This window comes from Taudactylus pleione, unplaced genomic scaffold (genome assembly GCF_031769625.1).
Source record: "Taudactylus pleione unplaced genomic scaffold, aTauple2 ptg000198l, whole genome shotgun sequence".
NCBI classification, from domain to species: domain Eukaryota; kingdom Metazoa; phylum Chordata; class Amphibia; order Anura; family Myobatrachidae; genus Taudactylus; species Taudactylus pleione.
Window position 1 is genome coordinate 4,810,927 of NW_028284600.1, and position 72,089 is coordinate 4,883,015.

A 72,089-nucleotide genomic window follows, 5' to 3' on the forward strand; every position below is an offset into this window, starting at 1 on the left:
TAAGGAAACAGTGAGCAGCGTGACTCAGACGCACGGATACTAACATAGACTGGCAGATATTCACATTGGTATAACCTTTATGAAGAACTTATATTTTATATGTTGTATTTTTAAGTACACTGGCTGAGTATCTTTAGGTTCTGTTTATTATTCTGACAGACAGTATTCATCAACCCCATAACAAAGCAACAGTGCACCCAGCATGGCCAGGGGGGAAGTGCGGTTCCATGCCCATAAACGCCACCAAAAGAAGAAATTTGTACCCTTACGGGCTCGCTTTGCTCACCACGCTTCGGGCACGGTGCCTCGCTTCGCTCTCCACAGGTTTATATTCCCCCTCTATGTCCAAGTGGACAGTAACTGATGACGTTGAACAGTAACTGATGACAACATCTACTGAAGGAGATCTATCCTCTACACCGAGTGCATAATGTCACAAAGTCGAGTGCATATCGTCATGAAGTCGCACCCTACGGGGTCAGCAGGACCACCATCATCTGGTATCTACAGCATTATTTGAAGCATCCTGTGGACAGCAGGTAGATCCACGCAGGCACAATCCAGGATGAAAGCACACACCAGCAGCGTGAAGAAGCAGATGCAAGCCGCTGTGTATATATAGATGGGGAGAGAAGCCATGGGCAGCTGTGTGGTACCTGCGGAGGAGACTGGGGCTGCGCACCCGGTGCCAGAGATCCCCTGCTGCATCTCTGGAGCTGCCTATCTGGCGGATTATCTGAGCAGTGTGAGACGTCCTTGGAAGTGGAAGCCTCCCATCTCCTTGTGGCTAGGTGATAGTAGGGATGGACATCAGCTTCCAATGTTTCACATCCATCTTTCTTTTCCTTGTGATGGTAGTGTTTTCACCTTTCGATGGCGGCTTTCCGATGGTAGCCGCCATCGAATATTGTGGAAGCGATGCCTTCCCATGTTAAAATATAGCTGAATACAACCTAGCGCAACTGGAAAAGCAGCCAAGGTAAAACACGTGGGTCACCCTAATCCCCAAATACAATGCGAATAATAAGAGCAAAAAATGAGTAAAACCCAGTGGCAATGAATCATAAATAGAAAGAATAAAAACAAATGACTTCTCTCGTGGTTTTCAATATTAGTAATGTTTCATATATATGGAGAGAAAAGAAACAGAATATAGCGTAATACTGTATATGGATAAAATGTGTAGAATTTATGAGGCTCAAACTAGCAAACAAATAATGAGGCTTCAAAAAGCAAATAAATTACATATAGAATTAGCATATAAATGCTGAAAAACCAATGTGGCAATAGAAAGCCAAGAGGCCTGCGTACCAGATTATGGATGTAAGTTCAGCATTGGAATGCACTATGGACAATTCAGATTTGTCCTCCCTGGTACTCAGTCACGGTGTGCGTGTGACTGTGACATCAGCCCGGCTCCTCTCTCCCCCCCTCCCCACACTGCCAGTACTGGCTGGATTTGAATACGGCTTTTGGCGCCATCCGCCCGCCTACTCCTCCCTCACTATAGCTCTGCTGCTAACATCAAGTGGGATGAAGGGACCAAGGGAAATGGTGCCAGCAGCTGCAGCCTCTGTGCAGCGGGAAGAATGAGCTCAGAACTACGGGACATGGTAAGCGGTGCTGGTGCTGGCACATGTGTTAAACACTGTGCATGCGCTGGGGAGACAGACTAACGGCGCATGCAGTGATTTCAGAACATAAAAATGACTTCATTCGACTACTGCTTGCTGGCGAGCGCATCATTGATAAATTCCGGTTACAAACAAAATGCAACAAGTGGTAACGTTAAATAGCATTGCAGCCTATAATACTCTACCATACCCCCAGCTTATAAAAAGGCAGAATTGCAGTTATAATCTAGGACTAAGCCCTGTATTTAAGGGGGGGGTATGAACTAGTACCTGGCTGGAGTGGATTCATTGACTACTTCACTCTACCACACCCACTATGTATAAACCAGTAATACAATTTGGCAGTTGGAGAGAAAGACTCTTTAAAGAACAGTTGCCAATTGGAACTTTGGTTGTGCTAGCGGCACTCATTAGCCACCTGCTGTTTCCAAGTTAAGTGACCTCAAAGCCCTAACCATCAGGGGAGTATCGGCAGACTTGGTACGTTAATAAGCGCTACTATATGCAGTGTAGAATATTTTAATGGGAACACTAGGATTGTAAAGGATTTCTGACATCATTCAATAGCGCTGCTATATTCATTACAAATGTGTGTTTGCTCCATTCAAGATCTTCAGTAATGCAATATCTAGCAAACACCATCTGCTTCTGCAAAAAGTTATGTCCACCATTTCTGAATAGTCAGCCTCAGCTGGGACCAGCGTTAATAATTAAAGTGCCAGCAGCAACGTAGAGAGTACTTGCAGGATATTATGCCATCTATGCTAATGTAAATAAGACAACAGTAAACAGTATCCCGTAACTTCTGCCTTCATGGGCGAATTACTAATGTACAGTATCTACTTACTTGAATAACAGGGTACATTTTTGTTTCAGATTATAGGAATCAGAACATTCTCTTCTGAGTTTGTAGACCTGTGTCTAAGTAAATAAATTGCCCTATAGAACAAGTTATAGGTTATGCTTCAAATTATTATAACTGTCAGGATGGTGTAGAGGGTGTAATGTTATAGATAATGTGAGCATTTTGGTAAATGACTCATTTGTTAGATGAATGTAAAAGAAACTTTTAGCTATATGCATTATGTTCCATATCCAACTGTTCTACTTTATGGTTTGACGCATTGACTGGAGAGAAATAAAATTGTACTTGAAAACAAATTGTTCTTAATGTATTGGGGGTTGGGAGAACCTTGCCTCTCTATTATGGTTTGAGGATAAAAGAAGAGAATATTGATCAGAAGGTGAGTGTCACAGTCTGATTATTTTGTAGATCTTGCTGAGGTCCCCTGGGTCTGGCCAACGTGCTTGTGAAAAGAGATGGTTTGATCCAGCCCTGGCTCATGAGCAAACAGAAGGCTAGACACTATAGCAAGTGTAGGAACCACAGACTAGTGATGTGCAAAGATGTGAAGCTGGAACCGTGGTGATTACCCAGGGAACTGGGTATTCCCTCCATTAGTGACCACAGAGACCTACTAGACCAGGAACGTGCTCCAACCACAAGGGTGACCCCAGTACCCAGAATAGCATAGTACTGGAAGGTAGGTACTCAGAACTCAGACCAGGAATCGGAGGCTTCCAGGATAGAACTTGAGAAAGCTTGCATCAAAGCACAGCTCTGATGCAAGACCTGGAACTGGAACCAGTGCAGAACTCAGAAATTGAATGTTAGGAAAAGTAATACAGTCTCTGAACACCTCAGTGCACAGATTGTATACCTCACACTGAACCACAGCCCTGGAACCAGCACCCTTCTCTAAACCAACACAAGACAGCCCGAGACAACAGCACGCAGTGCAGGGAAACCAATACCACTAGCAGTGTAGTATACTATATACCTGGGTAACTACTGAGCACAGAGGAGAACAGAACAATAAGCAATGTCCCAGCGCTATGAAGGTTTAGACCAAGAATGTATACAGTTCACAGATAAATAGCAAAGTACACTTGCAGGCTGGATTGCGATGGTAAGGCTGACTTGTATGCAGTATGAGAACTGCAGACCTGGCAGGTAATGGAGCACTGTGATGGATGTTTCCAAGATAGTGAGTAACATGGATGCTGTAACGCTGGTGGAACTGCAGACACAGAGGCAGGTGAGTAATGGATCTGTGTGCAGCGTGGAAGCTGCAGTGCTGACAGGATAGGAATTCAGTGGTAGATGGAACTCGGAAGATCAGTGTGAATGCTGTGATGCTGGTCTGTAGCAGCGTGAATGCTGTGAAGATGACAGATGAGTGATATTCAGCAAAGGATGATAACTTTCTGGAATCAATGAGGAAGTCATAGAGGACACAATACAGGATACAGAGAAGTCCTGGGGCTTTGAACTATCCGGGTATGAACATTGTTCAGGCAACAGGTTGCACACAGGAACTGGCTTAAGTAGGGAGTGTTCTCTAGCATTGGACTAGCAGACCAGGTGAGTGTACAGGTCCAGCAAATAATCACAGAGAGACATCCCTGTGATGTTTAGAAACAGCCATGAATGAAAGTCTGCACCTGTCAGCAATGCTAAGACCCAGATCCATGACAGAGAGATTGAACTCAACAGGAGAGAACATCTATATCTCCATCACAGTCAGCTAATGTGATCCTGTGAATGCATGTTCACATTTAAGAGGGGTCCAAGAGTTATTGATTTCGTTAGAATGTCCTCTCACTATAATATTGTTATAAATTGGGGGCACTCCTCTGTGTGGCACACTATAAAAATGGGGCACTCCTGTGTGGCACACTATAAATAAAGGGCACTCCTGTGTGTGGCACACTATGGATTGGGGCACACTATGGATTGGGACTCTCCTGTGTGTGGTACACTGTGAATTGGGGCACTACTTTGGCACACTATGAATTGTGGGCACAGTATGAATTAAGGAATTCTTGTGTGTAGCACATTATAAATTAGGGCACTCCTGTGTATGGTACATTATAAATTGGGGCACTCATGTGTGTAGCACACTATGAATTGGGGGCGCTCCTGTGTGTGGCACACTGTGAATTTAGGGCACTCCTGTAAGTGGCACACTATGGATAGGGGGCACTCCAGTGTTTGGCACACTATGAATTTGGGGCACTCCTGCATGTGGCATACTAGGGATAGGGGGCACTCCAGTGTTTGGCACACTATGAATTGGGGGCACTCATGTGTGTGGCACACTGTGAATTTAGGGCACTCCTGTATGTGGCACACTATGGATAGGGGGCACTCCAGTGTTTGGCACACTATGAATTTGGGGCACTCCTGCATGTGGCATACTATGGATAGGGAGCACTCCAGTGTTTGGCACACTATGAATTGGGGGCACTCCTTTGTGTGGCACATTTTGAATTAAGGCACTCCTGTGTGTCGCATAATAAACTGGTGGACTCCTGTGTGTGGCACATTATAAATTGGGGCACTCCTGTGTGTGGCACACTATAAATATGGGACAGTATAAATATGGGGCACTCCTGTGTATGGGGCAATATAAATATGGGGCACTCCTGTGTATGGCGCTCTATGAATCAGGGTTCACTTAAGGAGTATATTTGTTTATCTAATGATGATGGTCTCAGGGGCATTGAAGGGGTCTGTATAGTAGTCTGTACAAGTTTTCATATATATTAGTCGGTCACGATGGTCTGGCCCCTAAAATTTTAAACTAGTTAATAGATTTGACAAAAATTTGTTGACCCCTGTGGTAGTTCAGAATCCAATAGTGAGTGCACAGATTGTGACAGTCCTGTTGGTGATTCTGGCATTAACAGATATTTATGTAAACATTTCTGGAGTTGATTAAAATAAAATATAGATGATATAAGGTTGTTATAGTGAGGGAGGTTTTACTTTCTGCTAATAAAAGACACAGCGGCTGGCTGTTTCTAGTCACAATTTGCTTAACTTTCATTAACAGCAATCAATAGCTCCCATTTAGATTGCACTTAGCCCACCCTAGCTGTGCAGAAACATTTAATAGAAGTCAAACATCTCAAGTTTCGTCACAATTTGGCAACATTTGCAGCTATAATACTATAAATAATATGTTATTTGAAATTAATGTATTTCATGTTTTGCATTCTCTTCCTAATTAAAGGTGGGTGCCTATGAATACCAATTTGGTGTCTGAATTTTATTTATGTTAAAGAACCATTAAACCCTAAAAGTAATTAGCTAATAGAATTTTTCATATACAGTATGAAGCATGGAGGTACAATACAATGCATTGTTCTGTCTCTAATGTTCCACTGCAAGTCTGTTAAAAATGAAAAGTGGGTTAGAGAAATTTCTCACTGTCTCTACTAGAAATAGCTCAGAAGACATCAGACCTGCTGAGGAACACAGGGGGTGATTGCAAAGCTGCACGCAGACTATAGATATGATGTATGCATGCAGGCTATAGATATACTGTATGATGTATGCACGCTGGCAGCTCTGCAATTGCGATCCTTGCAGCAGGAGGTGTATGACCCCCTGCTGCATTTGCGATCCCAACACTGCGGCAGTGGTTGCAGGCTTGGATCACCATCGCGACCAACGGTGGACGATGGTCGCGGCAGAGGGCGGTGCTGGGCTGCCAGCCAGCTGAGTAAGCCTCAATTTACTCAGGCTGGCCAGCTTGTGAGCCCAGGACACTGCGGCGGTCGTTGCAGTCCCTGGGCTTCCCACTAATGGAAAACGGACGGACTCGCCCCCAATTCCGGAAATGCCGGCCGACACCGCCCCTTAAATGTCTCTACCTGTCAATCAAACTACGCAGAACCCATTCTGCACCCTCGCAGTGCATGTTTTACAGATCTCCTAGTTGGTGCACAGGTGTATTCATTACTGGCTGACACATTGTAAAAGCTCCACAGGTGAAGCCAATTATTTCAATTGTGATACTAAGGAGATATGTAAAACTTGCACTGTTAGGGGTCCCTGAGGATTGGAGTGAGGAAACAAAACATCCAATTGCAGGTGAATACCTTCAAATCACCCGTCCCCCTCCCACAAATTGGGGCAGATGTCCACATGACTCAGTTTCCTCTGCTTTCTCTAAAACTTGGGGCCTGATTCAGACCCGCTCGCGAGCGCATAGCACTCGCAAGCAGGTCGATGGCCGGGCAGTGCGCACGCGTGAGCCCCGGAACGAGTGAAAACTTCACTCGCTCGGGGCTCGCAGCAAATCGGGGCGGCTGTCGATGTTGATCGACAGCTCTCCCCGTTTTGTAGGTGGGTCGGGGGGTGGCTGCACAAACGGAGGCGTTCCCGTGATGTCAGTAGTGAACTTCCTGCTCTAAGAGCAGGAAGTTCACTGGGGCTTGCAGTGGACGAGACCCTACCACAAGGGTCTCTTTGCAAGCCCGATGGTCGCGATAATCGCAACCATCGCCAGGCCACCCGCACAAGCTGTGGGTGGTCACCCACAGCTATGCGAGTGGCCTTGAGGTGGATTTTTTATTTTTTTTAAATCCGCCCTAATTCAGAGCGAGCGCTCGCAAATAGCAAGCGCCTCTGAATCAGGCCCTTGGTACACTCTACGCGGTCTGTCTTACGATACATCGCTCCGAAGCGGATCAGAACAATATATTGTGCGGATCACATAGTGTGTACGCCGGAGCGCGCGTGCCTGTGGCTCGTTCATCGCATCGTCCCATGTGCTGTGTTGCACATCAGAAGGGACGATGCGATGAACGATAACATGCTGCTAAATGCAGCATGGAACGTCACATCACGCCATCGTCCACTGCATCGTTGAGTGTGTATGGATGGCGCAATGTATCGTTACATCGTGAAGGCTGGGTACACAATCATATAGTGTGTACGCAGCTTAAAAGATAGATCAGACAGGGTGCTGGACCAATATAGTAATAACACATCAGTTTTTGCACGTATATTATTTTGCTCAGTAAAAGATGAGCCGCCATACATAATAATGTCAATTATTCTTTCAATAGATACAGGACGCCAGGCAACATTGCAAACGCAAATCCTCTGGAAGTAATCTCTGCTTCATGAAACCCACACATTAAAGGCCATGAATCTGCAAGTACTGTATCTATACATGACATTATTTTAAGGCAAAGTTCATGATAACGCGGATGATCAGCCTGGAATTAGATATCATTTATAAGATGAAAGGCCCCTGGCCTGACTTTATGACAGCCATAAAAGGGCAGCTAAGCCATAGAAAATGATGACATTTGGTAAATTGCCAAAAACTGAGAATGGGACTTGTCTAGACAACGACACTGAGTATTTGATTTTCACATTATTCTGAAAAATATTTAATTGAAATTTACTAGAGATATCTGTGCAGAGATACAAAGGAACAGATCAGTCTTACAGTCATTAGCTTCAAGCCACTTCTTCAAAGATCCAGTTCATTAGAGTTTTACGCTCCCTTTCATCTAGATTTATAGCACCGTTAAATTAGGAATAATCGTGTAGGAGACCCAACCAGCGGTTTTTGTATGAGATTAGAATTCATCAGGTCTTTTCCGTCATTCATTTTTTTCACCTTAACCAAATATCATCAGGTGTGTCGGCTTCCAGCGCCATCTGCATTATTTACAGGGCTCACGTCTGTCTCCGTTTCAGAGAAATATAGAAATAAAATAGCATGAGTCAAAACTGGGGGCGCAGTATGAGACTCGGGCATTGAGTTGGGGATCCACAGGCTGAAAGTCACTGATGCCAGTTGCCAGAATTAAGGTAACACATCCCTTTAAGCCATTTAATATTTACATTTTTCCAAATCAACTTCATTATCTTAATTCAAGCGTATTAATAGCATTTAATTAATCCAGCACCATCATTCTGTTCTTTTAATAATCTGCTTTGACTACTTCAATTAATTTTGCGGAACTGCTGTTTCCTTGTTCTAACTAGGGGTGTGCACCGGCCACTTATCGTGTTTTGTGTTTTGGTTTTGGATCTGGATCTTTCTTCGTGTTTTGGATCTGGATTGGTTTTGCCAAAACCACCCTTCCGTGTTTTGGGTTCTGGGTTTTGTGTTTTGGATCTGTATTTTTTTGAAAAAAAGCATAAAAACAGCTAAAATCACAGAATTTGTAGGTTTTTCTGCTCCTATGCTATTATTAACCTCAATAACCTTAATTTCCACTTATTTCCAGTCTATTCTGAACACCTCACACCTCACAATAGTGTTTTTATGTCCAAAAGGTTGCACCGAGGTAGCTGGATGACTATGCTAAGCGACACGAGTGGGCGGCACAAACACGTGACCCATCTAGGCGTGAAACTGCAGTGGCAGACAGGATGGCAGTTTGAAAAACTAGGCCCCAAACTGTACATAATGCAAAGAAAAAAAAGAGGTGCAAGATGGAATTGTCCTTGGGCCCTCCCACCCACCCTTATGTTGTATAAACAGGACATGCACACTTTAACAAACCAATCATTTCAGCGCCAGGGTCTGCCACACAACTGTGGCTGAAATGATTGGTTCGTTTGGGCCCCCACAAAACAAGCTGGCAATTAATCTGTCCCTGCACAAACTGGCTCTACGGAGGCAAGATGTCATCCTCATCCTCCTCATCCACCGATTCCTCACCCTCTTCAGTGTGTACATCCTCATCCTCACAGAGTATTAATTCGTCCCTGCTGGAACCACAGGTCCCTCTGTACGTTCTGGAGGCTGGTCTCCCTGGAAGAGTTGATAATTCATTTTATGAACATCATCTTCTCCACATTTTGTGGAAGCAACCTCCTACGCCTTTCGCTGACAAGATTCCCGGCTGCACTAAACACTCTTTCGGAGTATACACTGGAGGGGGGGCAACTCAGGTAAAATAGAGCCAGTTTGTACAGGGACCTCCAAATTGCTTCTTTTTCCTGCCAGTACAGGTATACTGACATGCCTACTTGGATGCTGTCACCGATGTAATCCTTTAACAGACAGACGCACGCTTGTCCCTGCTGCTTTGAGGATGCAAGTGCGGCTACAGCCCACACAATTCACAAAGACAGAAAAAAAAAAGAATATTTTTATTGTTTGTGGAGCGCACTTTGAGGGTTACACCACCCTTTAACAGACAGACGCACGCTTGTCGCTGCTGCTTTGAGGATGCAAGTGCGGCTACAGCGCACACAATTCACAAAGACAGAAAAAAGAAGAATATTTTTATTGTTTGTGTAGCACACTTTGAGGGTGTCACCACCCTTTAACAGACAGACGCACGCTTGTCGCTGCTGCTTTAAGGATGCAGGTGCGGCTACAGCCCACACATTTCACAAAGACCAAAAAAAAAAGAACAATATTTTAATTGTTTGTGTAGCACACTTTGAGGGTGTCACCACCCTTTAACAGACAGATGCACGCTTGTCGCTGCTGCTTTGAGGATGCAAGTGCGGCTACATCGCACACAAGTCACAAACACATTAAAAAAAAAAATTATTTTTTGGAGCACTTTGAGAGTTACAACACCCTTTAACAGACTGATGCACGCTTGTCGCTGTTGCTTTGAGGATGCAAGTGTGGCTACAGCCCACACAATTCACAAAGACAGAAAAAAAAGAACAATATTTTAATTGTTTGTGTAGCACACTTTGAGGGTGTCACCACCCTTTAACAGACAGACGCACGCTTGTCGCTGCTGCTTTGAGGATGCAGGTGCGGCTACAGCCCACACATTTCACAAAGACAGAAAAAAAAGAACAATATTTTAATTGTTTGTGTAGCACACTTTGAGGGTGTCACCACCCTTTAACAGACAGACGCACGCTTGTCGCTGCTGCTTTGAGGATGCAGGTGGAATCTAGACGGGATTTGGAACCGAGGACACACTACCTCCATCAATTGTCTAAATCCCACTGCACTAATGGCGGATACCGGATGCACGTCTAACACCAACATAGCAGTCAAGGCCTCAGTTATACGTTTTGCTTCAGGATGACTGCTGTCGTACTTCATCCTCATCGCTAGGGACTGTTGGAGGGTCAATTGTTTAGTAAAAGTAGTGATGTTCCTACTTCCTCTCTGGGATGATGAACAACTCCCAGCAGCAGCAACAGCACTAGGAGGAAGTGGTTCTTGATCTTTCCCTATTTAATTTTATCGGAGAAAGTTTGGTCCTCCATTTATGTTATATTGATATGTACGTGCGGCTAAAGCGCACACAAACACAGAAAATATTTTTTTATTTTTGCTGGAGAGTAGTGCACTTTGTGGGTTACACCACCCTTTAAGAAATGAGCCAGCCGGCTCTTTACTTATGGGACACAGGCGCACGCTTGGCGCTGCTCCTTTGTTGATGCACGTGCAGCCACAGTGCACACAAGTCACAAACACAGAAAATATATATTTTTTTGGTTTGGAGTGTACTTTGGGGGTTACAGAACCCTTTAACGGTCAAGCCAGCTGGCCCTGTACTTATGACACAGGCGCACGCTTGGCACTACTTTGTTGATGCACGTGCGGCTACTGCGCACACAATTCACAAACACAGAAAATATTTTTTTTTTTGGTTTGGACTGGAGTGTACTTTGGGGGTTACAGCACCCTTTAACGGTCAAGCCAGCCGGCCCTTTACTTATGACACAGGCGCACGCTTGGCACTACTTTGTTGATGCACGTGCGGCTACTGCGCACACAATTCACAAACACAGAAAATAATTTTTTTTTTGATTTGGACTGGAGTGTACTTTCGGGGGTTACAGCACCCTTTAACGGTCAAGCCAGCCGGCCCTTTACTTATGACACAGGCGCACGCTTGGCACTACTTTGTTGATGCACGTGCGGCTACTGCGCACACAATTCACAAACACAGAAAATATTTTTTTGGGGGGTTTGGACTGGAGTGTACTTTCGGGGGTTACAGCACCCTTTAACGGTCAAGCCAGCCGGCCCTTTACTTATGACACAGGCGCACGCATGGCACTACTTTGTTGATGCACGTGCGGCTACTGCGCACACAATTCAGAAACACAGAAAATAATTTTTTTTTTGGTTTGGACTGGAGTGTACTTTGGGGGTTACAGCACCCTTTAACGGTCAAGCCAGCCGGCCCTTTACTTATGACACAGGCGCACGCTTGGCACTACTTTGTTGATGCACGTGCGGCTACTGCGCACACAATTCACAAACACAGAAAATAATTTTTTTTTTGGTTTGGACTGGAGTGTACTTTCGGGGGTTATAGCACCCTATAACGGTCAAGCCAGCCGGCCCTTTTCTTATGACACAGGCGCACGCTTGGCACTACTTTGTTGATGCACTTGCGGCTACTGCGCACACAATTCACAAACACAGAAAATAATTTTTTTTTTGGTTTGGACTGGAGTGTACTTTCGGGGGTTACAGCACCCTTTAACGGTCAAGCCAGCCGGCCCTTTACTTATGACACAGGCGCACGCTTGGCACTACTTTGTTGATGCACGTGCGGCTACTGCGCACACAATTCACAAACACAGAAAATAATTTTTTTTTTGGTTTGGACTGGAGTGTACTTTCGGGGGTTACAGCACCCTTTAACGGTCAAGCCAGCCAGCCCTTTACTTATGACACAGGCGCACGCTTGGCACTACTTTGTTGATGCACGTGCGGCTACTGTGCACACAATTCACAAACACAGAAAATAATTTTTTTTTTGGTTTGGACTGGAGTGTACTTTGGGGGTTACAGCACCCTTTAACGGTCAAGCCAGCCGGCCCTTTACTTATGACACAGGCGCACGCTTGGCACTACTTTGTTGATGCACGTGCGGCTACTGCGCACACAATTCACAAACACAGAAAATAATTTTTTTTTTGGTTTGGACTGGAGTGTACTTTCGGGGGTTACAGCACCCTTTAACGGTCAAGCCAGCCGGCCCTTTACTTATGACACAGGCGCACGCTTGGCACTACTTTGTTGATGCACGTGCGGCTACTGCGCACACAATTCACAAACACAGAAAATAATTTTTTTTTGGGTTGGACTGGAGTGTACTTTCGGGGGTTACAGCACCCTTTAACGGTCAAGCCAGCCGGCCCTTTACTTATGACACAGGCGCACGCTTGGCACTACTTTGTTGATGCACGTGCGGCTACTGCGCACACAATTCACAAACACAGAAAATAATTTTTTTTTGGTTTGGACTGGAGTGTACTTTCAGGGGTTACAGCACCCTTTAACGGTCAAGCCAGCCGGCCCTTTACTTATGACACAGGCGCACGCTTGGCACTACTTTGTTGATGCACGTGCGGCTACTGCGCACACACTTCACAAACACAGAAAATATATTATTTTTTTAACACTTGGGGGGAGCACCCCTGATGGACAGAGCACCCCCTGGACAACACTACAGCACCCCTTTAGGACTGGGACACTGCACAGGACTTTGGAGTGGACACAGCCCCTATGGAGAACTGACTGCACAACACAGTCCAGCCAGCCCCTATGGACTTTGAAGTAGTGGACACAGCCCCTATTAACAACAGCAGCACAGCACAACACAGCCAGCCCCTATGGACTTTGAAGTAGTGGACAACAGCAGCACTACACTACACTACACTACACAGCCCTAACTCCCACCCTCCCTCTTCACTGTCCACAGCCGAGTGAGAAAATGGCGCCGACGCGGGTACCTTATATAGGATCCAAAACCCGCGAGACTCGGAAGGCGGGATGATGACATTTTGCCTCGATTTCAGATCCGAGTCAGGCGGGAAAAGTCGAACCTGACTCGGATCGGACTCGGATCGGGGGGGCTCGGGGGTGTTCGGATTTCAGAAATCCGAACCCGCTCACCCCTAGTTCTAACCTATTGTTTTCCTATCCAACCATAGCTACTAGGTAACATCCTGGCATGCATTCACTGTGTCAACATTCTTAATATGTATGGTCTACACCAGGGTGTGGATTACAGATAGACAGTAAAAAGGTTGACAGTGTCTAGATAGACAGCAGATGTTAGACAGTCAATAGGTCGACAGGGATAAAGGATTGACACACTAAAGGTTGATGTGTAAGAAGGTCAACAGGTAAGAATGGACGACAGGGCCAAAAGGTTGACACAAATATGGTCAACACAAAAATGGACGACACATGTTTGTTTGGGTGTAGTAGGTATTACCGCCGACCGCAAATCCCGACAGCGGCAGCCCGAAAAGGGTGAAGATCCCGATCGTCCCTAAGGTAAGTATAGCTAACCTAATTCTACCCCCTAACCTTAACCCTCCCTTAGGGGCACCTAACCCTAACCTCCCCTCCAAGTGCCTAACCCTAATCCCTCCTCTAAGTGCCTAAACCTAACCCACCGTCCCTGCTGCCTAAACCTAAGTCCCCCGGGAGGTTCCTAACCCTAACCTCTCCACGGGGGTGCCTAACCCTAACCCCCCCTTCCCCTAGCCTAAACCTAACCCTCCCCCACTGTGGCTGTCCACGCCCGGCTTACCTTCGTTTGGTATGTCAGGCATCGGTCTTCCGGCATAGACAGGCGTCGAGTTTCGACGCCTGTCATTAGTACAATGCCGGGATTAGAGAGTCTGGAAGCCGGCGGTCGGCATTTAGCATGTCGGTTTCCAGACTAAATCCCGTTTGTTTGGTTCTTTTTTTAGCCCTAATCTTCACCCTAACCCTCCCATTGGTGCCTAACCCTAGCCCTCCTGCCTGGTGCCTAACCCTAACCAATGGGGTAGGTGCCTGACTCTAACCATCCCTTCTAGTGCCTAACCCTAATGGTGCGTACACATGGTAGAAAATCAATGAATTATATGAATGATAAGGATATCGGTCAACGATAAATCGTTCATATAGTTTACTCTTATGCAGCAAACGACCAACGATGTACGTTCCCGTATGGACGATAACGGTATCCATGGTAGTCCGTACATGCAGGCCAACTTGGACGATTTCACCACGATGTGCATGAGATGTGGCAGGATGACTTCACTAAAAGATATCTATCATAAATATCTTTCAGTGTGTACACCCAATATCATTAGTCCTACACTACAGAGAAGTTCAAAGGAAATCGTTCAGCGATATTGTTGGTTGTGCAGATCATACTGTGTGTAACCAGCTTAACCCTCCAGTAAGTGTCAAACCCTAACCCTCCAGTAAGTGCCTAAACCTAGGGCCGCAACTAGGGAAGGCTAAGAGGGCACGTGACACGGGTGCCAGACTTGAGGGGGTGCCTGGGAGAGGCTCTTGTGGGTTTGGAGAATCATCCTGGCCTTGAGAGGCACAGAGACACCGTCAGTCTAATGTGCCGGTCGCAAACCAATCAGTGCTCGTGGACCGCAGCCAATCAGCAGAGGCTGCCGGTCCATGAGCTCCAATTGGTTTGTGAGCAGTGCCACATTATAATGACAGCAGTACTGACAGTTCTCCAGGGTGTGGCATCCCCAGCCCATGCCACCCCGAGCTCACCCACCACTCGGTCCTGGCAGGTAAGAGAAGGGAGATGGGGCCTTACTGTGGCTTAATGTAAAAGAGGCCTTACTATGGCATAATGTGTAAGGGGCCTTACTGTGGCATAATTTAAAAGGGACCTTACTGTGGCATAATGTGTAAGGGTCATTACTGTGGCATAATGTATATGGGGCATTTGTCACAGTCAAAGGAATTTGAGGCTGTGTTCCCGGGCTGGGTCTTGGATCTGTTTTGTTAGACTCGGATGCACTCTGAAGAAGACTGGGTTTGATGAAATTCCTGCGCATGAAGGAATATATATTGGCAGAAGTTACCTACGAGTGGATACTGAAGGGCGGCTGAATTCTGGTTGGGACCGGGAGGCAACTGGACTCCAGGTGAATGGAGGATGGCTGATTTTCCGGTTAGAACCGGGAGGTAACTGGACTCCAGGTGAATGGAGGATGGCTGGATGCTCTGGTTAGGACCGGGAGGCAACTGGACTCCAGGTGAATGGAGGGCGGTTTGTTCTCCAGTTAGGACCGGGAGGTAACTGGACTCCAGGTGAATGGAGGATGGCTGGATGCTCCGGTTAGGACCGGAGGGTAACTGGACTCCAAGGGTATATTGGAGGACAGCTGGATACTCGCAGCTGCAGGACACTGAAGAAACAGTAGACACGCTTTGAGAGAGCACAGTACGGAAGCTCACTAACAAGGCTATGAGTTCTGTTGCACTGGCAATTTGTTAGTGGGACAGGAGGTCTCTTTATACGGGGTGCTGGAGGCTGACTGGCTGGATCCTGAAGGAGAGCTGTTCCATTGGTGGAGACAGCGTCACATGACTTGGTCCAAGATGGCTGCGCCCATCTTCTCTGGGGAGCGGCAGCTGGACCATGTAGGCCGCCAGAGCTGCCACAGCAGAGAAACAGCAGATGCCAGCGGAGGTCTGTGGAGGAGAAGAAGCCACCGCAGCAGAGCGAGGATGCAAGTCACGGGTTTCAGTGTTCCAGGAAGAGAATGCCGACAATGCCAGCCGGAGAGGACGGAGCAGCTGCAGCACCATGCGAGCGCCGAGGGAAAGCACCCGCAGTGGTAAGTAGCGGAGTCTGATTCTGGGGTCTCTGTGGCAACGTGTGACATCATTACTGTGGCATAATGTATATGGGGCATTACTGTGGCATAAATGTATAAGGGGCATTACCATGGCATAATGTATATGGGTCAATACTGTGGCTTATTGTATAAGGGGCATTACTGTTGCATAATGTGTTGTAAGTTTTGGCCCTGCTAAACCTAACCCTAACCCTAAAAAAAAAAAGTGTCGGCCATTTTCTTGTTGACCTTTTAACCCTGTCAATCATTTGTACCTGTCGATCTTCTTACATGTCGACCTTTAGAGTGTCTATCTATAGTCTGGAACCCGTGACACCAGAATGTCAAATATTATGAAGTTGACATCTGCAAAATGTTGACACACTGAAAATGACGACATATGACATGTTAAGGTGCATACACACGTAACGATTATATTTTAACAATTTAACTATAACGACGTTGAAAAAATCGTTCAGTTTCTGAGTTATAACAATGAACATTTATCATTCATGTGCGTTTCCGTTTGTAGTTTGTAGTTCATTCTGACTGACCAACTGAACGATTTTCATTAAGGGAAGTTACAAAAATCATTTGTAGTTCAAAAAATCGTTCATTACACTTTAAAAAATCTGACAGATAATGTGACAGAAAATCGTTCATAAAATAGTTGGTAACAAAATCGTTGTGTGTGTATGCAGCTTTAGGGTTTCAGTTTAGAGTCTAGCTGGGTAAAGACTGGAGTGATGTCGGCCCGATATGTGCTGGCTGAATCAGAACGACATATTGATCAGTGTGTATGCCCAATCTGCGTGCTCCTGCGGTCGTTAGCGATATCGTCCAGACGACCTTGCTGCACAGCCAACCGGATGATATCACATACAGCTCCGTGCAAGTTAATGGAGGATGAAAAGAGTGTTCATTCCATCCTTCATTACATAGTTCTGATATGTAGCACAGATACGTCGGCCGCCATATCATCCGGGGATATATCACTACCCAGCATTAGACTTAAAACTGCTAGTTGATTTGTCACCATGTCAAAATGCTTAATGTCAACATTGTCTTTGTCGACATGATGAACATGTCAACATCAATATTGACGTGTTGTCCATGTCGACATTATGCTGCCGACATTATGAATGTCAACATGGTGACCTTCGACTAGATACAGTATACTGAACCCAACATCCCCACCCTAATAAATAAACTTATCTCTGCCTAAATCTCCCCTTACATACCTCCCAACCATCCCGATTTCAGCAGGGCAGTCACACTTTTCGGAGGCTGTCCCGCTGTCCCACCCGCGGGCTGCAGTGTCCTGTGGACATTTGGGGGGCACTCTGGCAAGTATGCACTCTGCATCTATTCAGTGCAAGAAAAGGCTGGGGGCAGCAGCTGCCGAAATGCTGGGCTCGCCTCCAGTGTGATAAAAAATTGGGGTGTGACATGCGGTCAAGCCCCCAAACTGTCATCAACTGGGTGGTGTGGTCTTGCATGCTTTAGACCATGCCCCCTTTTGAGAGCACCGAAGGCATGCATAAAGATTCTAAAAAAAAATCGGGATGTAGGTTTCCCCCATATAATCCCAGATTCACCATTCTCTCCCCACTAAAATCCAAGATACTGGTAGACGAAATCTGTATAGGATTGAGGATAGATAAGATTGATGGTTTCTGCAAGGTGTTTTGGTATATGACAGCCTGTTTGCTGAGTGAGTGGTTTGTGTCAGGTGGTCAGTTCATCCTATAGGCAGAGGGATAGGAGGAGTTAAATGGAGGATATATAAGGAAGGGTTAGAGGGCAGCTCAGCCTCTTTTGCAGTGGAATTTCGGAAAGGCTGAGTATCTCTGGCATATTTATCCTATTTACTTTATTACCACTGTCTTTTTTCACCATGTCTCGTCCTCGTCGCGATGCCCCCCCTCCCCGTCGGCTGGCTGAATTTTCGTGCCCTCTGCGCTCTGTTCCCGCCCGCTTATCTCCCCCAACCTCCCCTTCCCAGTTTCATACGTCCACCCCTAGCGGCTCTGCCCCGCTTGACATCGGCCCCCCAGCGGCTGCTGGGCCCACTCCCTCCTCTGCCTGCACTCTTTCCCCGCGTGCTTCTGCATCTGGCGCGCCTACATCCCCACCTCGCCCCGGCGCCAGCTCTTCTGGCAGCATCGCGGCCCCTGCTTCTCCAGCGCGCGACGGGTCTGCGCATCCCTGTCCGCTCACCCTCTCTCCGGTCAGCGTCGCGTCTCCTTTGGTGCCGCTGGGGTCCCCTTGCACACCTGCTTTGCCTGCGGCTCCGGCGGGGTCTCTCGGCGGCGTCAGTGACGTGCGCGCCGCATTTTCCGCGGGTCTGCCCCATTCAAGCAGCGGAGGTCACCTGACCTCAGCCCCGTCCTGGCCTCATGTTGGGTCCGGTGGTGTCGTGGCCACCGCGGCTGCGACCTCTGCCGCTTTGATTTCCGGTGGCCCAGCCGGCCTGGCCCATGCGGCGGGCCCGGCGGCCATCTTGCCTCAGGCGGCCATTTTAGGTGCGGGGTCTCCCTATTTCCCAGGCACCTTTTCACATTTTTCGGGGGGTTTAGCGCAGCGTTTAAGCTCCCCAACTTTGCCCGCTACTCCATTCGCTGGAGTATCATTTGGGCACATAGTGCCGGTTTCTATTCAACCCCCATGGTACACCCCAGCCGGCAGCCAGGCACCCTCCTTTAATGCACCACCCCCCCTTTCTATGGCAGGCCCTTCTTGGGGTCAGACTTCTTGGAGCTCAGGCGTAGCTCCTCCGATTTTGTCATCTTCTGTTGCTGTTCCTCCTGCCCCCTTTTATTCTCCCCATTTCGCGGCCCCTCCTTCGGCATATCCTCCTGCTTTTCAGCATGCGCAGTTTCAGTACCCTTACCTGCCAGCTTGGCAAGTTTTTACCCACCTGCAGGGCTGCGCCACCGCCTTTGCCCCCAGTTTCCTCTTTCAGCACACACTCCGGCCAAACTGCCTCTGTTTTTCCCCCGCCCAGTTTGTCGCCTCCTCCGCGGGCGCCAGCCATTCCGCCTCCTAAGCCGGTCACCATGTCCCTTCCCACCCCGGAGGTTTCCAGGTCCGTTTCTGCGGTGGCTCACACGTCTTCCTTCGTTCCAGGCCTTGAAGTATCTGATGGTCCAAGTGGTGAGGTGTCCGCGGTTCTTTCATTGCCTGCTTCGGGACAGGAAGATTCGGCACCGGTATCCGAAGCTGTGGCGCCGTCAAGGGAGAAGTCTGCTGAAGCGGGTCCGCTTCCATCTGGTTCCGGTGAGTATGAAACTCCTTTGTCTTCTTCTGACTCTTCTTCTTCATCTCACTCTTCTGGTTCCCCCGCTCGCCCCCGTAAAATTGCTAGACTGGTTGCGCGGCGGCTGGCGAAAAAGTCAGGTAGCGAGACTAGGAGGTCTGATGAGTCAGGGGCAAAAGCGCAGGAGGCAGGGGCAGATACAGTGCATTGCGCGAATACTGCGGTGCTACGAGGCTTACGGAAAAGTGTAAAAGGCAAAATTTGCAAAGGGAAATTTGTAGACCTGTTTTCACTCACAGATGACATGAGGAAAGGCTTGGTGCAGGCTAAAAAATCGGGAGGCATAGGAGAAGATGCTTTTTGCAGCTTTAATACGTGGTTGAAAGGCATGCTCATATTTGCGACATGTTATTTGGAGACCAGGGCGCAGGAGCACGTTAACATTCTCAGGTATCTATTTTTAGTGCTCGACATGTTCGTCAGGTCTCGTAACTTGGCATGGCGTGAATATGATTCACAATTTAGGAAAAAACATGACGGTTCTTCAGTTATTCCTTTCGGGGTTAAGGATGTTGAAGTCTGGTTAGAGGTCTCTCAACAGCGTCGGCCTCCTTGGACGGTGCGCCTCCTCGGAAAAGCTATGCTGCCAACAGACAGGGGTCGACGGGAGTGGGGAGAGGGAAATGCTTTGCCTACAACGACTCCAAATGTACTAGGGGGTCGGGGTGTCGCTTTCGCCACTCCTGTCGTCTCTGCGGAGGTGAGCATCCGGCCAAGGACTGTCGACGTGGGGCAGGAGGTATTTCCCAGGACCGTGACGAGGGCCCCAAGAGTGCTAGTTAAGGCTTGTTCTCCAGTCCGTTTAGATTCTCTTATTAGATGGTTACATTTATACCCATGTAGAGAGGATGCACTTTTTCTTTACGAAGGTTTTTCAGTAGGTTTTCATTTACCCATTGACAGGCAGTTGATAGTTAGGGCATCCCAGAATTTGCGCTCTGCCAGGGATTTTCCCGGGGAATTGAGGGTTAAAGTGCGTGCGGTAGTTTTGCTGGGGAGGATGGAGGGTCCTTTTCCTTGTCCTCCCTTGCATAATCTCTGTATTTCTCCAGTTGGTGTAGTTCCTAAAAAAGTCCCGGGCAAGTTTCGGTTGATTCAGCATCTTTCATATCCGCAGGGAGGTTCTGTTAATGATGCCATACCAGAGAATTGTCGTAGGGTCGTTTACCAATCATTTGACGATACCTTGAATTTAGTTCGTAGTTTTGGACATGGCGCTTTGTTGGCTAAATTAGATATAGAATCAGCTTTTCGTTTATTACCAATGCATCCTGAGGCCATGAGATTTCTGGGTTTTAGGTTAGATTCGGGCTATTTTCTAGATAAGTGTTTACCTATGGGCTGCGCGGTTTCCTGTGCCTATTTTGAGAAATTCAGCTCCTTTCTTCAGTGGTGTCTACATGCCGGGACCGGACAAACGGGCATAGTGCACTATTTAGATGATTTTCTCTTTATTGGTCCAGGAAGAAGTGACGTTTGTGCTGACCTCCTTTTTTCTGCGCAGTCCTTATTTAGAGTTTTAGGTGTTCCCGTTGCTAATGAGAAGACAGAGGGTCCGTCTGTTTGTTTATCTTATTTGGGAATTGAGATAGATACGATAGAGGGCTGTTGTAGACTTCCCATTGATAAGGTTGAGAATCTGCGTGGTCTTATTGAGGTCTGCTTAGCAGAGGATTCAGTAAGGTTACGTAGAGTTCAGTCTCTCCTCGGCTCTTTAAATTTTGCTTGCCGTATTATTCCAGTGGGTAGGGTCTTTTGTAGAATATTGGAGAGGGCAACAGCTGGCGTGGTTCGGCCGCATCACTACATTCGCCTGTCCGCGGAGATAAAGGAGGATCTTCGCATGTGGAATAGATTTTTGATACACTTTAATGGTGAACGCATTTGGCCTTCGCCTCCATTAGCGAACAGTTCGTTGCAACTTTTTACGGATGCGGCCGGATCATCCGGTTTTGGGTCCTTTTTCAATGGGGAATGGTGCGCGGCTCCGTGGCCGATAGCTTGGCGCGAGGAGGGTTTGACGGATAACTTGTTGCTGCTGGAACTTTTTCCAATTGTCGTATCAGTTGAACTTTGGTCCGTGCGACTGAGCAACTGTCATGTAGTATTTTGGTGCGACAATTTGGGTGTGGTTCATGCCATCAACAACCAGCGTTCGTCTTCACATTTTGTTTTGCGTTTGCTCCGACATTTAGTTTTGCGCTGCTTGGAGTTTAATATTAGATTCAGGGCGAAGCATGTGCCACGGGTGTGTAATGACATTGCAGACGCGCTGTCCCGATTTCAATTTGATCGCTTCCGGGCGCTTGTGCCGTCGGCTTCTAACGTTGGTTTGGTCTGCCCCTCGTTTGTGTGGCAGATTATCAGGCCAGCTTAGAAGGTTTGGCGTTAAAGTCGCTTGCTCCATCGACTTTCCGGGCTTACTCAGCCGCTTGGCGGGATTGGTGCACGCATTGTGCTCTCCCAGACGTGGAGGGTAAGTCTCCGGAACAGTTGATTTCATCTTTTGTTTGGTTTCGATATCAGCAGGGCAGATCTAGAGCGTTTATAGGTTCCGCGCTTGCTGGTATCTCCTTTTTCTGCAAATTAAAAGGTTTGCATGATCCCACCAAGGCTTTCGTGTTAGTGAAGGCTTTGAGGGGTTGGGCTAAGGGGTCGCCAGCTCGTTCAGACTCTCGCCGGCCAGTTGATTTGCAGCTTTTGTCTGGCTTGTTGACTTCATTGGGAAAGATAGCGGTTGATTCGTATGAAACTTTTCTTTTTAGGCTTGCTTTTGCGGTAGCATTTTTTGGGGCTTTTCCGGTTAGTGAGGTAGTGTCTAGCAATAAAACTTCCACAGTTTCTGGTCTTTTGTTAAAAGACATTGTTTTTCGTGACTCAGCGATACTTTGCAAGCTGCGTTTCTCCAAAACTGATCAAACAGGCAGGGGGAAATGGGTTACTATTCATAAGAATAAGGATTTAGACATCTGTCCAGTTCAGTTAGCTGCAAGGTTTATGGATTTACGTCCTAGTGGCGGTGCGCAATGGCTAATTCACGCGGATGGCACTCCTCTAACCAAGTTTCAATTCGCAGCAGTTTTTAAGAAAGGTTTGTTAGAGTTGGGTTTGAATCCTTCAGAGTATGGCACGCACTCTTTTCGTATTGGCGCTGCTACTTGTGCGGCCCTCTCAGGGGCATCTGTACAGGACATTCAGAAGGTGGGGCGCTGGAAGTCAGCTGCGTATAAAAAGTACGTGCGTTGCGATAAGTTATAGGGGCGCACCCTGTGTTAACCCGAAAACGTTGCTTACCTGCCAATTGGTCAACGGTTAGCGTTGAGCAATTGGGGGTGTGAAGGGATTTTAAATTTTTCCTCCCGTTAGCCATGATTTGACCCATTTGGTTCTCGGGCAGGTTTTTTGGTTTTTCTTCTTCACTCGGGTTCCTGTTTTCCCCAGTTCTGCATCCCTGCTAGTCAGTTGCTATGTGTTACTAAAGTTGTGTCCGTTGGAATTGGGTTTGGTGCGGTTCTCACGGTTAGGTTCTCTCTTTTTCCACAGCATTGGCAGAAGAAGAGGGGCAGGTGTGGCTTCTTGGTCACTCATATATTTTTTGGGCGGAAAAATATGTGTTGTCCCAAAAACAGGTTTTGTGGCCTCACAGGTTTAGAGTGCGTTGGATTGGTGTAAGGGGCTTGCGTGTGGCATCTGTCTTGGCACTGATAGTTTCATCGGTGGCGAAGTGGGGAGTTCCAAAAATATTGGTTTTACATGTTGGTGGGAATGATGTGGGCCAGTTGAAAGGTGTGGAGTTGATTGTCAGGATTCGTGAGGTGATGGACGAGATCCGTCTGCGGTGGCCCACTATTCGGATTGTATGGTCTGAAATGATGCCTCGTTTGACATGGAGGGGAGTGCGCAAGTATGGTGCTTTGGAGAGAGCGCGTAAGAAAGCCAATGTTGCGATTGCCAAGCATGTGGAAAAAATGTAAGGAAATTTGGTGAGTCATGGCTTTTTGGTTGGTGATATTGGGAAGTTCCTTCGTCATGATGGTGTGCATTTGAATGCTTTGGGGACCAGTTTGTTTGTGAAGGATTTATTCTCATTTTTGGTGTAGTTTTTGGGTGGCGGGCCAGTCTTTCCTTAGGGCCTGGCTTTGGGAGGAGTTCGCTGCAACTCAGTGGCTTTAGGTGGCGTAAGACAACTTTGTGGGGGCACTGTCCCTCATTGCCCCTGGCGAATTTGTCCTTCTCTTTGCGGGGGGACCCGGGTGCTGTACATTTGTGCGAAAGCACCTCGGATTGGCCCAGGAGGGAAGTGAGACTCTCGCATCGTTAGTACGTCTTGAAGGGGGGTCGTTTAGTCGTCCTCCGAGTATTGATCAAGGTGAAAGCTAGAACTGAGTTGCAGCGTCTCTTGGCCACCCTGGTTAGGTTGATTGAATTTAATTTATAAATAAAAAGCTGTGACCTTTTTTAGCCAAGCTCTGGTGTCCGTGTCTTTATTTATTTGTAACTTAAGTTAAGTAAGCTAATCAGGTGTTAAGGTATTTGTGAAGCAGTAAACCAATGCAGATCTTAAGGAGAACATGGTATCTGCTATAATGATAACTGATACAATCCAAGATAGGCAAAAAGACTTTGCTGCAGCTCCCTACCCCCACCCCCCCTAAAATCCACCACTCCACTGTGAGCCCCAGTCCAGTCCCCCCACCACGTGAATTAGCAATGGCTTCCCAGTTGTATTTAATCTCACCTTTAACTGTTTTGACTATTACAACAGTACTGCCGAGCTCAGGGCTAATACAGCTGTCACTGTGCTTTATACGCCTGTACGTCTCTACGGGAACATGGAGCCTTACGTGGCTCATCAGAAAGATGTATCGTTCAAGGTGATGTCTGCTGCATCCGCACTTTATCTCTGTTTCAATAAGCTTTTATTACAGCCCAGTGAGGCATCTGTCCTGGCATTCGTGACACAATAGTGGGCAGCTCTGCTACTCCAGATATATGATACTGGTCAGGCTGCGAGACCTATATCACACACTCTCAGCCACCTAAAGTAGCATTATTTCTGAAATGTTTCCCGATTTACAGCACAGAACAATCCAAAAAGGGATGTAGTCAAAATACCAAAGGCAGGGAAGCCGTCTGTCTAAATCCTGACTCGGGATTAAAGATTGGCGTCGCAATCCTGACGGTCATCTAGATTCTGACACCGCAATGCCGACAGACGGATTCCCGAACGAAGGTAAGCCGGCCCGTCTTAGGTGTTAGCCGTGGGGGGGTTAGGTTTAGGCACCCCTGGGGGGACTTAGAGTTAGGCACCCCTCAGGGAGGGTTAGGCTATGGGGAGGAGGGGTTAGGGTTAGGCACCACCGGGGGGAGGTTAAGGATAGGCATCACCTGGGAGGGTAAGGTTTAGGGTGCGGGGAGGGGAGGTTAGGGTTAGGCACCACCAGGGGGGTAGGTTAGGGTTAGGCACCCCGAAGGGAGAGTTAGGGTGGGTGGGAGGTGAGAGGGAGGGTTAGGTTACTTACCTCCCCTGTTGGGATCTTCAGCCTTCGGGCTTGTGGCATCGGGATTTGACTATACAGCTGCCGGTATTTCATACCCAACCTATCCAAAAACTTATTGGTAGGCTAACTGACTTCTGACAAAGCGGCTATTTATTCAGGACAAGTAAATATGAGCCAAGCCTAATGTTTACTCAATGCAAACAAAAATTCTGCATAATATCTATATTCTCTGCTTACAGAGAGGAAATTGGTGGCAAATCATCTAACTGCTACTGGTATGCACTATGCATGTACATAATGTCGCCATGCACAATGTCAACACTGATATAATGCCGACATTGCTAATTTTGACAGTCACAATATCGACATCAGACTTTTGGGTTAGGTTTAGATTATGGTTTGATAGGGTTAGAGTAGAGTTAGGGTTAGGCTGCGGTTAGGCTCAGCGTAAAATGCAACAGAAAATCCCATTGTCGTGTGCCGACTGAATGTTGACAATTTTGAATGTCGACATTTGACATATAAACATTCCGTACATGTTGACATTCTGTTTGTAGGCAAAATATACCACGTCTCTAGCAACGGTGTGATAAAAGTAAAAAGTAGATCAGTTAGTTGGTAAAAATAAGAAGTATAAAAGTTACACACTGGATTAAGAGTAAAACCTGTATTCAAATGTTTAATTGCTTTATAGAACATCTTTCATAAAGCAGCCATGGAGGGGTAATGTCTATCTAGCCTGAATATTCCCATTATAAACCAAAGTACTGTGAGGGTGTATTCTGGTGCTATACTGGTACTTGCAAAACGAGTTACCAAAATGAAACCTTGCATCCCCTACTTCACAACTGTCTCTATTTTGGCTCCCGAATTGCCGACCTCGTAAAGGGCCGGAGTTTGTATGAAGATTATTTTGTAATCTCCACCTCAATCTATTGTAAGCAGCAATGAGAAGCTCTCTCAGCAATGGGCATTGCTGTCACTTACAGTACATATTAATGGCAAAGAAAATGTTCCAATATTAGAAATGCTCTGATTCCTAATCACCATAGTAACCGGGGTTCATGGAGAACCTTTGGGGCCCACACGTTTCTAGTTCTGACCCTACTCTGATTGTCTGGTGTCTTTTTAAAGTACCAACCAATCAGCTCCTCCTAACTGTCATTTTTTAAACAGCCTGTAACATGGCAGTTAGGAGCTAAATCTCAGCATATGTAGTGTGATATGTATGCAAGAAGGTAAATTAAGGTTACTGCCATATGCATTACTCTGTAGTTAAATGCAATGGACTTTCACATAAATTTTACAGCTCTCAGCAGCATGCGGTGACCAACTACTAATGAGTTTCCTGATTAATCACTCCTGCTCTGACATTCAGGCAAAGCACAGTTTTCTCTCCTATATAACATAACATAATATTATTTTGCTGCAGATCCACTTTCTCTCTTCTTCCTTCCTTACAACAATTCGGTTCCCATCTGTCCCTTCTTTCCCACTTCCGTATGTGATTTCAGAGAAGCAATGGGCCAAGGCAGTCTCTGGTATTGGGCTTGTTGGGCAGCACGCCAGCCCCCTGCACAGTGCAGCCGCGGCCAGTTGGTAAATGTACACAGTCCGCTACATCCGCCAGAAGTCAGTCAGATAGAGTCTCTCTGAGAGACGAATGCTGACTGGTCTGGTTGATGCGCGAGCTGCTGCTGTCTCTGCCTCCTTCTAGTGTGCCGCTCAGCCGCCGCCGCCTGCCGCGTAGTCTCTCTGGTGGCTGGTGCCGGACTGGAGGATCCGTCCGTCATCTTCGTCCCGGTCTCAGCCTCCTCAGGAGTCAGGACTGGACAGTGTCAGGAGACTCCTCTGCCAGGCGTGCCACCGCCTTCAGGCTCCCGACAGGCAGGTCATTTTGAGTAGCTGCAGCCTAGCGCCAGGGGTCCGCCAGCCTCACTCTGAGTCAGTGCCACTGCCCACTCTGCCACTGGATAGACAGACAGTCAGTCAGACATAATTTCTGATTGTCTGACCAGTGGCAGTGTCTCTGACTGGGACGGGACGGGGAAGAAGAGCCTGAGCCTGGGTAGGGGCCCCAGTGCATTGCTTTGCCCAGGGCCCACACTGCTGTTAAGACAGCCCTGAATGGGACTTCTGTACAGGATTCCGTGCAGGGTGAATCCTTCCTCTCCAGACAAGCCGTGTTTGTGTGTGTATTAAGCGCAATGACCATTTAACCTACAAATGCACAATCAGTTCTATTCGATTTAAATTTGTTGCAATTGGTTATTCAGTGTTTTCCAGTAGCCCTGTTTTTGGCAGGCAAACAGCATTTTTACTACTCTGTGAACAGCACAAGGTTGATCTAGGCTCTCTTTTGTTTTTAGCACCTTGTTCACATCAACTGTCTGTATCATTCATAATCATTTCCGCAGGGTTTATTGTTTTCACCCAGGAGACTGTTTCATGCAGTTGCCGTAGGCTAAATGCTGGTTTTGTTATGTAAATGATATGGTTTTCAGAACTTTGTCAATGCATATGTGGAAAGGGGGGGAAAAAAACAGCAAAACTTTTTTGCTTTGCTTCTTACTTTTTTTTATTTTTTCAAGACGGCAACATTATTACAAACTTTATGGATATTCGCATAGGTTGGAAAAGAAAATATGCTTTTACAAACCACAGAAGAAAATGATCAATAGCGGGGAAAAATGACTTAGTGCTCATTGGGATTTATGTAGACATTCTGTGTGGTGTCACTGCCCTCTGCTGGAAATATACAATCACTGCGATATAAGTTTTGAAGTGACTTCATAAAAAAAGATTCAATATTTTAAAAATCCAGACAACACTATCAATACTGGACAACAACAAGATTGCATACTGTCACATTACACATATAACAGCAAATATATTCAACTGATTATACTGTATAAACAAAGTAGCTTATACAGTAGTTCAGGTCTTCAAAGCAGGGAGTCGCGACATTGCATAAAGAAAGATGCAGGCCACCATGGGGCATATTGCTAGGAAGTGGGCAGGACGTGGGAGGGTGACCTGCCCTCCACTCAGCCCTTAGAGCAGGGAGCCATTCAGCGAGCCATTCTGGCTGCAGGGTGCCATTCTAGGCACCTGCTAGCCAGGTAAGGCTAGCAGAAAAAAGCTCAGAGGGCCAGACCAAATGATTCCACGGGCCTTATACGGCCCCCGGGCCTGAGGTTCCCCATCTCTGGGTTATACCAAGATATTTTTCTACAGTATTATTGACCTTAATAAAAATCATTTCAGGTATTTCCAGTAAATTTTAACCACCTCACAGCTCACAATATTGTTTTCACTACTTTTCACCAATACAGACAAAAGGCTGCAGCGAGCTGGCTGGCTAAGTTAGCAACAGAGCAGCAGCACAAACGCACGGCAGTTTAAAATATAGGACATCTATGAAACATTGCCACACAGCAGTGGTAGACAGGATGGCAGTTTAATAACCTATAATAATGTCAGTCGGCAATGCCCCGAATTGTGCAAAATGTAAAGGAAAGAGGTGCAAGATGGAATTGTCCCTCCCACCCACTCTTATGTGGGATATTAAAAAGGACATGCACAATTTAACAAACCAAGCACTTTAGCCACTAGGACTGACACTTTCGAGGCTGAACTCCTTGGTTTGTTTGGGCCCCACAAAACATTTTTTGGAAGGACTACCTTCAAATATTGATGATGAGGGTGTTGGTGGTGGAGATTGCATGTTATGGTCCAAACTGCTGGTAGCTGATACTGGACTGCTTGTTATTAATTTACAAATGATAATTTTGTTAAACAAATTGCATGAACTCGCTGCAAATGACGTAGCAGGGAGGGAGGTGTCTAGATGGTTAACGTCCCTTCCTCTGGTAACTTTGGCTTTACAAATTGAACAGATGCCTTCACTACTGTTGACAGAATTTAGAATAAAATAATTCCACACCAAAGACGTTGCTTTTCTGGCTTTCTTTTTATCATTAGCAAGAACTGCTGCCACTGGTGGCTGATTTATGGAAACCACATCCTTATCATCCACATTAGCGTCAGATAAGACACAAATTTCCCCCTCATCCTCCTTTTGCACTTCCTCCACACTATCATCCTCATTTTTTATTATTTCACCATCTAATACTAGCACAGCCGTCATGGCATCAGTGATCCGCTGTGAAACTGGGTGACAGCTGTTATACTTACTTCCTCTATCAAAGGACTGTTTAATAGACAATTGTTTTTTAAAATTACTTCCGATCACGAATGAGGATGTAGATTATGATGATGCAGGTGTTGGTGTTGGAGATCGAAGGTGCTTGGATCTCACAGAGAGGAAGCAGGTAGGTGACACTGGACTTGTTACGTTTTGAGTTTTGGAACTTGGCGACATACTCTTTGATATTTGATGAATGCGCTCCAAGTGACGTAAGAAGGAGGAGGTTCCTAGGTGGTTTAGGTCCCTCCCTCTACTCACTCTTGCATGGCAACGGGCACATATGGCTTGAGAACTGTTGTCCGGATCGGGATGGAAATAATTCGACACTTGAGAAGTCGATTTTTTTTTGTCTTTTGTACCGGCATGACAGCTTTGGCTTTTTCAAACCATGGGCAACAGCTGTTGCCTTACTTACACAAAGGACATCCTCGGCATCAACATCCTCATCATCCTTAGCGCCTTCATCCACCAAAATATCCTCCTCCATGTGCAATTCCACAGAAGCATCCTCAATGACTACTTGTGCAAGATGTTGACTGCCCTTCCGCACATTTACAGAGGGCACACAAATGTTGGAACTTGGAGGATCCTCCAGTACACTAGTATTTAGGTCGGGCTCACACGTGGCAACCACGGACACACTTGCACTCTCCTCGGGGATTTGTGATTTCGATTTCTCAGGGCACACAGTTGGTTTTTCCGGAGCTGTCTTAACAACTTTCACATTTTTAATTGGACCACCACCACTACTACTACAAGCAGAAGGGTTATCAGCAGTCTTCATAAAGAAAGGCCAAGGCCTTATCCTTTCCTTGCCACTTCGTGTAGTGAATGGCATATTGCCAATTTTTTGTTTATCTAAAGACAAATATCCTTTCAATTTTTTTTTCTTCATTTCAGTAAAACCTGCTTTACCATATAGATGGCGTGACTTAAGCCCTGGGGCATGGGCCTTCCTAGAGGTCAAGGAAGTTGACGGCCTTGCACTGCTGGCGGCAGCTACAACGTGGTACTTGGCCTTGCTCTCCTGTCATATGACAGCCCTCCATATTTTTTTCTGCAGTCAAGAAGCAGTGTCACCATCACCAATAGTGTAGCCAAGGTGCGGTTACAAAATTCACACACGTGCAGTCGTGCGCACACACAAAAATATTAGAAACAACGACAAATGATGATTTATATTTTTTGTCAGCTCCAGAAGAACTTGGTCCCAGAGTAACGATTGATCATGACTGGAGTCGGGGAGCACAAGGTTGCAACTTGCGTTGCTGGCTGGCTCTTGTGCGCTACTGCGGTTAAGCCTAACACCCACGCACACAGAGAAGAAACAAATATATAAGACAGTGACACTTGCATTGTTTTTTTTTTAATTGAACAGGACTGGAGTCGTTGGATCTTGTGTTCAGCCTAACACCCACCCACACAAACAAGAAGAAAATATGACACTTTTATTGTTTGTTTTTTTTGAGAATGACTGGTGTCAGGCAGCACAAGGTTGCAACTTGCGTTACTGGCTGGATCTTGTGCAATACTGCGGTTAAGCCGAAAACCCACCCACACAAACAAGAATAAAATATGACACTTTTATTGTTTTATTTTTTAAGCACGACTGTAGTCGGGCAGCACAAGGTTGCAACGTGCGTTGTTGGCTGGCTCTTGGGCGCTACTGCGGTTGAGCCTAATACGCATGCACACACAGAAAAATATAAAAAGACAGTTTGATTTTTTTTTTTACTTTTTTCTTTTTTTGGAGTCCAGAACTTGGGCCCAGAGACGGACACAGCACAAGCCCAGGACACAGCACAAGCCCAGATGGATCACCAGACAGCACAGTGACAGTGACAGCACCGTGACCAGAGACCAGAATGGATCACCAGACAGCACAGTGGCAGTGACAGCACCGTGACCAGAGACCAGAATGGATCAGCACAGACAACACAGTGATAGTGACAGCACCGTGACCAGAGACCAGAATGGATCACCAGACAGCACAGTGACAGTGACAGGACCATGACCAGAGACCAGAATGGATCAGCACAGACAGCACAGTGATAGTGACAGCACCGTGACCAGAGACCAGAATGGATCACCAGACAGCACAGTGGCAGTGACAGCACCGTGACCAGAGACCAGAATGGATCAGCACAGACAACGCAGTGATAGTGACAGCACCGTGACCAGAGACCGGAATGGATCACCAGACAGCACAGTGATAGTGACAGCACCATGACCAGATACCAGAATGGATCAGCACAGACAGCACAGTGATAGTGACAGCACCGTGACCAGAGACCAGAATGGATCATCAGACAGCACAGTGGCAGTGACAGCACCGTGACCAGAGACCAGAATGGATCAGCACAGACAACACAGTGATAGTGACAGCACCGTGACCAGAGACCGGAATGGATCACCAGACAGCACAGTGATAGTGACAGCACCATGACCAGATACCAGAATGGATCAGCACAGACAGCACAGTGATAGTGACAGCACCGTGACCAGAGACCAGAATGGATCACCAGACAGCACAGTGGCAGTGACAGCACCGTGACCAGAGACCAGAATGGATCAGCAGTCACCAGCCCGGGACACAGCAGATAGCACCAGCACCTCTCCCAGCCCTACACCACCCACCCTCCCAGTTCAGTCTCCGCAGCCGGAGTGGAAATGGTGTCCGTCACGTGGTCCCTTATATACTACATTGATCATAGAGATGAAAGCTCACGAACCACGAGATTTCCGTCTCTATGGTTTTGCCTCGGTTTCGAGAACCGAGTAAGGCGGGAACCTCCGAGCCTTCCTGGATCCGACTCGGATATACTAAATTTGGGTGGGTTCGGTTCCCTGGGAACCCGCTCATCTCTAACGGAAATACGCGAGCCAGCAGACTTTAGTACCCATAGTCCCCCCCTGTCGCCGGGCCTGCTAACTTATGATGGTTACAGGTATTTATGGATCCTGGGGCGTCTTAAGAGAGGAGGGGGCCCATGTGCACTCCCTGTGCGGGGCCCTGCCATCGCTATCTAAGACATAGAGAGCATCCTTACACCAGACAGTGCGATTGCAGAATTTGCATACCCGACCCCATTTGGCTGCGAGAGAGCGCAGCTTAGCGTCCGGGTCTGAATCGCCCCCATAGTGTTAAGAAAGGGTTCTTACAGTACATGTTTTTACATTCCTAAATATTGGTCTTGTGGCTGTGCTACACCTGTGAGTTAATAATACGTTTATTGAAAGAAAACCTGGCAGAACTTTTTAGCTTTCTATTAGCAGACAAACAATGGCCAGGAATTGATTAATAAAGAAACATAATTAATATTTATAGAGTCCCCAATTTCTGTGAGGCCTTACTGTCTGTACATTGTTGGTGAGGTCCTTGCCTCTCTGCCTGGGGTGTGTCAGGAACTTCGGGTCAAGAGAAATGAAGAGAACATCAAGCTTCTTCAAGCATCTCCACTTCCAGCTAAATGGCTGTAACTGGGCAGCAATGGGGCATTCGCATGTAGGATAAGTGCCATAGGGCTATTCATAGGTGAACGTACGCTGAGATCTGGCTGATTTCAGATGGATCCTTTGCACCACGGATACTGTAGGGCTGGTGCATGCTGCTAATGGTAACGGCTGCTCTCACAAGAGGATGTATAGAGGTGATGCGGCCATCTCCAGATGCAGACAGAGATTTATTCAAGAACGCAGTGCAGACGCAGAAGAGGCTGGATCGTGTACCTTTCTGTATCAGCCCCTAAATGTTTGCATTTGCCATTCTGCAATTAAGAGTCACATACAACTAAGTTAAATTAAAAGTATGACAGGATTACATAGCGCACACCTGCATTCCTTACTATGGGCTCTATTTACTACAATCCACATTTTTAATGCAGATTGTAGTGTGATATTACCGAGTGAATTCGCATTGCGAATTCAGGCAATATCACAGGGATTTACTACAAATCCCTTACAGGGACAGAGCTTGCGATAAAGCTCTGTCCCTGCGAATCCCCTCCGGAGCCTTATCACGGTATTTTTGCAAAAAAACAGTGACAAGTGCCCCGCGCATGCGCCGACCATCCGCCGCTGCTACACCCCTGTCGCCAAGCCCTGCCCCGTCACTAAGCCCCGCCCCCGCGATCACTTACCCCTCGCGACCTTCCCCTCACCCCCCGCGGCCCCCCTCCCTTAATTACACTTACCTGCAGTTATCGGGCCTCCGGTGATGTCCTCTGTTGCTCCGGTCAGCTGACATCACATACTGCACTGGGACCCTGTCAGGTGACGACCGGGCCCCAGTGCTGCATGGGAGACCAGCTGACTGGAGGGAGGACAGCACCAGAGCCCCGACCACCGGTCCCTCGACTCAAGTAAGTTTGGGGTTTTTTACTTTTTTTTTATACTTTTTTTTACAGTGATCAGCGTGTGGTCTGTTTAGACCACACAGCTGATTACTGGGGCCGGCTCAGGGCTCTGCTCTGCTCTGCACGTTAGAGCGGAGCAGGAGTCCGTTAACCGGGGGAGACCCTGGATAACGCCACCTCCAGGTTATGTTATTATCACAGGGCTTTCCCCGGTATTTTTTCACATTTCATTTTTAGTAACTTTGGTCGGATCACATTTCCCATTACAATTATGGGAAATGCGATCTGATTACTAAAAATAAGTGATAATTAGGGGTTGGAGTATAATTTTACGAATTCTACTCCAATTGCCCTTTAGTAACTGTAGGTGATACTAAAATAATGTAAAAAGTAATGTTACTAAATAGAGGGCCTGATTCAGAGCCGTTCGTAAGCGGCCGCTCGTTCACTCTGAGCGATGTTCGCACAACTGCGCATTCATATGGGTCGTAATGTGCATGCACAAACCAGTCATTGCGGTCGGAAATCGTGCGCTCGCAAAACAGCAAGGGGCTGCTAATGTGATTGACAGAATGTACCGTTTGGGGTGGTAACAGGGGAAGGTGCTTGAAAACGGGGGAGTGGAGATCCAAACGCAGGCATGCCTAACGGTAAAAAGGGCGTTTAATGGGAGTGCATAATTAGTAAAGGAGCGTCATCGACCACGTCACTTGGTTGTCTTTTAGCCTGAACTGCTCGCAGTGATAGCGGTAAGAAAAAGCTACCACAAGCACTGCGAGCAGTTCAGATGCCTTTTCGATGTACCCAATTAATCTAATAAATACCGGAGATGACGTGTGTTGCGAACGGCAAAGGGGCGTCTTTACAAAATAGCGAGCGTATTTTTAATTCGCTCGCTCAGACATAGAGGCGTCAACAAACCGCAAAGAGCGAGCGCTCGATTTAAATAGCCGGTCCCTTTTTTTGAACGACCATCCGCAAATAGCGTCCGGGTCTGAATCAGGCCCAGAGCCCCATGTATTTATCTGATATTATATGAAATTGAGCCATGCTTCCGGTGTGCAGGTTTACCATCTTTTGCATCCGTAATAATTGTGCAAAGCCACAAGAATAAGCAGTAAAGATAATGTGAAATACAACATGCGTGTACTCATAGCTTTTTGTGCTATTACACATACTGTACATACTGTAAACCGGAGGCCATTTATGAAGTGTAAAACCGCAGTTGCGCCTCATATTTTTTAACCACAGTGCGCCTTGGATTGCACAACTGTTCCAGGATTTCACAAGCCGGAATGTCTGGATTCCACATTCAACCAAAGCCACTATATTCTCCGCCTAGAAAAGTTTTTAAATGCTCCTTAGTGAGGTCAGCTATGGATCCCTGTACAGCCATTGCCAACACACAGCGGAATAGGGCTGAGTCCATATTTAATTATTAAGCTCATTAGGAGCAATAAATATAAATGAGGGCATGGGGCCTGATTCAGCAAGGAACACAGGGTCTGATTCAGACCCGCTCGCAAGCGCTATGAGCTCGCAAGTGGGTCGATTGTTAGGCAGTGCGCATGCGCGAGCCCCGGAGCGAACGCAAAAAGCACTAGCTCCGGTGCTCGCATCCAAAAGGGGCGGCTGTCGATGTTGATCGACAGCTCGCCCAGTTTGGAAAGCGGGGCGGGGGTTGGCTGGGCAAACTGAGGCATTCCTGCAGGAACGCCTGCCATTTGTAGGCGGCCCTACTGACATCACCCGTGATGTCAGTAGGTGGACTTCCTGCTCTATTAGAGCAGGAAGTCCACTGGGGCTTGTGGAAACAAGACCCTACCGCAAGGGTCTTGTCGCAAGCCCGATGGTCGCGATGGTCTTGACCATCGCGCCCATCACCTGGCCGCTCGCATAAGCTGTGGGTGGCTCGCTTTTTGCGAGCGCCTCTGAATCAGGCCTACAGTTGCTAATTAGCACGCAATCGGTCGATTGTTTCGTTCTGCGCTAGCGTATGCATCGCAGTGCGCACGCGCGATCTACCAATTGTGATCGGAAACTGTGATTGCAGCGCCTACTCAGAGCAGAGTGATTGACAGGGTCTTTTGTGGATGGTGACGGGGGGTGGTCGGGTGAACGCAGGCGTGCCAGTGCGCTTCAACGCCATTGCAGGGGCGTGCATAAATTAGTCACTGCGTGGCTGTAAGCAGCCATAGCACTGATAGCGTGCATGGCTGGTAGCAATATTTGAGTAAGGTCAGGGCTTGTGCAAGTGTGCATATGGGTCCGATGTTAATCGATGTTACTGCTATGTTGCCCTAGTATATGGATGTGAGTAAGGGGAAGTGGGCGTCCTTATGTCAGGCTGCGATCACAATGTGAATGGAAACATTTAAATAGCTGATATTAGCAACTGCGGTGCGTGCGTATATAATCAGAATAGCGATCCATAGTGAATCAGGCCCTTGATTCACTACCGATCGCAACTGCGATTACGCACACAATCAGCTGATTGTTGCGTTCTGTGCATGCAATGTGCGGGTGCAAAATGGCTACTGCGATTGGTACTATGATCGCAGTGACTAGATAGGACCCATCGCAGAGTGATTGACAGGAAGTGCCATTTGTGGGTGGTGACAAGGGGGTGGTCGGCAACACGCAGACGTGCCAGTGCATTTCGACGCCGTTGCAGGAAATGCACTGGCACATAGCATGCGATGGAGTTAGCAATTTCTGAGTAAGGTCTGGCCTTGTGCAAGTGTGCGTGAGGCTGCGATGGTACTCCATTTTACCGATGGTTTCGCACTTTACCTTACACACATTACGGATGTAAGGTAAAGTGGGCGTCCTTATGTTGTGCTGCGGCGGTATAGCAATTGCAATGGATTATTATACTATCGCAGTGAGATTGAGGGCGGTATTCAATTAGTGTTGCGGTACGCTATAAAGTTTCAGCCTGCCGGACTTTTTGCCTACATCGCGTCTTTTGGACGCGGAAACTTATCGTGCGTATCCCCGCTATTCGCGAAAATGCGTGCCGGCGAATGTGAAACAGGCAAAAAGTGCTGACAGAATTGGGGAAACCAGCCTGTCACCCCCAAAAAGATGCACTAACATTGGGGATCAATATAGATTTGCCCGAATACCCCTAATAAAGCTATATGGGGTACTTAAGTTGTGTCGATTGCTTCTACTTAGCGTCTTTGCATAAGTGGTGAAGAATGGCATTAAGCAGTTTTTTTAGAGAAAATAAGTAGTCCTGTCAAATTTGGGGTACATGAAAATGGGTGCAAGCATATTTTAAAGACGCTAAAGTGAAGTTTTAAAACTCGCACCTGAAGCAAGCACCTGCAATCAAAAAGACAACTCACCCTTACAGACCCCCAAAAAGTCTATTTCGCTGCTTTTTATATTTGTACCTCCACTTTGTACTTTTTTGCCCCCAAATTCAAAGTACTTTGAAGGAGTGTTCACTTTTTTTTAGGGATTTTTTGACGCAGTTATCCTTTGGGGGCCTGTTCCAAGGGTTCTGAGTGGTTTCCCCACCTTTGCACCCCAAAATAAAAAAAATGCCCTTCTTTTCTCCTGGTAAGAGGCGAATCTTTTTTGCGTATTATATTGCATTGACTTTCCGCATACGCGAAAAGTATTTGGAATTGAATACGGAGATAAATTTCCAACTGTCAAAAAGTCGCAATCGGCGATACTTTTTTGTGGCTCTCGCCTTTTCGTTTCTAATTGAATACGGCCCTGAGTGCGTAATCGCTATTGCATTCGCTGTTGTGATCCGCAATGAATAAGGCGTTGAGTCACGAGGTGCAACATGATTCTTAGTGACATCATAGTCTCATGGTTAGTTCAATCCAGAGAATGGCTGTCTCCAGTGCAGATAGACACCCATCCTTACTTTTTATTAATAAAAGGATTTACACGACGCTAGTCGGATCAAGCCCAGTATATTTGGGTATGAGACAGGATGGCCAGGAATATACAGTAATATCTGGCTCCCAGAGATATTAACCCGCAGAAGTAGCGGTTAGGCACACTCTGCTAAAGACTGTATCTAACAACTGATTAGACACATAGAGGATGTATATATTATTATCCTTTAAGTACTAAAGCCCCAGGTCCTGTCCTACCTGTTGCTGTTCTCATTTATAACAATAAAAGGTGCAACCATCTGCATATAACAACAGTTTATAATGTTCTGCATATCTTAATACCAAATTTGCTGGAACCAAAAGCACAATGTATCATCTTATTTTAATACATAAAGCAATGCAAAAATGTTTTCTTTATAAATGTACCTAATAAAGATGTGAACTTTACATTTAAGCCATGTTATCAGCAAAAAGTACATTAGACCTTGGAGATCTGCACTACTGTAATGATTTTTTTTATTAAAAAAAAGAAAGAAAGGAAAACATTTTTGGGCAGTGCCCCTCGAGAACATGTATTTGTGGCACTGTATAATATAACTGTTCCAGTATTTCACTAACTTGTCAAAAGAAAACAACAGCAATAAACTCATGCTATAATAAATGATCACAAGTTGTTAATTCATACACATTTTCTTTTTTACAATAGTAAATCCTATATCATAGAACTACTGCACACCCCAATCCACCCCTCCAAGATACTTATATAGAAAGTCAGCGTATCAAGCAGAGAAGCTTATTGGCTTTTTGCAGCAGGGCTGCGGAGCAGTGGCATAACTAGGGTATTGGAGCCCAGGGCAAGATGAAAAATGGTGCACCCCCCCTCCCCCTATGTGTGTGCGCACCAATAAAGTGGGTGTGACCAAAGCAGTAATGCCCCTCTTGCAATACCCATAGTAGTGCCCATTATGCAATGTCCCCAGTAGCAGTGCCCCATTTAGTAGTGCCCCGTGCCCCTGTAGTGCCCCTTCTACAGTGCTCCCAGTAGTGCCCCTTATTCAGTGCCTCCAGTAGTGCCCCTTATACAGTGCCCCGAGTAGTGGTCCACCCTATGCAGTGCCCCTCATACAGTGCCCCCAGTAGTGGTCCCCCTATGCTGTGCCCTAGTAGTTGTCCCCATTATGCAGTACCCCCAGTAGTGCCCCTTATACAGTGCCCCCAGAAGTGCACCTTATACAGTGCCCCCAGTGGTGGTCCCCCTATTCGGTGCCCCCAGTAGTGGTCCCCCCTATACAGTGCCCCTTAAACAGTGCCCCCAGTAATGGTCCCCCCAGTGCAGTGCCCCCAGTAGTGGTCCCCCTTATGCAGTGCCCCCAGTAGTGGTCCCCCCTATACAGTGCCCCTTATACAGTGCCCCCAGTAATGGTCCCCCCTGTGCAGTGCCCCCAGTAGTGGTCCCCCTTATGCAGTGCCCCCAGTAGTGGTCCCCCCTATGAAAGCCTCCAGTAGTGCGTGGACAGCTGCGGAGGGGAAGGGTTAGATTTAGGGCTCCCAGGGGGCACTTAGGGTTAGGCTCACCCCCCAGGAGGTTATGGTCGGGCTAGGGGAAGGGGGGGTTAGGGTTAGGCATCCCCGAAGGGAGGTTAGGGTTAGGCCTCCCCCACGGGGGACATAGGTTTAGGCAGCGGGGAAGAGGGGGTTAGCTTAGGCACTTACAGGGGTTAAATCATACTGAATGCCTGACTCTCACTGGCTGCTAAAACAAACACACCGCTGCCGGGTAGCATGAGTGTACTACCTAGCACCAGCGTGTTTGTTTCACTGTGAAGTGCGGACCGCAGTACACTGACTGAAACAAACCTGGACCCCTCCCCCCCCCCCCGAGCCGCTGGTCCAACAGCGCCCAGGGCACAAACCCCAGACGACACTCCCTAGTTACGCCACTGCTGGGAGAAATATAGTGGGCCTAGGTACTAGTGGAGGCGTGGCCAAACACTGGGGCATGGCCAGCCGCACCCACTCATTAAAGCTTCTACTTAAAATACTATGCTTTGTGGTGGGGTGCACCTAGAACTGGGTCATTCCACCTCATCCATGGCTGATCTTGGCACCCTCCAGGCCCACCAGCCGAGCCTGGGCCCAGGTAATCAGTACCCTCCCCACCTCCCTCTAAGTGCCCCTGTGTTTCACTGATTTTTTGAGGTAGGAGGACTAATAAATATTTAATTGTTATTTATTGATATTTGTTTTGCTATATATTATATTTATTGTAAAGTATTTTCATTGTTTACATTTATTTTGTCTACTATTTATATTCCTATTTTGTGCATGCTCTATTCTACGGAGCACTACCTCTCAATTTTAATGAAGTAATGGTGGGAACTTTCACGTGCTCGAATGGTGCGTGTGCGGTTGAAAAGGGGGCATGACTTCATGGCAGTGGGTGTGGCCTCACATGAAACACTGTACCCACATGCCACCCCCCCCATTTCCACTGAGGGGATGCCCAGCGCTCTGAAAGCTGCTGGACTTACCCCATTCCCCCTGCCTTATGAATAGATGCCAATGCACACGGCATCTATTCACCACTTGCGGGGCACAGAGAAGAAGGGGCCTCCCTATTGACCACTTGTGGGCTGTAGCGGGTGAGAAGGAGTCTCCCAATCTCCTCTCTGTCCCCCCAACATGAGACACTGTGGCCCGTGGGTCGCCAGGACAGTCCCCAAAAGGCAGGACTGTCCCACCAAAATTGAGATGGTTGGGAGGTATGTTACAATAAAATGGAAGCATGCACTTCTTAACAAGATTTTCTAGTACAGACAAGCTAATACGGTTTACCCACCTGGCGACATATCCAAATATTTTTTTCCCCAGGCTTAGTAAAAGCATGATGTAAGATATAATCACAACTTTTATATTCAAGACACATTGAAAGCTTTTTAATTTAAAAAATGTATTATAATAGTTTTACTAAAGGACTTGACCTAATTTCTGTGGAGGAGCCATTATTCGTGTCTCTTCATCCTCTCCCTAAACCCACTTTTCAATCCTTTCACAATATTATAGCTTGGTGTGTCAGTTCGGGGGAAAATTCATTTGTGGGCATAGTTTTGAAAAGCCCAGCAGTGCAGGTTTTCTCCCACAGCCATATCCTATTCAAATGCTGAGGAGAAATGTAATCGGAATTACCGTGACTTATTTCTCTCAGTCCCCCAGCAGTGCAGGTTTTCTCCCACAGCCAGATCCTATTCAAATGCTGAGGAGAAATGTAATCGGAATTACCGTGGCTTATTTCTCTCAGTCCCCCAGCAGTGCAGGTTTTCTCCCACAGCCAGATCCTATTCAAATGCTGAGGAGAAATGTAATCGGAATTACCGTGGCTTATTTCTCTCAGTCCCCCAGCAGTGCAGGTTTTCTCCCACAGCCAGATCCTATTCAAATGCTGAGGAGAAATGTAATTGGAATTACCGTGGCTTATTTCTCTCAGTCCCCCAGCAGAAGCAAAGTCAAGGAAAAGCCCTGTTTTAAGTAAAAAGGAATTTCTTCAGAACCCCAGAACCCTCCCCCGAATGACTAATTAGGCAACTGGAAGTTCCCAATTAGCTTACTTAGTCAGTCCTTCCTCTTTCTCCATTGGCTGCGATCTCTGCAGTGCTGAGTGTTTATCATAAGGGGGATATGGCAGCCCTGTCCTCCTCCTCATGCTGGAAGTGATGAGGGGATGTCTGCTAACTACCCAGCCTTGTGCTGTGAGAGAAGTCTTCCTCACTGCCATTATGGACGGGATGTATTAAGCATTGCATCCGCAATGCTGTACATACCGCTCATTATCGGGTACATACCAATGATAAAGATGGTGTTACCTCCCAGGACTTTATGCAGAGCTCCGGGCCAAGTCTCACAGTGGCCAGTATGGCAGCCCCCCAGCTGGGATTTTCAGCAGCATCATGAGGCAGCCTGAGCTAGAGATCTTTCGATAAAGCTGTGACTGTACACAGCGAAACGCGTCAATGGACTGGCTGACTCACCCTCCATTACTCACAGCCCAGCGGGAGCCTAATTCAATTTGCCTACTGTTGTTTTTGCACTATCCTCGCCTCTAGCAGACCGGACCTGTGTTATAGGGGACTACTAAAATTGCAAAAGCTCTGCCAGCATTGCTAAAGGAACCCCATTATTTTGGACACTGTGGGGCATATTCACCAACACTAAAATAACGTTTTTAAGGACTTTTTTCTTAATTACCGTTATTTTAGTATTCATGAAGACACTTAACACAGGAGATATCACTGATATCTCCTGGTTAAGTCTGCCTGCGTTAATTTCCACACTCCCCATACATTAGTACATTAATATGTGGATATGGAAATTATGCTATTCATCAAATTCCGAAAATTATGTATTTTCGGAATTTGATGGTGTTACTATACGCCACTGTCAGGTGGCGTATAGCAGGTTACACTTACCTGCTGTCAGTTGGGCAGGTCTTCCGCCGGTTCCCTCCATCGCTCTGGTCCCTTCCTAGGCTCTGTCTGCTGTGCTGACACTGTGTTCTCCCGGCAGAACTCAGTAAAGTTTAGAAAAAAAATATATATATTATCTTCTAAACTTTACTGTGTTCTGCCGGGAGAACACAGGTCCTGATTCTGACCCGTTCGCGAGCGCTGAGCGCTCGCAAGCGTGTCGATGGTGCCCAAGTTTGATATCGCACGACGGAGGCGACTCCGTCATGCGCATGCGCGAGACCCGAATAACAACGGCCAAGCCATCATTAAGGGTCTCGCACCAAAGGGGGCGTGCTGTCGATGGTGATTGACAGCACGCCCCCTTTGGTGGGCGTGCTGGGGGCGTGGCTGCCCAGACGGAGGCGTTCCCATGGGAACGCCTACCGTCTGGGGCCGGCCACACCGACATCACTAGTGATGTCAGTGGGAGTGCTTTTGGCTCTGTTAGAATGTTGGGGGGGACATAATTACCACAGCTGTAGGCATTGCTGCGCATGCGCTGCTTTTACGGCTGTAACATCGCATGCACAGCACTGATTACAGCTGCAGTAAGTTAGAGCAGGCAGGGAAAAGAATGTATTTCCCAAAAAGCTGTCATCACAAAGATGACAGTTTTTCGGAATAGAGAGGAGGAATGTTGAATTCCTCCGGTAATTAGGTAGATAACTCCATGCGAGTTCTAAACCTAATTATCTCCATCGAGTTTTAAGTAGTGATGAATAGACCCCACAATCTGGTAATTATTACTCTATGCTGGTTACAGCTTTCTATCTAACTCCAGGAGATTGCTCCCTATATGGACTTACTTATGAACTAAGGGCCTGATTCAGACCCACTCACAAGCGTATAGCGCTCTCAAGCGGGTCGATGGTCCCCGACTGCGCGAGACCCGTACTGCAACGGCAGCTCCATCGCAACGGGTCTCGCTACAAGAGGGGGGGCTGTCGATGTTGATTGACAGCTCTCCACGTTTTGTAGGCGGGGAGGGGGAGTGGCTGCACAAACGCAGACATTCCCTTAGGAATGCCTGGCGTTTGTGGGCGGCCCTACTGACATCACTCGTGATGTCAGTAGGGGACTTCCTGCTCTATTAGAGCAGGAAGTCCACTCGGGCTTGCGAGAGCTGAGAGCCTACCACAGGGTCTCCTCGCAAGCCCGATGGTCGCGATAATCACGACCATCGCCAGGCCACTCGCAAAAGCTGTGGGTGGTCATCCACAGCTTAGCGAGCAGCCTGGAGGCCAAAAAAAAAAACCCTGCCCTGATTCAGAGCGAGCGCTCGCAAACAGCAACCCCCCGGGGGACTTAGGTTGAGGCAGCGGGGAAGGGGGTGGTTAGGGTTAGGCACGTAGAGGCGGGATTAGGGTTAGGCACTTGGGGGGAGGTTAGGGTTAGGCACCCCTAAGGAGGGTTAGGGGGGTTAGGTTAGTAGATACTCACCTATCCACGATCGGGATTTCCAGTGCTGTCTGGCTTCCGCTGCCGGGATCTCTGCTGATGTCGGGCTGCCGCTGCCGGGAATCGAACCGTCATGCGGCCGGCGGTATTTCATACCAATTCCCTTCATTCCATAATGAGAGAGTTGGCCATTTAGCAAATAATACCATACAATACAATATAAAGAACTGTTAATGTGAGATCTATCGAGTATATGCCGTACACCTCATCACGGGTGGAGCATTGAGTCCTCAGTAATATTATAGTATTATCCCTATACTAAATCCAAGACTGTATTCACTGATACAGACAATGTATGCAGAGCCATAATTAACTCAATACTAGTCAGTCCGGGTTGAGGTAGAGAACATACTGGACTATATCCAGGGTTACTGTATGGAATGCAGGTCTGTGGTAATTGAATTAATCATTTATTGTGGAGACACTCATTTTAATTCATGCACACACTTTTTTATTATAATTACAATACACATTAATAAATAACAATAAATTAAATATCATTATTAAACAACAACATGTTTTAATTTAATATTTATGAGTTTTAATATTTCGCTGATCTTATTTTAAGGATTTATTAAAAGTTATATTTTAACAAATAGTATGGGTCACCTACGTTATATGCCTTAACTTTATTAATCCTGAGTGCCCCGTTACAGGAATCTTGGTTTTCTTCCTTTTTGAACTGTGGCCAGATCTTACAATCAGCTGAGATAAGAGGAGACAGTGTGACTTGGACTAGAGAATAGAACAGTAGTGAGGGTACTGTAGGTGGGAGGATAGGGTTAGCTCTAGAAAGAGGTGAGGTCATTTATAGATTGGAAGATACTGCTGGACTGATCAGGTGTGGTAGGGAATTTCACAGGTGCAGTAACACAGGAGGCGTCTTGTAGATGGGCGTAAGATTTGGATATATCAGAGAGGAGAAGCAAGTCAGGGGTAATTCTAAGAGGGCATAAGGTTTGAGATGCATAAAGGGGGTGCTGTAGATGGCTTTGTAGGTAAGGATGAGTGATTAGAGTTGGATTCTGAAACATTTCAGTATATAGCACTATGTAGACAAAAGTGATTGTACAGCAAATAGATCAATGTGATTTTATTGATGTCAGTACTTTGTAGGTCCATCACGTGCAGTGATTACTGCAGACACACCTTCTTGGCAAAATGTCTACAAGTTCCTGGACAACAGCAGGCGGTGTGTTTCCCATTCCACCTTAACTACAGTGACCAACTGTCACACTGAAGGTCGAGATGGCCCTGAAGCACCTGTCGCTCCAATTCGTCCCAGAGTTTATCAATGGGGTTAGGAGCTGGACTCTGAGCTGGACAGTCCATCCGGGTTACCAAATTTTCTCTATAACAGTCCAGCGTCGCCCTGGAAACATGACATTGTCGTCCTGATAAAAACATTTGTTGTTTCCATAGAACTGCAAGTGCATGTTCTTTTCGAAACCACCACATTAGTGGCCATTGAAACAGAGGTGTATCTAGGGGTCCGAGCACCCCTGGCAAAGTAATTGACTGGTGTCCCCCAAATTTTCAGAATAATTACACTCTGTACTTATAACGTCTCCCCAACCAGCTCCCTTCTGTCTCCCCAGCCAGTCACCCATGTTTCATCAGCCAGCACCCCCTGTTTCATCAGGCAGCACCCCTTCTGTCTCCTCAGCCACCCCCTTCTGTCTCCCCAGCCAGCCCCCTTCTGTCTCCCCAGCCAGCCCCCTTCTGTCTCCCCAGCCATCCCCTCCTGTCTCCCCAGCTGCTCCCTTCTGTCTCCCCAGCCATCCTCACTCTGTCTCCTCAGCCATCCCCCTCCTGTCTTCCAAGCCAGCCCCCCTTCTGTCTCTCCAGCTCCAGCCCCTGGACCCCCCCACATGCAGCCCCCACAGCCCTCATATACTTACCATCTTCTGCCTGGCTGCGGATGTGGCCTGCTCCTCAGCGATGGGGCATGCATGACGTCATGCGCACCTTGTCTTAAAAAGAAAAAAATATTTATTCATTCATTGTACCTGGCATCCGCCCGCAAGTGGAGAAGGGTGGTACCCCCGGCAGTAACCGCACTGCCCCAACAGCCTTGCTCTCCCAGATGGCGGCACCAGTCACACACACCATCTTTTAGCACCTGGCAGCAAAGCAATCAAAGAATTTCATTTCATTGTATTATTTGCTCTGTAAACTACTGTTTGCTGTATCTGAAAATAATGAGATTAGTCGTTAATGAAAAGTACATACCAGTGGGAGATACAAGTAACTGGTAAACTTCTCTCAATCTTGTTACTTGTTCCTTTTAATCTTGTATTTGGGATAAACGTACTCTTGTTTTTTTGTTGTTGTTATTATTAAAAAAAAAGAACTGTAATTATAAAGATTATATTGCAGGAGCAGTGAAAAAGTCAGCCTCCCAATAGAAGCGCTTAATAACGGAGGAGCATTTACGTGGCTTTAGCTCTGATCATTAAGTACTTTGGCTGTTTACTTGAAAATATAATTGGTAAGCATTGGTAATTCAGAAGCTGCGCAAACACCCCCTAGCAGAGGGCCCTCGGCTCATTAGAAAACACATGACTCTTTTCAAGATTTTTGCTGACTTTTTTTAAATGTTGCTATTTCAGTGATCTGAGGGCATCGGTTGTTTTTAGTATTTAAGATCTCTCGACTCTCCTGTCTATCAAATGAAACAATTGGTATGGCTGTTCTTGATTTTTACGTCTCACGGGGAATCGATCGGCGCTACATATTAAAATGGACCCTATCAGGAGACATCACTTATTCAGAGCAGCAGATTCCCTTTCTATCATGTCTGCTATCAGCATATTGATTGCTATCATTTAAGTAGCTTTACAAAGTACAAGTCAAGTGTTAGCTAAAATGTGTCTTATCTTTGTGGATAATTGGACTGGGAATTAAACGCCCATGTCACAGAAGCAAGCAGTGGGTTTTCCATTTAATTTGGCTTTAATAAAAATTTTCCCAATGTCGCATTCAATAATAACATCCCTGAAATAACAGCTGAAATGTAACATATACTTTTAGTTTCTGCTATTAATGACCCTTGTTGTCTCAAAAGAGCAGATGGGCCAATGGATAAGTTAAGAGAAGAGTTTACCGAAGTCCAATAACTTAGCTATTTGTGGAATTCACTATTCTTATCCCACAAGCATGTTTTGTCTTTATATAATCAAGGGTCTGATTCTGAATGTGGCCAGATCCTGAGGATATCTGCAAACTTCGCATGCCACGTAGAGAGCGATGACAGGCTATACTTGCACCGCACCATGCAAACGCACACTGACGGAGATTACAAGAGCGGATGGTTTGACCTCTGCCGGATCACTCCTTCTGTGACATGGGAGCTACCATGCAACCGCACGAAAGTAGTGCGTCTCTTGGAAGTGTCATGGGAGTGTCGAGGGAGTGTAGGCTGACTTCCCTGATCGTTTGTGGTGTGCGGATTGAGATGGGACCAGTGGTGGCTCCAGAGGTGGGGCTGCTACGCAGTCCAAAATTCAAATAGAGAGAGCCACACCAACTGCCACCCGAACACCAATGGCTAAGACTAAATGGCAGTTGGTGTGGATCCCCTATTTGAAATTTGAACTGAGCTGCAGCCCCACCTCTGGAGCTGCCACTGGAAGGACTACTGTTTCAGGTGGATCTTTTGCACCGAGCTTGGGGTGGGTGTAAGTCACACTGCTAATGATGAGGGCTGTTGGTGGAAAAACAGTGGGTGGCCCGCCCTTCCGCATGTAGATGGACGGATATTTGGCACAGGCGGGAGGATACTTGCATTAGCATAGGGTTTCAAACAGGCTGCCGCCGCCGCCATGCAAGAGAGCGCCCACAGATGCATCTGACTTAGAATCACTCCCCATAAATTTGTTGAACTTTGACTGCGGATGGCTGCGTGCGAATGCAGCCTTGCGATCAGATCTGAATAGGGCCCTTGGTTCGATCAGAGGGCTCAATTCAGACCCAGTCGCAAGGCTGCGTTCGCACGCAGCCGTCCACAGTCAAAGTATGCAAATCCCGTGATCGCTAGCAAGACATTAGCACACCCACTGTGTTTTGCCGTGCGATTGTGGTATGAAATTAGACGCCCACCAACCTGACACAAGACGCCCACTTTCCCTTAGTAACACACGTCATCTCCGGCAACATCACTTACATCGGACACATACGCACCACTTGTGGTTGACCACCCCCTACCACATGCACTGCGAGTGCTGCTATGTTTAATTCAGCCATGTGACGTATGCTGATGTTGTGTCTTAATTATGCACGCCCCTGAAATGGCACTCCGACACACAGAAATGCCTGCGTTTGCACCAACACCCCCCCGTTACCATCGACCACTCCCTGTCACAACCTACAAATGGCACTTCCTGTTACTCATGCTTGCAGAGCATCTGTGTACTGACTGCATACGAATGCAGCCTTGCCACCGGGTCACAATTGGGCCCAGAGTTTGTGGTACTGGGAACACAACTATGGTCTGTAGAATGTTTCTGGATAGATCTGGGAGTTCTGAACACCGGCCTAGGACTGGTGACTTGAGAGTTTGAAATGCTGAGCTGCAGGCAGGGTCCAGAAGTACTAGAGACTGGATGTCAGGACTGAGGACTCTGGATTGGCCGGGAGAGACCTAGATACCTACTCACAGGTGGTACAGGAGGTTAGGAGTAGAGATGGTCATATATAACTCCTCATAAATTTAATAATAATTATACGTATGCAGCAGGACAGTATTATTAAGAAGGTGCATTTTAAGCAAACACTGGGCTAGTACTGTAGTAGACAATGAAGCCGAACTGGGTCTAGACAGAACAGATACTGGAGCTGGATTTTTACCAGACTGGAAGTATACACTGGAACCAGAGTGAGACCAGACTAGGAGCACAGGGTGGATCCAGAGTGGGACCGGACTTGGAGTATACACTGGAGCCGAGTGGGACCAGACTAGGAGCAAAGGCTGGAGCCATAGTGGGACCTGACTTGGAGTACAGACTGGAGCCAGAGTGGGAACAGACTTGGAGTGTGCACTGGAGCAGGAGTGGGACCGGACTAGGAGCACAGACTGGAGCCAGAGTGGGACCGAACTTGGACTGAACACTGGAGCCAGAGTGGGACCGGACTATGAGTGCAGACGAGCCAGAGTGGGACCGGACTTGGAGTATAGACTGGAGCCAGAGTGGGAATTGTCAATGAGCCTAAGACAACTAGCCAGGAGTAGAGCCTACAACATTTATCAGCTCAGACACAGAATGCTGTCAGAGCAGGATACTTATACCTGGGTCTTGCAGGGATTGGCTGATGTGGTCAGGTGGACACTGGCCTAGCTGTCACTGGAGACTAGCGGTCAACTGACCGGGACCAATATGGTGGTGCCCACTGTCCAGAGCCGACGGGAACACCGCTGGAGTTCCAAGCTCCCTGAGACCACCAGCACGCTGGGAGCCCATCAGCAACACAGTCAACTGGCCAGGTCCACTATAGCATTGCCCAGTGTCCAGAGCCAGCAGGAATGCTTCTGCAGCTCCAGGCCCCTGAGATCACCCATCAACAGCACACTGAGAGCCCCCAGGACCCCCGCCAAGATAGAGCAACATGACCTCAAGGTTAAGGGCAGATCCTGACAGTACCCCTTTCCTGAGAATGGCATCTGGACAGCCTTTGGGATTAGAAGGATTCTTTTTGTGGAAAACTTACAAACTGAGGAGGGCGAACATCTGTAGAATCAATCCAGGTTCTTTCTTCTGGGCCATAGCCCTTCCAGTCTATAAGATATTGCAGATGACCGAAATCCACAAATTGATCAATCTCAAACTCCACTTCTCTGTGAGCCTTGATCTTAGGGGTCTTAGGTGCTGAGGACTGGAATTGATTCAAAACCAGTGGTCGAAGAAGAGATATATGTAGAGAATTGAGTATCCACAAATGTGGTGGTAGCTCCAGCTTGTAGGGCACAGGATTCAATACACGAGAAATCAGAAATTATCCAATGTAATGGGGAGCAAACTTCATGCTGGGAACTCTGAGTCGAATATTCTGCGTAGAGAGCCAAACACAGTCACCAGGTTTCAAGGAAGGGGTGGCTTGACGTTTCCGATCTGTAAACTTACTGTAGTTGAAGGACACTTTCTTAACAGAAAAAGGTACATTATTCTAAATTTTAGAAAAAGATTGAAGAATACTGGCAGCCGCTGGTACGTCCACAGAGGGTAATGACTGGAATTCTGGAAAATGAGGATGGAAGCCAAAGACCATGAAGAACGGAGTAGTATTGGTAACAATATGTTAACTGGAGTTGTGGGCAAACTCTGCCCAAGGCAGTAGGTCCACCCAGTTGTCTTGGGAGGAGGTCAAATACAGGTGGATGAATGTCTCTAGGTCTTGGTTTACCCTCTCCATTTGCCCATTGGTTTGGGGATGATATGAAGAAAATAATTTTAATTTGACTTGGATTGACGAACACAATGCTCTCCAAAATCTGGCCACTAACTGTACACTTCTATCTGAGACTATTTCCTTTGGAAGACCATGGAGTCGAGAGATCTCACAGGGGTATAAAATTAGCCATTTTTGAAAAATGATCCAGCACCACTCAGATCATATTACATCCTTTGAAGACAGGTAAATCTATAACAAAATCCATTGATAAATGGGTCCAAGGTTGCTTTGGAATTGACAGTGGTTGGAGAGGACCTAATGGGTTTCAATATGGATTATTATGCTGGACACATTTAATACAAGAGGCGATGAAGTCCTGAATTTCTCATTTCATGGAAGACCACCAGTAAGAGTGAGAAAGGAATTCAAGAGTTTTCCAGATACTGGCATGTCCAGCAAATAAGGATACATGAGCCAAGGTTAACAATTTTTGGTGGAAGTTCTGGATGCATGGACATCTTACCGGGTGGTGGTATAGAGGCTAACTGGGTATTAGCAAAGGAAAGCGGATTGAGGATAGGATGAGATTCTTGAAGAGTAGCATCTTCCTTAGTAGACCAGGCATGGGATAAGGCATCTGCCTTCCGATTTTGAGAATAGAGCCCAACGAGACTGCCGAGGGTTAAGGCACTGGGCGGCCTTTAGCTACAAAAAAAATTTTATCTTCAGAAAAAATAGTTACAGGATGTTACCCCTTCTATAATGTATCGTCACTCCTCTAAAGCTAACTTGATAGCTAAAAGTTCTTGCATGTTCTGTGATAAGACAGCACCTACACCTACGGATGAGTCATCAACTTCAAGAAAGAATGGTTTCTCTAGATAAGGCTGACGGAGGATTAGGGCCGAGGTGAAAGCTTGCCTTAAGGCATGAAAGGCAGAGGTCGCTTCAGAAGACCAGTGTGAGGGATTGGCTTCCTTATTGGTTAGAGCTGTTATCGGGGATACCACAGAAGAAATTTTTTATAAACTTCCGGTAATAATTGGCGAATCCTAAGAATCGCTGGACCGCCTTCAAGGTGGATGGTTCAGGCTAGTCTCGAATGGTGCTTAATTTTTCAGGATCCATCTGCAGATTATTTCTGGAGATAATGTAGTAAAGGAATGGAACTTCAGACACTTCGATAATACACTTGGATAGTTTACAAAATGCTGGAATACAGCGGGAGCCAAGGGGCGTCTTAAGTGAGGAGGGGGCCCATGTGCACTCCCCGAACGGGGCCCCCTCCTCTCTCCCTGGTGGCCGGCAGCCGACTGATATGGCTGGCTAACCACTGGAGCATTATTAGACTCTGGCACTAGAGTGTGCCTGAAGTCTACTGCGCATGTGCAGAACACTGCAAAAATGGCCGCGGCTGCCATATTCCAGTGTTCTGAGCAGCGCTGACACCCGACGCGGGACCACGGACAAGTAAGTTTAAAATAATATGGGTGCAGGGTGTGCGGTGCGGGGCCCCCCTGGACCCGGGGGCCCATACACACTGCACCCAATATAGATACGCCCCTGGCGGGGGCATTGCAAATACCGGACGGCATAACTAAATATTCGTAATGGCCATTCCCGGTATTAAAGGCCATCTTCCACTCATCCCATTCTTTATTCTGATCAGGTTATAAGCCCCTCTTAAATCAAGTTGGTCGAAAACAGTAGCTCCTTTCACTCTGTCAAAAAGCTCAGTAATAAGAGGCAAAGGATATCGACTTTTGATGGTTATGTCATTGTGGCCCCGGTAGTCTATGTAGGGGCGAAGACACCATCCTTTTTCTTTACAAAGAAAAAGCTGGCCCCAGCTGGTGATGAGGAAGACCTGATAATCCCTTTTTGTAAATTATCCTGAATATATTCAGACATGGCTGAAGTCTCTGGCACAGATAGCGAATATGTTTGAACTCTAGGTGGAGACTTTCCTGGGATCAGTTCAATACCTTAGTATAATTGAAGGTCTTTAATGTGGACTCACTCACCATTGTAGTCATACCTGTTGCTTCTTGTTTTCCATGTCGCAGCAGAGAGGCCAGAATACCCACCCCCTGACACAATAAATGACAAAACCATTTAAATCTAGGTTTGTTTTATTCTCTGCTTTTAATTGATTACTAATGCTCACTTTAAGCACTTTTTAAACACTTTAGAAAGTCAATAAAAGGAGACACAACAACACAATCAAACTTTCTACATGAGTATTGAGGTGGTTAGCTATAAGAATCTAGTATTTATCCACAATTTGTAGTAACACAAGCAAAAGTGAATTCCAAATTTACTCTCCAATCTATACCCTAACTTACCTATTGGAGATCTCATCTCTTCCTCCTGTTGAACCCACAGCATTTAGGAATCACTAAGCAACAGCCTGTAAGCAGGGGCGCCAAATGTGTGTGTGGTGGGAGCGGCTGGGTGGGTACTACTTACTTAGGGCCTGATTCAGAGCCGCTCGTACGGATCGTAATACGCATGCGCGAACCAGTCAGTGCGGCCGAAAATCGTTTGTTCGCTAAATAGCGAATGCCTGCTATTTTGAGTGACAGGAGGAGGCGTATGTGGGTGGTAACAGGGGAAGGTGCTTGAAAATGGGGAGTGGAGATCCGAACGCAGGCGTGCTTAAAGGTCAAAACGGGCGTTTTATGGGTGTGCATAATTAATACAGCAGCGTCATTGACCACATCACTAGGTTATTTTATAGTCAGAACTGCTCGCAAGATTGCGGTAGGAAAAACCAACCACAAGAATAGCGAGCAGTTCATACGCTGGTCGATGTACTCGATTAATCTAATAAATAGCGGACATGACGTAGGATGCGAGCGGCCAGGGGGCGTAGTTTTCCAAAAAAGACCGCATGTTTGGTTCGCTCGTTCAGACCTAGAGGCATGAACAGACCGCAAAGAGTGAACGGTTCATTTGATTAGCCACCCCTTTTTTCTGAATGAGCGAGCGCAAATAGCGTCCGGCTCTGAATGAGGTCCCTAGGCCGGTTGGAGGGGCCTGAAGGGGATCCAGGTAAGCTGCTAAGGGGGACATTGTTCCCTTTGCAGTGCTGCTGAGGCAGGTGCCAATCCAGGATCACCCCAACCTGTAAAACGTCTCCTCTGCCCTCTACCATTGACCACTGCATAGCAGTGCAGCGGCACATAGGACAGGGAAGAGAGGAGACTTCATCACCCCTTCCCGTTAGCCGCACCACTGAAATATTGTTGCCTCTAAATGAGACCCTCAATATGTATTATTAACAGTGACTAAAATCTGTTTGACTTGCGAATGTAATCCATCCGCTATCATATTTGGGCCCACACATTCATTCTACTTTTTCCTTAAAGATATAGAGCTGCTTATTTGGCTGTCATTTAGCTAATAAAGAACACTGGAGAGTAAAGCAATGTCTTTATTTTAAATGTATATTCTACTCATCTTAGGGACTGATTCAGAGCCACTCGTAAGCGGCAGCTCGTTCGCTCCGAGCGATGTTTGCCCAACTGCACATGCGTACAGATCGTTATACGCATGCGCGAACCAGTCAGTGCGGTCAAAATTCATGTGCTCGCAAAATAGCGAATGCCTGCTAATTTGAGTGACAGAATGAGGCGTATGTGGGTGGTAACAGGGGAAGGTGCTTGAAAACGGGGAGTGGAAATCCGATTGCAGGCGTGCTTAAAGGTCAAAACGGGCGTTTTAAGGGAGTGCATAATTAATCCAGCAGCGTCATTGACCACGTCACTTGGTTTTTTTTAACTCAGAACTGCTCGCAAAATAGTGGTTGAAAAAACCAACCACAAGAATAGCGAGCAGTTCATACGCTGGTCGATGTACTCGATTAATCTAATAAATAGCGGACATGACGTATGGTGCGAGCGGCCAGGGGGCGTATTTTCCAAATTTACGTTCGCATGTTTTGCTCGCTCGTTCAGACTTAGAGGCGTGAACAGACCGCAAAGTGCGAACGGTTTATTTGAATAGCCACCCCTTTTTAGAAAACTAACGACTGCAAATAGCGAGCAGCTCTGAATGAGGGCCTTAGTTACTAAACACATTTGCTTACATTCAAAGCATTTATAGTTTGCACTACACCAGATTCCCTGATGGTGGCGCTAAGATCTTTACATTTTATATAGCCGTTCTGCTTTGCATATTTAGCAATACGTCATCTCCAACCCCTGGCTGTTAGTCATCTTACTGTGTTGTCCACAACATGTCAAGTCTCATTTTAACAATTCTGGAAGTAATTTAGTGCATAATTCTACCTCTCTGGCTCTAAGATATGAACACTCCAATCTACCCGTTCTCCTCAGCAGAACAAGTCCAGGGCCTGATTCATTACTGTACGCATCTGCGATTCCGCATGCAATCGGCCAATTGTTGTGTTCTGCGCATACGCAAACTAGCTATTGTGATCGGGACTGCGATCGCAGTGACTATACAGACCATTCGCAGTGTTATTGACAGGAAGTGCCACTTGACGGTGGTAATGGGGTGCGGGGTGTTCAGGCGAACGCAGGCATGCCAGTTCGTTTGCACATAAATGATCCACTGCGTTGGCCTACGCAGCCTGAGGCCTGATAGCGTGCGTGGAACTTAGAAATTTCTGAGTAAGGTCAGGGCTTGTGCAAGTGTGTGTGAGGCTGCGATGGTACTCGATTGTACCGATGGTTTCGCAGTCTTACTAAACTTTATGGATGTGTGGTAAGTAAAGTGGGCATCCTTGTGTAGTGCTGCGAGGGAATAGCGATGGCAATGGATTAGCATACTATCGCAGTTGAACTACATGCGTAATCGCTACTGCATACCCTGCTGCGTACAGTTGCGAATCAGGCCCTCAGTCTCTAACAAAATATGGCACCGTCTTGTGAAAAAACGAAAATCAGTGCAATGAGCGCAAGAGGTCATGTGTTAATAAAACAACTAGAATAAACTGCCTTATAAGAAAATGGGCCTGATTCAGACCCACTCGCGAGCGGCTGTCCGCTCGCAAGTGGGTCGATGTTCTGCACTGAGCATGCGCACGACGGAGGGAGCTCCGTCGTGCGCATGCGCCAGACGCGACGAGCGAAGGATTTTCCGTCGCTCGTAGTGTCTCTTCAAAGGGGGCGTGCTGTCGATGTTGACTGACAGCACGCCCCCTTTGGTGGGCATGCCGGGGGCGTGCCTCCCAGACGGGGGCGTTCCCACGGGAACGCCTCCCGTCAGAAGCCGGGATGTCAGTGGGAGTGATTTTGGCTCTGATAGAGCCAAAATCACTCCGAGCCTTGTGGTTGAAAAACTCAACCACAGGCTTTTGTACGCAGTTTCGATGGTCGCGATGGTCACGACCATCGCGGCCATCAAACTGCACGCTCGTATAGGCTGTGGGTGGTGACCCACAGCTATACGAGCGTCCAGGAGGACGCTCCATAGTTATGGAGGACGGCCCTCATGCAGAGCGTGCGCTCTGCTCAGAGCGTACGGCTCTGAATGAGGGCCAATGTGTTTATTGTGTATAATACAATTATATTCTATGTACAGTAGGCTGTCCTGTCTAACACCCCTGACATATTCCGGCACTGTGGTAAGACTGCAGCACAGAGCACAGAGCACAGAGGTTAATGCTGGCAGTTAAAACTGGGGAAGGTTAAATATATGGTCCTCAGGGCCTGATTCAGACCCGCTCACTAGGCTGCATTCGCACGCAGCCAGCCGATGTTTGCAATCTGCGTATGCAGCGCAGTGCGTATGCACGAACTAGTCCATGTGATCGGACTAGTGTGGAGATCCGAACGCAGGCGTGCTTAAAGGTCAACGGGCGTTTTATGGGTGTGCATAATTAAAACAGCAGCGTCATTGACCACGTCACTGGGTTATTTTATAGCCAGAACTGCTCGCAAAATTGTGGTAGCAAAAACCAACCCCAAGAATAGCGAGCAGCTCATACCCTGGTCGATGTACTCGATTAATCTAATAAATAGCAGACATGACGTAGGATGCGAGCGGCCAGGGGGCGTAGTTATCCAAAAAACGACCGCAAGTTTTGTTCGCTTGTTCAGACTTAGAGGCGTGAACAGCCGGCAAAGATCGAACGGTTGATTTGAATAGCCACCCCTTTTTCCAGAACGAACGACCGCAAATAGCGACCGGCTCTGAATCAGGCCCTTAGTGTGAAACCCTACTGGTACTGTGGTACACTTACATGGAGTGCCTGAATACTGTCTCTCACCTCTTCACGGTGACTCTCCTTTGTTCCGGCTATGGTGTGGGTATGGCATCCATGACCAGCAGGGCCCCCGAATACTCGGGTGCTTAGCACAAAAGTACCTGATGGAGGGAACACATGTAGACAACAGGTGCAGTGCAATAAAGAAATGTTGGGCGCCAGACCATCTCATGATGCAATAACAGGAAAACTTTATTTACATTCCACTATTTCCTCCAGCACAGTAAGTGTAACGGTTACAAGCTCTACTTCGCCAACTTCCTCCAGCACAATACTTGCAGCAGATGGTAAATGCTGTATTTTATGTTTAATGGTTACAGATTAGGTACGTTCCACTCCAAATGAACACCTACAGAGCAGACTACACATATGACACAGCAGTGAAATAGTAGCACATACCCGGTGTTGCTGGGCTCAGTAGTTCTACGCATGTCAGTCCAACAAATACTTCATACAGCATACAGGGGACTCCAGATTCGAAGTTAATCACACTCATCTCTATCCTCACAAGAGACTGCTAACGTGCGGCACATCGCATTACACAGGGACCCTATCTCCTTCCATCACCCCGCATACACCTTCAGGCATACTGACGTCCTGTATATCCCAGGACAGAGGGCCTGGTTCAGAGCTGATCGCTCTGACCAGAGCGCTCGCTCTGAATCAGGGCCGTCCTATTTAAATGTGGAGCAGCCTTTTGGACGCTCGCATAGCTGTGGGTTACCACCCACAGCTTATGCGAGCGTCCATGATGATGGTCGCGATGGTCAAAGACCATCGCGACCATCGGGCTTGCGACGAGACCCTGCGGTAGGGTCTCGCTGCCGCAAGCCCAGGAGTGATTTTGGCTCTATCAGAGCCAAAATCACTCCCACTGACATCACTACTGATGTCCGTGGGGCCGGACTCAGACGGTAGGCGTTCCCATGGGAACGCCTCCCTCTGGCAGCCACGCCCCCGGCACGCCCACCAAAGGGGACGTGCTGTCAGTCACCATCGACAGCACGCCCCCTTTGGTGCGAGACCCCGAGCGACGTATTTTTAGTCGCTCGCCGGGTCTCGCGCATGCGCACGACGGAGCTCCCTCCATCGTGCGCATGCGCATTCGCACAACATTGACCCGCTTGCGAGCGACCTTTGCTTGCGAGCGGGTCTGAATGACCCCCTCTGCCTCTAGTACAAGTCCCACTATCCAGGGACCTTTCATCTGACGTGCTGGCAACTTAATGCATACCGTTAACCCTTTCACTGCTGGGCTTCTCTACTTCAGCACATGGTTACACAGGATTCTTCCATAGGACTCCCCTCTAGCCTCACTGCCATTTTGCATCGAGCCCTCCCTGACTATGGGGCATTTCTCCAGGGGCTATCAACCAGGGATCCAGCATGACACATCACAGACACTCACCCTCTCATCACATGGGGTGTCTCTTCACAGGAGATCTCTCATCTTCCACTGTGGCATCAGGCAGCACTTCCCCTGAGATCCTCTGCAGTGACTTCCTCACTCAACAGGCACTCTGCTTCCAGCTGCTACCTCTGCAGCACTCCCCAATCCTCTTCTCAGAAGGGGTTCAATATCAGTGGGACTGCTTTATCCGCAGCTCCCTTGCAGGACTGTGGGGAGGGGTGAATCCCCCCCCTTGTCTGAATCCAGGGGCCTCTTTAAGGCTCCTTATTGACTAGGGGCTTCTTGCAGGGGGGCCCTTACTGTATTACAGGGGCATTCCCCTGTACATATAACATGTGGCTCATGGTAGCCTCCATGCAACCTCCCATGAATGCCAGGGAACCGCGGGACCTCCTCCTCCTGTCCCGCAGCCCCAGCCTAAGATGGCCAACCTCCTTCTTCTCCCTCAGGATGCTTTTTCGCGCCTGCCGTGAGGCCACGCCCCCTTTTCGGCCCAGCGAGGCCATGCCCCCTGTGCAGCCTGCTTCCTCCTGTCCTCCCAGTGATTGACAGATGATGTCACCGGGAGGTGGGGTTTAATCGCGGCAGCGCTGGGAGACGGGGCTTGACTGTGGGGGAGGAGCTTAAGCCAGGCTCTGCTGGGTATTACATTAGCATTGGGCTATTGCACGTGTAGATACTAATGATGATGTTTATGGCAGCTGGCGTGAAGTCAGTGGGCGGCGCTGCTACCTGTAGACGCACAAACTCCCACATTAGTCCTTTGGATTGTATTAGGTAGTAAATCAGGTTCCCGCGGCTGCCCACAACCCTATTATGTGTAGTTCTGATTTCACGGGGGTGTTTAGTAGTCCAACAATCAATAAGTTTGGTCCGATTGGTGGGAGGTATTTCCAAAAAAAACCCCATAAAAGTATTGTTTTTATGCAAAGAATGCAGGCCGGGGGGAGTGGTCAAATGCCCCAGATAAATTCCTTGTCACTGTGACTCCCCCCTTCCCTCCACGCCCATCCTAATGAGTACAACAAGGTTTTTAGAGATGTTCTTTAAGGTATGTAGTCATGAGGTTGACACTCACTGTGGGATCTATAAACTAAGGGGGTCATTCAGACCCGCTCGCGAGCGAAGGTCGCTCGCTAGCGGGTCGATGTTGGGCGAATGCGCACGACGGAGGGAGCTCCGTCGTGAGCATGCGCGAGACTCGGCGAGCAACGAGGAATACGTCGCTCGGGGTCTCGCACCAAAGGGGGCGTGCTGTCGATGGTGAGTGAGTGAGTCCGGCCCCACTGACATCAGTAATGATAACAGTGGGAGTGATTTTGGTCCTGATAGAGCCAAAATCACTCCTGGGCTTGCGGCAGCGAGACCCTACCGCAGGGTCTCGTCACAAAGACCATCGCGACCATCATCATGGACGCTCGTATAAGCTGTGTGTGGTAACCAACAGCTATGCGAGCGTCCATGAGGCCGCTCCAAAAACAGGTAGGAGGGCCCTGATTCAGAGCGAGCGCTCTGGTCAGAGCGTTCAGCTCTGAATCAGGCCCTAAGGGCCTGATTCAGAGATGGACGCTAATGCGATTGGAGCTGCGATTTCACACGCAACGCAGCAGCAAAAACATGCTAACGTCTGCAAAGATCACCCGAGCATAAAGACACCCACTGCTGCCTTCTTACCTGCGTGCGACGGCGCATACCTGCGTAAATATCGGTAACATCGCGGCACACAGTGTTTCTCTAACCACCCCCCGTCACCTCCTCCAAACGCTGACAACCTGGCACTCACTCTGCGGTGGATTCCTATGTGCGTCCGTGATTGTAGTGCGATCGCCCTGTGATTGCGCGATGGCAAACAATCGCTCGATTGTGTGCGGAATCGCCTTTGCGTCCATCCCTGTATCAGTCCCTAAGCCTTGGATAGTGATAAAGTACCAACCAATCAGCTTCTAACTGTCACTTTACAGGCTGTGTTTCAAAAATGACAATTAGGAGCTGATTGGTTGGTGCTTTATCTCTTCCCACTTTATCTCTCTCCAAGGCTTAGTACATAGACCCCTGCGTGTACAGTGAGTATGTTGACCTCACAACGCTGGCACCAGGATCCCATCACGGGAAATTCTCTCGCTCCGGGGCTCACTACAAACGGGACGGCTGTCGATGTTGAGTAAGTGTATGTGACCAAGGGCGTTTCTAGAGAAAAGGGGGCACGTGTGCAGCCTCCGACACGGCCCCCTACTCTCTGTCCGGCAGGCCGGGAGCAGCGCACTGAGCTGTGCGCAGTCAGCACCGGAGTTATAGACTCTGGGCACTAGAGTGCGCCCAGAGTCTATAGAGTATGCGCAGGTCACCGGGAAAATGGCCGCTGCGCCCCCCGCGCCGACGTGGGACTCCGAAGAGGTAATACTATGGGTGCAGGCTGTGCGGGGCCCCCGTGGACCCAGGGTCCCGTGTGCCCCGCACACCCTGCACCCATTATAGATACGCCCATGTATGTGACCTATGCACGATATAAACCTGCCGCTTATGTGACAACTTGCACACATCCTGTTATAGGGCCTGATTCAGAGTTGTGCACTAAGGGGGTCATTCAGACCCGTTCGTGAGCAAAGGACGCTCGCAAACGGGTCGATGTTGCCCCACTACGTGACTGCCAGACCATCGCGACCATCTTTTTGGCCGCTCGCATAAGCTGTGGGTGGTCACCCACAGCTATGCGAGCGGCCTAGAGGCTGCTCCAAATTTAGCTGGAACGGCCCTGATTCAGAGCGAGCGCTCTGGTCAGAGCGTTCAGCTCTGAATCAGGCCCTAATGCCGTTGCAGCTGCGTACAAAGACGCAGCATCGGTTGCAGATCATTTGATAGTTGCCGTCCTGAGTGACGCTATGGTCCCTTCAGGATGGGCGTGGTAATTGAGACGCCGGAGTACGGGATCGCAGTCGCAGGGTGAGACACGCAACCGAAATGGTTGCAACACGCCTGCGTTCTTTTCTGTCAATCCCCGTTACCTCCCCCAAATGGGAATAAATAGCCGTTGCGAGCGGCTTCTGTAAAAGAGCCGTCCTTTGCAATCAGAGGTCTTCTGGGTTTATGACCCGGGAGTCCTTCTGCGCATGTGCGAGTTGCAGGGGACCTATTAGATCCCTCTCGGGGAATGCTCCAAAAAGAAGCCCATAGACGTCTATTAGGCAACGCCATCAATAGATGGCGTTGCCCAGTGGCGGATTGGGACGGAAAACCAGCCCGGAAAAATTATGGAAGCAGCCCTAAAGGGAGCGTGGCTGTTGAGGAGATGGGGGTCCATCGAGGGGCGGAAAAATGACAGTTTGGAGCTGATTGGCTGGGACTTATCTTTCTCCATTTTATTTCTCTCCAAGGATTAGTGAGTAGACCCCTAAGACTTTAGACACCACCATCTGTTGCAGCATTGGAACTTTCAACAGCCCTATGCTAGGCGCAGATCATCCATCTAAGTATGGCCTCCAATGTGAGCAATTCAGCGTCTCTATAGCCAATCCCCTGTAACCACCTAACACATTTCTAATACACTACTCGGTGCATGCATCTGTACCTGCACTGCCACTCAGACACATGTGCAGATCAAAAACAATGCACTAGAAAAACATAAAACACTTTGCCCCCCCCCCACAGAAAAAAAACCCCACATTGAACCCCGACAGAAAAAAAAAAAAAAAACATCCCACACAGGAAAAAATAAAACACATTGGCCCCCACAGTAAAATAATAAAAACATATTGACCCCCACAGTAAAAAAAATACACATGACGACACCCGGCAGAAAAAAAAAGAAAAAACACATAACCTCCACGGAAAAGAATAAAACACATTGGCCCCCACATGAAAAAAATGTAAATATAAAAACACATTAGCCTAAACAAGAACAAAATAAAACCCACACCAGCTACCACAGAAAAAAAAATACATTGGCCCCTACAGAAAACAAACATTGGCCCCCAGAGGTAAAAATACAAACACATTGTCCTCCACAAGAACAAAAATAGGGTGCGCAGTGTTCGCCCCCACCAGAACAAACGTCATAAACTCTGCCACCGCTGGGGTTGGGATGGGAGTAGTAGCAGTGGGAAGCAGGATGGGAGTAGTAATAGTATTGGCACATGTGGGGCAGGTTGGGAGTAGTAGCTTTGGGAAGCAGGGGGTTGAATGGGAGTAGTAGTAGTAATGGCAGAGCAGGTGCAGGCTTGGAGTAGAAGTGTGGGGCAGGCTGGGAGTAGTAGTGTGGGGCAGGCTGGGAGTAGTAGTTCAGAACAGGGTGTGGGATAGGAGTTATAGTGGAAAGCAGGGAGCAGGATGGGAGTGGTGGTGCATAGCAGGGAGCAGGATCGGAGTGGTGGTGTGTAGAGGGAGCAGTGGCGGGCTGGGCCGGCGGGCAATGTGCCATGTGCCCCCCGGGCCGCGGGCAGTCTGTTTCACTGTGACACAGACTGCACCGCGTGTGTAGCGCTGACCGGACGGAGTTCGGTCAGCGCTACACAGCACAAACACACAGCCGCCGGCTCCGGCAGCTGTGTGTTTGCTGTAATCAGCAGTCGCTGAGAGTCTGTCAGACTCTCATCGGCTGCTGCTGCTCCCACTGCGGAAGCCATCTTCCGGCTACCGCAGTGGGTAATGGGAGAGACGACGTCTCTCCCATAATGCAAAGCGGCTGGAGGAGCCGGTAGAAGCGTCGGGACCAGGAGCGAGAGTTTCAGGTAAGTGTCTTTTTTTTTTTTTATTGTCTCTCTCTACTGGGAGGGGGGGACTACTGGGGGCACTACCAGGGGGGATTACTATGGGGGCACTACCAGTGGGGGACTTCTACTGGGGGCACTACCAGGGGGTGGATTACTACTGGGGACACTACAAAGGGGGTGACTACTACTACTGGGGGCACTACAAGGGGGGTTACTACTGGGGGCACTACAAGGGGGTACTACTACTACTGGGGGCACTACAAGGGGGTGACTACTACTTGGGGCACTACGAGCGGAGGGGACTACTACTAGGGGCACTGCATAGGGGGGAGGGGACTACTACTAGGGGCACTACATAGGGGGAGGGGACTACCACTGGGGGCACTGCATCGAGGGACCACTGCTGGGGGCTCTATATAAAGGGCAATACTGGGGGTACTGCATAGGGGGGAGACTACAACTGGGGCCACTATTTAAGGGGCATTGCATAAGGGTTACCACTATTGGGGCACTGCATGGGGGGTGGACTGCTACTGGGGGCACTGCATAGGGGGTACCACTATTGGGGGCACTATACGCAGGGGCTTACTACTGGGGGCACAAGGGGCACTGCACAGGGGGGACCACTACTGGGGGCACTATATAAGGGGCTTACTACTGGGGGCACAAGGGGCACTGCATAGGGGGGGATCACTACTGGAGGCCTGCATAAGGGTGTTCTCTCCTGTGGCACACGGGGGCACTGCATATGGGCACTATGACAGGGGACTGCCCCTAATCTTTATTTTTACCTTACATTAATCCCATATGGACCCGCCTCCTCCCTGAAACACTTGAGGGGGGGCGCCGCCGTAGCACGCACGTTCTTCGGGTACCCTGGCTACACGCTACTCCTCTGCCAGGGCCGCCTGCATGCATTTGTCCCCCAAGCTAAAAGTTGCCAGCCAGCCCCTGGCAGGGAGCAGGATGGGAGTGGTGGTGCATAGCAGGGAGCAGGATGGGAGTGGTGGTGTGTAGCAGGGAGCAGGATGGGAGTGGTGGTGTGTAGCAGGGTGCAGGATGGGAGTGGTGGTGTGTAGCAGGGAGCAGGAAGGGAGTGGTGGTGTGTAGCAGGGAGCAGGATGGGAGTGGTGGTGTGTAGCAGGGAGCAGGATGGGAGTGGTGGTGTGTAGCAGGGAGCAGGATGGGAGTGGTGGTGTGTAGCAGGGAGCAGGATGGGAGTGGTGGTGTGTGGCAGGGGGCAGGATGGGAGTGGTGGTGTGGGGCAGGGGGCAGGATGGAAGTGGTAGTGTGGGGCAGAATGGGAGTGAAAGAACCTGAACAAGAATCACCTCCAGTCCAGGGTCACCTCAGCTCACCACCGTTGTTCTCTCTCTGCGTTGCCATTCAGAGTGTGTTGGGAAAGCCGCTGCCATCTGTGTCCCGGGCCGCTTCTCTCAGTCCCAGGAACAGCTGCGCTGCACCCCGCCCTCTGCAGCCCCAGGGAACAGGATTAGATGGCCTAAAGAAAAAGAGAGGCCTGACGGCAGGCAACGGAGGCTGAGAGAGGGGACACTGCACATAGTTGTGCTTTCGGTTTGCAACTGTGCCTGTGCAGGAGGCTGGAGGCGGGCTGCGGAGGGGCCCGGGCTCTGCAAAGGCTTATGGGGGAGCTGCTGCGGCTGGGCATGCACAGCAGCTCCCCGGTTGGGCTTTTATTTATTTTTTGAACCTAGTCAGTGTCACTAAGCTTCTGCACTTGCGCAGAAGCTGTGCACAGTGCAGCAGCTACCCAATCGCGGCAGCGGGACGGCCGTGGTAGAGGAGACCTCGGGAGGAGGGGACAAACTGTTAAAGGGTGGGCCATGCTGCTGCGCAGTTCAGCTGCCAGATCGAACTCCGATCGCGGCAGCGCTATGCGGGAGTGCCGGAGGGGGGTCAAGTAATTGACAGGTGAGGGGTGGGCTGGGCGGCCGCCAGCCACCAAGGGGACCGGCCCAGCGGGAACTGGCCCGGCGTCCCGGTGGCCCAATCCGCCCCTGGCGTCACCTATCGGGTATAAGCTCCAGAATGTTTCACTTTCCGGAGCTTTGTACATATGGGAAATGCGGTCAAACCTCAAACCACAGAAGTTTTTGAAGGCATTTTACCGTTAATACATCTCGCCCCGATAGTGATGATAGCTACTTTCACAAGCGGATGATGCCAACTGTCAATACAGGCAAGTGCCCGCCTTTGTTTCCAAGCGCACAAAATACAGTATATCATTGAAAATATGGAAAAGGTAACAATATTGAAAGATATGCAAGTTTGTACCTACACTATATATATATATATATATATATATGTATATATATATATATATATATATACAGTATATATATGTGCCGCCATTTGTCTATCACATTTGAAGTTCAGCTATACATGGCGTTTTCCAGCATAGTGCGTAATAGACACTCGCAGAACGTACCCAAATGCCGAGTACACAGATAATGGAGCAGGCTATTTATAGCATCAGGAGAAAGCGATTCCCTCCCTGTTTTCCTGTACAAGGAGACGTTTCTCATTGTTTCCAGCTTTTTAGCTTGATGATGGGTTAACCCTTTTATGGCTGATCCCAGGTGACACGGATTGTGTACTACAGCACAATTTGTGGACGGCTGTCTGGTGTACACCTATGTAATGTAGCAAGGACAGAGGATGGGAATGACAGGCGTACTCCTAATTTGTGCTGCAGGATGACTCATAAAAACACACACACACATGTCAGGTGTAAAGGTGATGCTGTAAGGGGCAGCATTAGTTTGGGCAAAGGGATTATAGGTAAGAAATTGGCAATGTACAGTTTACAGCTAAGGTAAAAAAAAACATCTGAATGTAATAATGTTTAATGTGTGTATGTCTTATATACAGCTTGTGTGTGTTCATATACATATATATATATATATATATGTATATATATATATATATATATATATATATACGGTATAAAATATATATATGTGTGTGTGTTCTTATATATGCGTGTTTTATCTATTTGTGTGTTCTAATATGTGGCTGTTCTTATATATGTGTGTGTTATTATATGTGTGTGTTATATGTGTGTGTACTTATATATATGTGTGTGTTATTATATGTGTGTGTTATATATGTGTTATTATATGAGCATGTTCTTATATATGCGTGTTTTATCTATTTGTGTGTTCTTATATATGTGTGTGTTATCATATACAGTATGTGTGTTATTATATATGAGTATGTTTTTATATATGAGTGTGTTATTATGTGTGTGCTCTTATATATGTGTGTGTTATTATATGTGTGTGTTATTATATATATATATTTGTGTGTTCTTATATATGTGTTATTATATGTGTGTGTTATATGAGCATGTTCTTATATATGTGTGTGTTCTTATATGTGTGTGTTATATATGAGTGTGTTCTTATATATATGTGTGTTATTTTATGTGTGTGTTCTTATATATGTGTGTGTTATTATATATATATATATATATTTATATGTGTGTGTGTGTGTTCTTATATATGTGTGTGTTATATGTGTGTGTTCTTATATATGCGTGTTTTATCTATTTGTGTGTTCTTAAATATGTGTGTGTTCTTATATGTGTGTGTTATTATATATGTGTGTTATTATATATGAGTGTGTTCTTATATACGTTTGTGTTCTTATGTATGTGTGTGTTATTGTATGTGTGTGCTATTTATTATATATATGTGTGTTCTTATATATGTGTGTTATATGTGTGTGTTCTTATATATGTGTGTTATATGTAGGGGTGAGCGGGTTCGGATTTCTGAAATCCGAACCCCCCCGAGCCCCCCCGATCCGAGTCCGATCCGAGTCAGGCTCGACTTTTCCCGCCTGACTCGGATCTGACATCGAGGCAAAACGTCATCATCCCGCCTTCCGAGTCTCGCGGGTTTTGGATCCTATATAAGGTACCCGCGTCGGCGCCATTTTCTCACTCGGCTGTGGACAGTGAAGAGGGAGGGTGGGAGTTAGTGCTGTGTAGTGTAGTGTAGTGTAGTGCTGCTGTTGTCCACTACTTCAAAGTCCATAGGGGCTGGCTGTGTTGTGCTGTGCTGCTGTTGTTAATAGGGGCTGTGTCCACTACTTCAAAGTCCATAGGGGCTGGCTGGACTGTGTTGTGCAGTCAGTTCTCCATAGGGGCTGTGTCCACTCCAAAGTCCTGTGCAGTGTCCCAGTCCTAAAGGGGTGCTGTAGTGTTGTCCAGGGGGTGCTCTGTCCATCAGGGGTGCTCCCCCCAAGTGCTAAAAAAATAATATATTTTCTGTGTTTGTGAATTGTGTGCGCAGTAGCCGCACGTGCATCAACAAAGTAGTGCCAAGCGTGCGCCTGTGTCATAAGTAAAGGGCCGGCTGGCTTGACCGTTAAGGGTGCTGTAACCCCCGAAAGTACACTCCAGTCCAAACCAAAAAAAAAATTATTTTCTGTGTTTGTGAATTGTGTGCGCAGTAGCCGCACGTGCATCAACAAAGTAGTGCCAAGCGTGCGCCTGTGTCATAAGTAAAGGGCCGGCTGGCTTGACCGTTAAGGGTGCTGTAACCCCCGAAAGTACACTCCAGTCCAAACCAAAAAAAAAATTATTTTCTGTGTTTGTGAATTGTGTGCGCAGTAGCCGCACGTGCATCAACAAAGTAGTGCCAAGCGTGCGCCTGTGTCATAAGTAAAGGGCCGGCTGGCTTGACCGTTAAGGGTGCTGTAACCCCCGAAAGTACACTCCAGTCCAAACCAAAAAAAAAATTATTTTCTGTGTTTGTGAATTGTGTGCGCAGTAGCCGCACGTGCATCAACAAAGTAGTGCCAAGCGTGCGCCTGTGTCATAAGTAAAGGGCCGGCTGGCTTGACCGTTAAGGGTGCTGTAACCCCCGAAAGTACACTCCAGTCCAAACCTAAAAAAAAATTATTTTCTGTGTTTGTGAATTGTGTGCGCAGTAGCCGCACGTGCATCAACAAAGTAGTGCCAAGCGTGCGCCTGTGTCATAAGTAAAGGGCCGGCTGGCTTGACCGTTAAAGGGTGCTGTAACCCCCGAAAGTACACTCCAGTCCAAACCAAAAAAAAATTATTTTCTGTGTTTGTGAATTGTGTGCGCAGTAGCCGCACGTGCATCAACAAAGTAGTGCCAAGCGTGCGCCTGTGTCATAAGTAAAGGGCCGGCTGGCTTGACCGTTAAGGGTGCTGTAACCCCCGAAAGTACACTCCAGTCCAAACCTAAAAAAAAATTATTTTCTGTGTTTGTGAATTGTGTGCGCAGTAGCCGCACGTGCATCAACAAAGTAGTGCCAAGAGTGCGCCTGTGTCATAAGTAAAGGGCCGGCTGGCTTGACCGTTAAAGGGTGCTGTAACCCCCGAAAGTACACTCCAGTCCAAACCAAAAAAAAATTATTTTCTGTGTTTGTGAATTGTGTGCGCAGTAGCCGCACGTGCATCAACAAAGTAGTGCCAAGCGTGCGCCTGTGTCATAAGTAAAGGGCCGGCTGGCTTGACCGTTAAAGGGTGCTGTAACCCCTGAAAGTACACTCCAGTCCAAACCAAAAAAAAATTATTTTCTGTGTTTGTGAATTGTGTGCGCAGTAGCCGCACGTGCATCAACAAAGTAGTGTCAAGCGTGCGCCTGTGTCATAAGTAAAGGGCCGGCTGGCTTGACCGTTAAGGGTGCTGTAACCCCCGAAAGTACACTCCAGTCCAAACCAAAAAAAAAATTATTTTCTGTGTTTGTGAATTGTGTGCGCAGTAGCCGCACGTGCATCAACAAAGTAGTGCCAAGCGTGCGCCTGTGTCATAAGTAAAGGGCCGGCTGGCTTGACCGTTAAGGGTGCTGTAACCCCCGAAAGTACACTCCAGTCCAAACCAAAAAAAAAATTATTTTCTGTGTTTGTGAATTGTGTGCGCAGTAGCCGCACGTGCATCAACAAAGTAGTGCCAAGCGTGCGCCTGTGTCATAAGTAAAGGGCCGGCTGGCTTGACCGTTAAGGGTGCTGTAACCCCCGAAAGTACACTCCAGTCCAAACCTAAAAAAAAATTATTTTCTGTGTTTGTGAATTGTGTGCGCAGTAGCCGCACGTGCATCAACAAAGTAGTGCCAAGCGTGCGCCTGTGTCATAAGTAAAGGGCCGGCTGGCTTGACCGTTAAAGGGTGCTGTAACCCCCGAAAGTACACTCCAGTCCAAACCAAAAAAAAATTATTTTCTGTGTTTGTGAATTGTGTGCGCAGTAGCCGCACGTGCATCAACAAAGTAGTGCCAAGCGTGCGCCTGTGTCATAAGTAAAGGGCCGGCTGGCTTGACCGTTAAGGGTGCTGTAACCCCCGAAAGTACACTCCAGTCCAAACCAAAAAAAAATTATTTTCTGTGTTTGTGAATTGTGTGCGCAGTAGCCGCACGTGCATCAACAAAGTAGTGCCAAGCGTGCGCCTGTGTCATAAGTAAAGGGCCGGCTGGCTTGACCGTTAAAGGGTGCTGTAACCCCCAAAGTACACTCCAGTCCAAACCAAAAAAAAATTATTTTCTGTGTTTGTGAATTGTGTGCGCAGTAGCCGCACGTGCATCAACAAAGTAGTGCCAAGAGTGCGCCTGTGTCATAAGTAAAGGGCCGGCTGGCTTGACCGTTAAAGGGTGCTGTAACCCACAAAGTACACTCCAGTCCGAACCAAAAAAAAATTTATTTTCTGTGTTTAGCCGCACGTATATATCAAATCGATATAACATAAATGGAGGACCAAACTTTCTCCGATAAAAATAAAATAGAGAAAGATCAAGAACCACTTCCTCCTAGTGCTGAAGCTGCTGCCACTAGTCATGACATAGACGATAACATGCCATCAACGTCGTCTGCCAAGGCCGATGCCCAATGTCATAGTAGAGGGCACATACAATCCCAAATGGCAAAGTTCAGGAAAATGACCTTGAAAAAGACATTTAAATCAGCTGAAGAGAAACGTAAACTTGCCAATATGCCATTTACGACACGGAGTGGCAAGGAACGGCTAAGGTCGATCCCTAGTATGTTCATGACTAGTGGTTCAGCTTCACATGACGATGGAAGCACTCCTCCCACTAAAAAAATCAAAAGAGTTAAGCTGGCAAAAGCACAGCGAAGAACTGTGCTTTCTAAGAAGATATCACAAATCCCCAAAGAGAGTCCAAGTGTGGTGGTGGTTGCGATGCCTGACCTTCCCAGCACTGGACGGGAAGAGGTGGCTCTTTCCACCATTTGCACGCCCCCTGCAAGTGCTGAAAGGAGCACCCACAGTCCACTTGCTGATATGCAAATTGAAGATGTCACTGTTGAAGTACAACAGGATGAGGATACTGGTGTAGCTGGCGCTGAGGAGGAAGTTGGCGAGGAGGATTCTGATGGTGATGTGGTTTGTTTAAATCAGGCTCCGGGGGAGACAGTTGTTGTCCGTGGGATGAAAAAGCCCATCACGGTCATGCCTGGGCAGAAGACCAAACATTCCACCTCTTTGGTCTGGCAATATTTCTATCCAAATCCGGACAACAACTGTCTTGCCATATGTACCATATGTAAAGGTGAAATAAGTAGGGGTAGGGACGTCAACCACCTAGGAACATCCTCCCTTATACGGCACCTGCAGCGCGTTCATAAAAAGTTACTGTCAAGTTCAGAAACTTTGGCTCAGACCGTAAGCAGTCCAGGGACACCTAAATCCCGTTGTCCTGTTGTATCCAAGCGCCTGCAAACCACACCGTCAACTCCCTCCTCGTCAATTTCCTCCTTAGTCAGGATCGGAAGTAGTCCTGCAGGCCATATCACTGGCATGACTGACTCTCCTATCCGGGATTCCTCCGGAGGATCCTGCATTGCTACGCCTACTGCTGCCGCTGCTGCTGTTGCTGCTGCTGCTGGGAGTCGTTCATCATCCCAGAGAGGAAGTAGGAACACCACTACTTTTACTAAACAATTGACCCTCCAACAGTCCTTAGCGAGGAGGATGAAGTACGACAGCAGTCATCCTGAAGCAAAACGTATAACTGAGGCCTTGACTGCTATGTTGGTGTTAGACGTGCGTCCGGTATCCGCCATTAGTGCAGTGGGATTTAGACAATTGATGGAGGTAGTGTGTCCCCGGTTCCAAATCCCGTCTAGATTCCACTTCACTAGGCAGGCGATACCGAGACTGTACAGAAACGTCAGAAAAAGTGTCCTCAGTGTCCTGAAAAATGCCGTTGTACACAATGTCCACTTAACCACGGACATGTGGACAAGTGGAACAGGGCAGACTAAGGACTATATGACTGTGACAGCCCACTGGGTAGATGTATCACCTTACGCAGCAACAGCAGCAGCGTCACCAGTAGCAGCATCTCAGAAACGCCAGCTCGTTACAAGGCAGGCTACGCTGTGTATCACCGGTTTCAGTAAGAGGCACACCGCCGACAACCTCTTAGAGAAACTGAGGGAAATCATCGCCCAGTGGCTTACCCCACTTAGACTCTCCTGGGGATTTGTGATATCTGACAACGCCACCAATATTGTGCGGGCATTACATCTGGGCAAATTCCAGCACGTCCCATGTTTTGCTCACACAATAAACTTGGTGGTGCAGAATTTTCTGAAAAGCGACAGGGGCGTGCAGGAGACGCTTTGGGTGGCCCGAAAAATTTCTGGCCACTTTCGCCATTCAGCGACTGCGTGCCGAAGACTGGAGCGCCAGCAAACACTCTTGAACCTGCCCCGCCATCACCTGAAGCAAGAGGTTGTGACGCGGTGGAACTCAACCCTCTATATGCTTCAGAGGATGGAGGAGCAGCAAAAGGCCATACAAGCCTATACATCCACCTATGACATAGGCAAAGGAGGGGGTATGCACCTGACTCAAGCGCAGTGGAGAATGATTTCCGTGTTGTGCAAGGTTCTTCAGCCCTTCGAACTTGCCACACGTGAAGTCAGTTCAGACACTGCCAGCTTGAGTCAGGTCATTCCCCTCATCAGGCTTTTGCAGAAGCAGCTGGAGAAAGTGAAGGAGGAGCTAAGACGGAGCGATTCCGCTCGGCATGTGGGACTTGTGGATGAAGCCCTTCATTCGCTTTGCCAGGATTCCAGGGTGGTCAATCTGTTGAAATCAGACCACTACATTTTGGCCACCGTGCTCGATCCTAGGTTTAAAGCCTATGTGGTGTCTCTCTTTCCGGCCGACACAAGCCTGCAGAGGTGCAAAGACCTGCTGGTGAACACACTGTCAGCTGAAGCGGAACGTGACACGTCAACGGCTCCTTCTTCATTTTCTCCCGCAACTGGGGCTGCCAGGAAAAAACTTAGGTATCCTAAGCAACCCGCTGGCGGTGATGCAGGGCAGGCAGGACCAAGTTTGGACATCTGGTCCGGACTGAAGGACCTGGCAACAATTTCTGACATGTCTACTGTCACTGCATATGATACTGTCACCATTGACAGAATGGTGGAGGATTACATCGGTGACAGCATCCAAGTAGGCATGTCAGACAGTCCATACCTGTACTGGCAGGAAAAAGAGGCAATTTGGAGGCCCCTGTACAAACTGGCTCTATTTTACCTGAGTTGCCCCCCCTCCAGTGTGTACTCCGAAAGAGTGGTTAGTGCAGCCGGGAACCTTGTCAGCGAAAGGCGTAGGAGGTTGCTTCCACAGAATGTGGAGAAGATGATGTTCATCAAAATGAATTATCAGCTCTTCCAGGGAGACCAGCCTCCAGAAGGTACAGAGGGACCTGTGGTGGTGGATTCAAGTGGGGACGAGTTAATACTTTGTGAGGATGAGGATGTACACACTGAAGAGGGTGAGGAATCGGTGGATGAGGAGGATGAGGATGACATCTTGCCTCCGTAGAGCCAGTTTGTGCAGGGACACATTAATTGCCAGCTTGTTTTGTGGGGGCCCAAACGAACCAATCATTTCAGCCACAGTTGTGTGGCAGACCCTGGCGCTGAAATGATTGATTTGTTAAAGTGTGCATGTCCTGTTTATACAACATAAGGGTGGGTGGGAGGGCCCAAGGACAATTCCATCTTGCACCTCTTTTTTTCTTTGCATTATGTACAGTTTGGGGCCTAGTTTTTCTAACTGCCATCCT

The 72,089-nt window shown here is 47.7% G+C and overlaps 1 protein-coding gene across 1 annotated transcript; it reads left to right on the top strand.

Annotated features, from left to right (window-relative positions):
* The first annotated feature begins 15,808 nt into the window (after nt 1–15,808).
* LOC148518812 (uncharacterized) lies at nt 15,809–22,624 on the top strand. The gene is made up of 2 exons (XM_088476938.1): nt 15,809–15,899; nt 21,834–22,624. Exons 1-2 carry the CDS (start codon nt 15,809–15,811, stop codon nt 22,622–22,624), a joined length of 882 nt encoding a protein of 293 aa, XP_088333064.1.
* Nucleotides 22,625–72,089: the final 49,465 nt, after the last annotated feature.

Excerpts from the sequence above, each read along its gene's own strand:
- LOC148518812 (XM_088476938.1), top strand. The coding sequence starts at position 15,809 with ATGGCTGCGCCCATCTTCTCTGGGGAGCGGCAGCTGGACCATGTAGGC. Across the intron at positions 15,900-21,833 it reads AACAGCAGATGCCAGCGGAG|ACGTGGAGGGTAAGTCTCCG; the intron begins GTCTGTGGAGGA and ends GTGCTCTCCCAG.